At 36.1% G+C, this 72,089-nt stretch overlaps 5 protein-coding genes across 11 annotated transcripts; 2 read left to right on the forward strand and 3 right to left on the reverse strand.

Moving 5' to 3' along the window:
• Nucleotides 1-5,247: 5,247 nt before the first annotated feature.
• Nucleotides 5,248-31,766, reverse strand: LOC141847562 (uncharacterized; the record flags this gene model as incomplete). The annotated part of the gene is given in 9 exon segments (XM_074735619.1): nt 5,248-5,318; nt 5,411-5,516; nt 16,931-17,021; nt 18,558-18,595; nt 21,635-21,672; nt 25,913-26,059; nt 30,896-31,153; nt 31,258-31,358; nt 31,730-31,766. Coding segments are annotated over 9 exon segments (887 nt in total), but the record flags the coding sequence as incomplete, so codon positions are not given.
• An 812-nt stretch (nt 31,767-32,578) lies between these two features.
• Nucleotides 32,579-35,141, forward strand: LOC141847563 (uncharacterized). Its single transcript, XM_074735620.1, has 2 exons — nt 32,579-35,065; nt 35,118-35,141. The coding sequence occupies exons 1-2, from the start codon at nt 32,579-32,581 to the stop codon at nt 35,139-35,141; spliced, it is 2,511 nt and encodes an 836-aa protein (XP_074591721.1).
• A 478-nt stretch (nt 35,142-35,619) lies between these two features.
• Nucleotides 35,620-36,447, forward strand: LOC141847457 (ferredoxin-A-like). Its single transcript, XM_074735503.1, has 2 exons — nt 35,620-35,749; nt 35,811-36,447. The coding sequence occupies exons 1-2, from the start codon at nt 35,635-35,637 to the stop codon at nt 36,239-36,241; spliced, it is 546 nt and encodes a 181-aa protein (XP_074591604.1). The 5' UTR covers nt 35,620-35,634; the 3' UTR covers nt 36,242-36,447.
• Nucleotides 36,448-57,633: 21,186 nt separating this feature from the next.
• Nucleotides 57,634-60,897, reverse strand: LOC141847564 (uncharacterized). The gene is made up of 8 exons (XM_074735621.1): nt 60,604-60,897; nt 60,366-60,500; nt 59,622-59,817; nt 59,458-59,525; nt 59,316-59,396; nt 59,223-59,273; nt 59,015-59,161; nt 57,634-57,789 (listed from the first exon to the last, which is right to left on the reverse strand). Exons 1-8 carry the CDS (start codon nt 60,895-60,897, stop codon nt 57,634-57,636), a joined length of 1,128 nt encoding a protein of 375 aa, XP_074591722.1.
• Nucleotides 60,898-67,454: 6,557 nt separating this feature from the next.
• On the reverse strand, nt 67,455-69,631 carry LOC141847752 (uncharacterized). 7 transcript variants are annotated; one of them, XM_074735829.1, is made up of 8 exons: nt 69,454-69,625; nt 69,043-69,287; nt 68,572-68,679; nt 68,419-68,488; nt 68,234-68,341; nt 68,054-68,136; nt 67,889-67,946; nt 67,455-67,798 (listed from the first exon to the last, which is right to left on the reverse strand). In XM_074735829.1, exons 1-7 carry the CDS (start codon nt 69,496-69,498, stop codon nt 67,889-67,891), a joined length of 717 nt encoding a protein of 238 aa, XP_074591930.1. In that variant the 5' UTR covers nt 69,499-69,625; the 3' UTR covers nt 67,455-67,798. The 7 variants fall into 7 exon arrangements, with proteins under 7 accessions (XP_074591930.1, XP_074591931.1, XP_074591934.1 ...); XM_074735830.1 differs by having other exon boundaries at nt 68,050-68,136; nt 69,454-69,623; XM_074735833.1 differs by lacking the exon at nt 68,234-68,341 and having other exon boundaries at nt 69,454-69,631.
• Nucleotides 69,632-72,089: the final 2,458 nt, after the last annotated feature.

Consider the following 72,089-nt stretch of genomic DNA (forward strand, 5'->3'; position numbering starts at 1 on the left):
TCCTACAACCAACAACAAATGAATCTAGAACTCTAAATTTGGTTACAATTTGAGCTAGGGCGCCCTTAAGCTCATCTTATTTGAATCTGCTGTGGAGAGCTTGACCTCGGCTAATGGCGATCGTGGATCTGGATGAAGATGGAATTGGGATTGGAGCTGGCCGAAGCTTGATGTGGTGGTGGAGAATACAGATATATAGAAAAGGGAATCCTCTTAACCATAATTGCAATGAATTCCGATGGTGATGTCGGCCAAGGAAAATGAGTGTCGGTGGAAGAAGGTGGATTGATGATCACTGGAGCTTTAACAGAGGTGGCAATGAAGAAGGATGAAGCAAGAGAACCCCTGGACTTCGGTGGATGATGGAGGATGAGCTCCGATGGCCGACGATGGAGGAAGAAGAGAAGAAGAAGATGATGAAGAAACGTCAATCGAGATTGGGATGATGGAGGAGCCAAGAGGAAGGGAATCCCCTTTACCTCGTTAGAGTGGAGTGGAGATGATCGGAGGAAGGAAAATCGCTTGACCTCGTTATGACTTGTAGTGATGGATGACCGGCAGTGTGAAAAGGGAAAAGAAGAAGCTCTGTTCCATGCCTCTACCTTTGAATCATAATCCAAGGTAGCTGTAGCATTCTCATTAAAACTATATCTGATTGGACGATTAAGAACTCTCTAGATCTAATCCAATGGTGGGAATTGATCTAAATCCGATCCAAAGGCTCAGATCTAGATCAATGGTCATGATCTATCCTCTCTTGACTTGGATGGACTAGATCTTTGATGGATGGCTCAGATCTCGGATCTTAGATGAACATCCTAAATTGGTTCTAGATTGATTCTCTTCAATTAATCTCAGAATTGAGCCCAATTTGGATCAATCTAACTCAAATCCATAACCCCTTGATTGCCTACAAAGACCGTGCATTCAAATGATTAGTCATAATTCCACAATTAAAGGATAAATTACATTAAAGTCCAAAAATGAGTCCAACTCGTGAAACACGATATAAATGCGAATTTAGCACACAAGAACATCAAAACTCATGAATTTAGGAGCCTAAATATCATGACAAAATGATGATTATTATGGGGTCGGTTATATGGAATCTCCTGTGACATTGGCCTTTATCCGCTACTATATCTTCATCTATATTTAATTTTATCCTATTTTATCATTGCTAAATAAATCTTTATTGGTCTTCTTCTTCCTCGATTAATGTGTGTATTTGAATTGATCTTACATCACCTAACTGGGCATTTATTGATCACCAAAGTACTCATCTTAAACAGATCTCTTGAAGTTTTCCCTTAATAGGTACAATCCGATTTTTTTTCTGATATTTTCATTTTTTATCCTGTCCATCCTAGTACGCCCACATCCACCTTAATATCATCATCTCTACGACTCTCATCTTTTGCTCATATACTCGCTTCAGAGCTCAATATTCAACTTCATATAACATAGCAGGTCTAATTATTGTTTTATAAAAGGTAACTTACGATGACAAAGAACACCTAATGCTCTTCTCTATTTCAATCATTCTATTTGTATTCTATATAAAACATCTCTATCAACTTAATCATCCTTTTAAAATATGATCCTATATATTTAAAATTTTCAATTATAGGTAATTTGTTATCTCCCATCCTTATAATTGTCTCACTACTACTAAACTTAAATTTCATAAATTCTATCTTTACTCTGTATACAATCTTTAATTTCCAGTGCTTCCTACGAAGATTTAAGTTTAACATTTACTCCTTCACGTATCTTATCATCAAAACAATATCATCTACAAACAATATACACCATAGTAACGTGTCGTTGATGTGGGTAATGAGTTTATCCATGATTAGTACAAAAAGGTATGGACTTAGAGTTGATTCTTAGTATACACTTCGGTTAGTCTGTCTGGAATCTTCACTCGACATTATAGCCTCGCACATATCATTAATAGTTTCAATATACGCTATCTTAACACCTTTCTTTTCTAAAATTCTCCAAATAATTTTCCTTGGGACTCTATCATAAGCTTTTCAAGGTCAATGAATATCAATGTGTAAGTCCTATTTTTTTCTTGATATTTTTCAGACAGTTGTCTAAGAAAATGTATAGTTTCTATTATCGACCTTTTAAATATTAATCCAAATTGATTTTCAGTCACCTTAGTTTCCTTCCTTAATCTTTTTTTATTATTCTGTCCCAAATTTCATGATATGACTCTTTAGTTTAATGCTCCTATCATTCACATATATACAAGGGGACTAAAGTACTTACCCTCCACTAGTAAAATATTTTCTTCATTTTCAATATCAGGTTAAATAACTTCGGAAGTTATTAAATACCCTACTTTCCTAGGAACTTCTATACCTCTATTGAAATATCATCTGATCCAAGCTTTTTCATTTTGCATCCTATTTAACTCATGTTCTACTTCTAAAATCTCTGATAAAAATTTACATTTTTATACTCCTCTAACTTGTTTAAATTTCCTAAGCTAAATTAGTCACCTTAACCCTTATTAAAAATTTAATGAAAATATCTCTTTCATCCTTCTTTATTTTCTCATCCTTTAATAGTACCCTATAAATTTCATCTTTTAATGTATTTTATCTCATCTTCCTCTCTCACTTTAATTATTTTATAGATTATTTTCCGCTTCTTTTGCATCAAACTGTTAATACTAACATTTGAAAGCTTCATTTTTTACTTCACTAATTGCTTTCTTTGCCTCCTTTTTTTACTAATGTATACTTTTTAAAGTTTTCTTCATTCTTCCAATAACTCCCTCATTCCACCACTAAGATTTTTATTTGGTACATTACATTAATAGTTTCTTTTGTTATACTAATTACATTAATAATTTCTTTTGCTATAACTATTTTAAGAGTTATAATCCTATCTTTCTTCCTAACTACTCCTATTACTTCATCTTTTAATGAACTATCTATAACAATACCTACTTCATTTGTTGTTCTACTCTTTCATGTGCACCATAACTTAAAACTTGAATTCTTTTTCATCTTTGTCTTCTCTCCTTGTCTCTTCTAAATATAAAATATTAATTCTTCTCGTAACCATCGTAACTACTATCTCTATTGCTTTGCTCATCTTATGTTTCATGTTTCAAATCTAAACAATCAATATTTTTATGATATTTGTTCTTATCTAACATATAGTGTGAGAAATCTTACATATTTAACAGTACACTTAAATTCTCATGTAGATATAAGGGTCCTTGCGAAGACGTTACAGTCAAACCCTGCAATGCATTTTCCGGAGAATAATCTAGTATTAACACAATAGTGTGATGGATCCATATATAATATTTGCATATGTTTTAACATTGGTCAGCAACCTAATACAACTCTCCTCCTTTATCCGGGCTTAGGACTGACCATGATAGAGTTTAATCACCATGGACAGAGTTAGAAGATGATATACAATGATAAAACAAATTGGAACTTAGGAGAGTAGGAATGGTACCACTTCTGCAATTAATAGTAGCGAAAGAAGGAACACTTAACTGCGGCTCAAGATAACAATTTCTCTGTTGAGAGATTAACAAGACAATACATAAATATATTAGGCAAAAGAAAGTTTTAGGGACATAGATGGTTGCAAAATCATATTTTCCCACAATTGCAATCCATGGAACATTGTTCTTCCCTTTCAATTTCACCATGGTAATTGTAGTAAGGCCTAGAGCATGGATTAAAATCTCGAGCCGTATTGCGCGATACCGGCGAAACATTCCATTCCGCCAACAGACCAGCACGGCACAGGAGTTCCAGCTCGGCGACGCCACCAGAGGCATCGCGCGGGCCCAGCGGTGCCTCCGCACGCGGGCTGCACGCTCGCAGTCGCGATTTTTTTTTTAAACTTAGGGTTTAATTGATATTTTAATAATCAATTCCTAACTATAGTTCGAGATAATTTAAATAGACTTTATTAAAACCCATAAAATTATCTCATTATTTTTAAAAATATTTTATTTTTTATTTTTAAATATTTAGATTAAATTTTTTATTTTAATTAATCTATTTTATATTTTAAAAATACCGAAACTATATTAGTACGGTACGATACAATACCGAAACTGTATTATTCCGGTCCAGGACCAAAACCTCGATACGGCTTGATATTTTAAACATTGGCCTATAGAACCATTATTAGAAGGCAATTGTTAAATAGTAAATGAATTTGACATTTTGAATTGAGGGGAGCTCTAGAGAATTCACTAAGGCGAATTCACTTAGTAGAGTATGAAGAAGCGCTGCCCAAAAAAGGAACAGGATCTTAGAAACACTGAACAGTGGTCTCCAGATATGCTTCTGGCCGAAATTCACACTAGAGGAGAAAGTAAGGCGAATTTAGCACAATCTGATCTGAAATTAAATAGAAAACAGCAGGGGATTGATTCAAATCTGGCAGGATCATAGAACAACTAAAACTGCAGAATCAATGGAGAAACAGAGAGAATAATTGGAATTGCAATACCATCATAGAAGAATCAGCAGAAACTAAAGGACTAGAGAAGCAAACATATATAATCTTCCTGAACAGAGTGGCTGAAAACTGGAGACCAAGATAGGATTTGGAAATGAACAGCAGAATTCTGAGAAAACTGAGAAATCAAAGAGCACGAACAGTTCGTAGTATCAGTAGAGGAACAGATTTCTGAGAATGGCTGAAATATGAGAAGGAATTTATGGCAAAAATAAGAGAAATCTAAGAACATGTAAGTAGGTTGAGAAGAAAGGGGCAGCTGTTTTCCCTATTGCCACTCTGAAATAAGGTGATCAACACACTAGATGAACCCTTCATTGTAGCATCTGTCGCCATGGAGTTTTCTGCTTACTGATGAGGTCAGTATCTCCAGCATTTTCTGCTGCATGTTTGTCCAGTCATGTGAAGACAAGAGAGCAATCTCACCTGGAAGAAGATGCAGAAGAGATATCTACTAAATGATGAAGACGCTCACGGGAATAGAATTCACAAAAATATGAACCTTTTGGCTTTGATACCATGTAATCGAGGAGCGTTATTATCATTCGATATCCATGATATTCCCTTTTATCTGTGTTTATCAATATAACTTACATTCTAAACCTTGTATTATCTGGTATTCATAATTAGGTCCTTGGTAATATAAGAAACAGATAATATGAAGTGAAAGTAAAAAATTCAGCATGAGTTGTCTAGACAGAATAATATTACAAAACAGCAGGGAAAGTTTATTACCTTCCATATGGAAGGAAGTCCCCAAACGCGAAAACCAGACCGAAAACAATAACAGCTACTCCAACAGCAACCTATTAACAATTGAATCAAATAAGTTTTTTAAATAAATGAGTTACTGCACATGATATACAGATATATGAAACCGTTAACAATAAGAGTTTACCTTGGTACCAAATCCAATTGTATTCTCTTCCGATGCAACAGATCCATCATAGTCTATTGCCTGATAGATTTTGTCCTCCTCAGCTTTTTTCTGCTCCATTGCAGACCTAAAAATGTAGTTTAGAAAAACCATGTAAACACATATGAATGGAATTAATGCAAATCAAAGTTCAAAATTTTGTTCCAAGCCAGAGTTTCATTCTCCGGCACTTTACTGAAGAAGAGAAAACGTAGAGGATTCTGAGAGTAATCCTTAAAGGATAATAGGTCGTGGACTAGGAGTCTGGGGGCTGCCAAACTACATAAATTGTCTATCTCTGTGGTGTGGTATGTACTTGTGTTTTTATTTAATTTTCCTCTGTTAATCTATTTTGTGACCTTGTTAGGATAGCATCAAGAGAAGAAAAAAATTTATTTGCAAGCACCGTCGCTATTCAACCCTCCCCCTCTTGCACTCATCTCTCTATCATGACCACGCTCCAACAGTATTGACTACAGAAGCGTTGTCTTCCATGACAATAGAAAGAAAATGCAATAGAAAAGTACCCTTTTCTAATTTGGGTCCTTTTATAGCATCAGCAGAACCAAGTAAGCAATAGGTAGAACTCTCTTTGATAATCCAAATATAAGAGGCTTTGTCCAAAACATATTTGATAACTAGAACAATAAAGTCAAGTATTTCACAAGGGAAGATGTTGCACCCATTCTTGGAGCTCCATTCCTCAACTACAAGCTGACTTGACCGTCGGATGAGTCACACCGGCCAAGTCGGCATCCACTGACGTGCTTTGAATTGCAGGAGACTGAGGTTCGACTCGTCGGAGGACGGACATAGCTATGGACCCAAGGAGAGGAGGAGCCCGAGCATATAGAAGAGCACCATCAACACGCATTTCATGTGAGCATGGAAACCCCATAGACATCAAGCCTACAACATGCAATGTCTCCTCAACATATCCACAATGTAGATTCCACTATTGTTTCTTGGAATTCAATGTTAGAACATGGGTGATTGACGTAATGCATACCCCAACCGTTGTACTTGATGAGAATATCTTTGACAAAAGGAGTCATCCTATCGATATTTTTTCATTAACCTACCTATACATATAAAAGTATTCAAATAGCTTTCTCCTTATGTATTGGATCATGCCACGGATGGGTAATTCACATGCGGGCTTGAGGATTGCACTTATACACTCCAAACCATTAGTAGAGAGCATATGATACATGTGACAAGGAAAAAAGATATTAGCCCATTTTTCCTTTCTCCACTTTGCCAACTTATACATAGCTCTCCTGGTGGTACAACCTCATCTTCTCCATGCACTCATTATAAGTGAGTCCAATGCATGCACGTGCTATGGCACATTGAAACTTTGTCTCTCTATCTCTACTGTTTGATGCCAAGTTCTTAAACAGGTGTGAAAAACATAATCAATGGTATGATTTAGAAAATACATCTTTAACTACATGAATGACATGAAGGATGTCAGAATTTCAATCACTTATGATTGATATGGATCTATCCCTCATTATCTCATCACAAAGTTCTGTCAAGAACCATTCCCAAATAGGCTTGCTTTCAATTTCTGCAACTGCAAATACATAACTGAACTCTAAACCTAACCATGGCTATGTCAAAAGTTCCCTTTTCCTCCTTTTATTATGAGTTTACCATTTTTTACCAGTTTTCATATAGCATTGGTTTTTTAGTAAAGTGAACCAACTTTCAATCAGCTCCTCATTTATCCGATTAAACTAGTTAGTATGGATTGAGTTTGAACCAAGGTTTAAAATATCGAGCCATGCCGGAGTTTCGGTCCTGGACCAGAACGATACAGTTTCGGTACCGTATCGTACCGTGCCGGTATAGTTTCGATATTTTTAAAATATATAATATATTAACTAAAATAAAAAATTTAATCTAAATATTTAAAAATAAAAAATAAAATATTTTTAAAAAATAATAAATTAATTTTATGGATTTTATTAAAGTATATTTAAATTATCCCGAACTATAGCTAGGAGTTGATTATTAAACCATAATTAAATCCTAGTTAAAAAATAAAAAAAATCAAAATCGATCGATGGCGCTGCCCTCGCGCGGGCCGCAGGCGGAGGCGACTCCCGGCCCCGCGCGCCGCCTCCGACAACGTCGTCGGGCCCGGGTGTCACCTCCGGTGGCGTCACCGGGCCCCGACGGCACCTCCGGTGGCGTCCTGGGCCCCGACGGCACCTCCGAACGGCGCCTCCGGTGGGCGTCGCCTCCGGGTCTCGGCGACGGCGCCTCCGGTGGCGTCGTCGGGCCTCGACGGCGCCTCCGGTTTAGGCGACGCCTCTGGAGGCGTCGCCGCGCACGGGCGACGCCCAGAGGCGTCGCCGCGCACGGGCCGTCTGGTGCCGGTGCCGGTGCGGAGCCGGTGCCGATACCGCGGCGAAACGAAAAATTTCATCCGTATCGCACGATACGGCTCGGTATTTTAATCCTTGGTTTGAACACACTAATAAGCTATGTTACTTAGACTCGGTATAAGTACCTGATCTAAGTATAAAAAGTGTCAAGTATCCAACACGAGTATGGAGAGGATAGATAAAAGGACTACTATCGGAGCTAATAAGAGATCAAAAGTTAGAACTCAACAACATGGTCTATTTGATAACATAGCAAATTTATTGATGAAATACAAAGAACTTCATGTTAGTGCAATGGTGCTCTCAAGTGGTAAGCTTCAACCAGTAATATTTTGAATATTTATTAAAAGGGTTTAAATTAGGTTTATCTATTTTATGATGTGTGCATCAAATGTGCAGGCACTAGGAAAAGTGTACATGAAACTCGTAGAGTAAAGTGACTTGATGGAGTCAAGTTGTCTAGATGAATTACGCTCGATAGCTTAGAGATGATTTTGAAGGAAACATGGATTATGCTCAATTAGTCAAAGTGCTCTAATTGACCAGGTTCACTTCTGAGAATTTGAAGATTAGATAGATTGGGAACAATCTGCCTCAAATTTTAATGAGAGGGGTGGTGATCAAGATAACTCAGATTCTGAGGAAGGTATAGTTAAGAGGGCCAAAAACAATGGAAGCATATCCTGCTAATATAGCTATGAGCCTCACGTGCGATGTCAATTACCTTATCAGTCCTAAAATCCAAAATAAAAGTAAAAATGACATAAAAGGTGATAGAACAATTCAATGGGACAATAGGTTTAATGAACAAAAAGCAATATAAAAAACAAAATACAGATGCATCATAAGTGAAAAAAAAAAAGCATCTTCAAATGGCTTTAATTGATGAGTGACTAGCTAAATATTATAACATTGGTAAGGCCTATTGGCGGTGTGAGAGTAGAGAAAGAAAATATATCAGAGGCTCCTAAGTATAGGATGCAAAAGATGACTCAAAGGTAGGGCTTAGGCAAGCAACAAAGATACTGCTATTAGCCAATAAAGAGACTAGATAGAATGAAGCACTGACGACAACATAGAACCAAAGGAGCATTGAGTACCTCTCTATTGGAATAAAAACAATGGGTTAGACCGAGCTACATATGCAATGGGATATGGATGACTAGGAGTAAAGTAGTGAAGAGAGTAACATGTGTCCTTAATATACCCAAATTTCTCAAGCATCTAGAATTGTCTTGTCCACTAAATCGACCTCCTTGACTTTGTTATTGACCATCTCGAGAATCTAAGATTTTAAGAATGGAAACAACACACTAAATTAGGATGAAATTAGGTTGCTAGCCCAAGGAAAAAGTTGCTTGATTAGATCAAGAGATCGGTTGTAAGATAGGATTACTACTAGTAGATTGGGCATTGCTACCAATCTAGATTAGGCGTTGTTGCAAACCCAAAGAAATGTCGAAAAGTACCAAGGTGCATGGTTTAAAATCTCGAATCGTATCGACGTTTCAATTTCGGACAGGAATGATACAGTTTCGGTATTGTATTGTGTCGTACTAATATAATTTCGATATTCTTTAAATATATAATATATTGAAAAATTGAAAAAAAAAACTTAATTTAAATATTTAAAAATAAAATTTTATATATATATATATATATATATATATATAATTAATAGGATAATTTTATTAGGATTTAATTAAGTTTATTTAAATTATCTCAATATAGCTAGAAGTTTATTAAAATTATTAACTTAAGCTATTTAATTAAACTTAAGTTAAAAACCTTATCCCTCAGTGCCACCAGTGGTCCCAAGCCCACACAATGAGTTCAAACTCGTCACCGGACCAGCACAACAAGTCCTAATGCATCGTCGAGCCCGCACGATGTGCCAACACAACCAGCCCGGACGCGTCGCGACGCACCGTCACCAATGGTGTGCTTGCGTCGGTGTCAGTCCACAAGCAAAACGAGATGTTTCACCGATATCGAACAAAACGGCTCGAGATTTTAAAGAGTTTAAATTAAATAAATCTGTCGTTGTCGATCCCAAGCCAGGATGAAAAGGGGGAGGATTGCGCGTTAGGTTGTCAATCAGCATTGGCTTTCAAGCAAATGTTCAATGAATGGATCTATTAAATTATTGTGTTAATGCTAAGTTGTCCCCGAAAGAAACGCGTTGCAGGGCCTGAATGTAATTTCTCAAGAAGAACCGTTACATCTCTATGAAAACTTGGATGTGGTGTTAAATATGCAAGGGTTTGCATTGCAAAGTCTAATTATAACATATTGGCAAGGACCGTTACATCTCCATGAGAATTTGTGTAGTATTAAATACGTAAAAATTCTTAAGAACAAATATTATAAAAAAAACCAATGATTTAAGATTTGAAACATGAAACATACGAGCGCTCACTAGTAAAGCAATGGAAGTAGTAAATGCAATAATTAGAAGAATTAATATTTTCTGTATACAAGAGACAAAATGAATAGGAAAGAAGGCAGAGATGATAAAGAACTCGAGTTTTAAGCTATAATACACAGAAATAAGTAAAATAAGAAATGGAATAGGTATTATTGTGGATACTTCGTTAAGGATGAAGTCATAGGAGTAGTTTAAAAAAGAATAGGATTTAGCTCTCAAGATAATAGTGACAAAAGAAACTATTATAAGTAGGATTAGATATCGATTAGATAAAATATCAAATCTAATTTTGGGACGACCTAGATGAAGTATTATAAAATATTTCTCCAAACGAAATGATTTTAATAGATCTAAATGGACATGTCAGAGTGAAAAATGAGGAATATGATAAGGTGCATAGGGATTATGGGTTTGGAACAAGAAATGAACGAAAAACTATATTGGATTTTACGAAAACAAATAAACTTATACTAGCTAATACGTTTTTCAAGAAAAAGAGAATAACACTTAGCCATGTTCAAAAAGTGAGAATAATAAATCACAAATTGACTTTCTTGTAGTTAGGAAGACAAATAAAAAGATTTATAAAGGTTATAAGGTTATTTATGGAGAAAACTTAACTACCCAACATAGATTAGTAGTGTTGGATATGTCCTTCAAACATAATATCAATAGAAGAAAAATGTATACGACTCTTAGAATTAAATGATGGAAGTTAAAAGATAGGAAGCAAAACATATTTAAGAAGAGAACAAGAGTACAAGTATTAAGAAAAATACATAGCGACTCAAATACAATATGAGATAAGACGATATTAAAATTGAAAATAGTAACTAAGAGTAAACTCGATAAGTTAAAGGGGCATGCACCACCAAAAAAAATTTTGATAGTGACATGAGAAAGTATAAAAGAAAGTGAAGAAAAACAAAGAACCTAAGGTATTATACACTTGTAAGAATGAGAAAAATTTTAAAAAATTTACAGTAACCAAAAAAGATGTCAAGAAAATACTGAATAAAGCCAAGAATGAAACTTTTGAACATTTATATCGATAATTGAATCCAAAAGAAGGGAAAATAGATATTTATATAATAACTAAAACGAGAGAAAAAATTTTATCCAAATAAAATGCATTAATGATAAATACAATAAGGTATTAAGGAAATACAACAGCGATGGAAGAGATATTTTTATCAACATTTTAATGAAAGTTTAAATGATCAACTTAACTTAGGTATTTACGTAGGTCAAAGAGAATATAGAAATTTAAATTTTTATCGTAAAATTCAAACTTCAGCAGTAAAACAAGTTTTAAATATGATGCAAAATAAAAACGTAGTTGGACCAGATGATATTCTGATAGAGGTATAGAAGTATCTAGGGAAATAAGATATTGAATGACTTACAAAATTATTTAACCTGATATTGAAAATAAAAAAAATGTATAATCAATGAGAGTAAGTACTCTAGTTCTTTTATATAAGAACAAAGGAAACGTATAAAATTATACAAACTATTGGAGTATTAAACGAGTGATTCGTACTATGAAACTTTAAAAAAGAATAATTAAAAAAAAACTAAGGAAAGATATCACGGTGCAAAAATCAATTTATATTCATTTTTTGGAGGTCGACAACAGAAGTTATACATTTTCTCAGATAATTAATTGAAAAGTATTGGGAACAGAAGCAAAATTTACACATAATATTCGTTGAACTAGAAAACAATCGGTCGTATCATAAGTGTATCGTATCATCAAGTAATAAAAATATTATCCCCTGCGATTGTATTGTTAGTATCAAATTACTCGCGAAGCAGATTACTTAGAGGATCGAGAGTGATCGAGAGAAAATGATGAAAAAATTAATTTGGAAAGCAATTCTAGAATTTCGATTTCACTATGATGAATGTTGACGAATATAATTCTTTTTATTTTAACGTATGATTATGAAGGGATTCATCCAAACATAATCGGGTGTGTCTATAGAGTGAAAAAAAAGCATGAAAACGTCGATATATCTATCATAATCGCAACTCACAAAGTGGATTATGATAGACCCTTTAAGCTCTATGACAAATTGTGAAAGTCTCGAGAGAGTCACAACCATTTTCGTGGTAGCCATACTAGAGGTCGTTTTCAAGGGAACTCTTATCACTAGAGCTCCATGAACCTCTAGACGCTATCCTTACTCCGTGATAGAAACTCTCAAATCGGTTCTAGAGGTTGGAGATTACGATTTGCCGATAAGTACAACTCTTATTCTCTATTGATCTAATCGTATGTTTATATGCAATGATTATGGCTAGGGTTCACCCCTCGATTTATCCCGACGAGCATTCTAAGTCGAATCTAGCAATAACGATGGATGGAGAGAAAATAAAGTAGAACCAATTACAAATCATACATGCCATATATAAAATAAGGATCAATGCATTATTTTGTCTAATAACAGATCAAGTTACTCCCTAATTCTAGAATTAGGGAGATTACTCCATGGCGCTGGAGTTACAAGCTAAAAACATCGTTCTACACTTCTACAATACAAAATAGGAATTAAGTTTAGAAGGAACTCGATGATGTCTTCGGAAGAACTCCAATCTCTTCTCAGTGGCGAATCGATCTCCACTTCCTTACAAGACAATTCTCCCAATAAGGATTTTTGTCACAAATCCTCGTATTCTTCAATGTCCTTTTGCTAGAGCCCTTTGATTCCTTTTATAACTTTTAAGGGTGGCTTGGTTTCCAATCGAACCCATTTAATTAGGGAGAAAATGACCATGTGCACCACGATCGTGTTGGAGAACACGATCAGGCCGTGTGGCTCCCTAGACTACAACTCCTGAGGAAACATCATCTGGCACGGCCAACCCATGTTAAGCTCTAGATTCTCCGTTGTTGCTCCGATGTGTGCTTTGCCTCCAAGTATAGTACACTGTCGTGGCATGACCAATAGGTAGGCCATGTAAGCTAGTGGAATGAGACTCTCCGTCCTAAATGTGTCCAAAAGTCGAGATCTTCGTGCCCTGTGAATACAACAAGCAACATAAAGTGCAAATGCTAGAAGTTAATATAAATGTGCTCATGTAATGTAGGAAATATATGCAAAATAAGATAGAAAATATGAGTACGAATCTCGCATATCAAATTCCCTCAAATTTAAATCTTTGCTTCTTCTAAAGAAAAAACTTGCAGTAAAAACCATGTATGAATGATACATTATCATCCCTAGTAAATTCATCTAGTCCTATTAAGTAGTATCACTAATGAGTAAAGGCACATGAATAATTTCATTAAAGCCTAACTCTGGAATTTCTCTGTGTGCAGTGCAATGTAACTCGATTCTCAAGTATCAATTTTCAATCTAAGTTATTTCGTTATTCCATTATGGAGTTACCAATGTAAGAGGTATTACCTGCCATATGCAAGGATCACCCCCCAATAATACTTTGCATTGTTCACATAAGATCTCAAATGAGCACCCAATATCGAGATTAACGAATAAATAAATATTCATATGAATCACACTTACCTACATGAAACAGATTTTTTTTTATCTCCACTCAAGTGTTTTTTTATATGGAACACACTACAATGAAGAATAAGAATTAAGTTTAGAAGGAACTCGATGATGTCTTCAAAAGAACTCCAATCTCTCCTCGACGGCGAATCGATCTCCACTTCCTTGCAAGATGGCTCTCTCAATGAGGTTTTTGTTACAAACCCCTGTATTCTTCTATCTCCTTTAGTTGGTGCCCCTTTGTCCCTTTTATAGCTTTTGAGGGTGGCTTGGTCTCTAACCGAATCCGATTTATTAGGGAGAAAACGACCACACACGCCATGACCATGTTGGAGAACACGGCCTGGCCATGTGGCTCGCTAAATGGAACATTCGGATGGGGCAGCGTTCAGCACGATCGTGCCGGCTGGCAGGGCCAACCCGTGCTTGACTCTAGAAGGTTGGTTGTTGCTCTGATGTGTACTTTGCCTCCAAGTATGGTACACAGTCGTGGCGAGGCCCATGGGTAGGCAGTGTATGGGGATGAAATGAGGGCCTCCAAATGCATCCAAAAGTCGAAAACTTCATGTCATCTCAATACAACAAGCAAAAGAGCAATCTCCCGAATTAGAAATATAAAAATGAATGTAAATGTTAGAAGTTAATGCAAATATACTCATGTAATTTAGAAAATATGTACAAAATATGATAGAAAATATGAGAACGAATCACACACATCAAAAACGCTGGAAGTGAAAGGTTTTAAGCTTAGAAGAGTAAAGACAGAATATATGAAATTTAAGTTTAGCAATATTAGACGTAATGAGACAATTGTTAAGATAGAAAATGACGAGTTGTCTAGAACAGAAAGTTTTAAATATTTAGGATCATTTTTGCTAAAGGATTGAGAGATTGAGAAAGATATCTTACATAGAATACAAGTAGAATGGTTGAAATGGAGGAGAATGTCGGGTGTTTTATGTGATCGTAAAGTACCTCTAAAATTTAAAGGGAAGTTCTACAAAACAACGGTTAGACTTGCTATGTTATATGGAGCTGAATGTTAAACTATGACTCAAGCGCATGAACAGAAGATGAGAGTAACAGAGATAAGGATATTAAAGTGGATGTGCGGATATACGCAGATGAACAGGATAAGAAATGAGAATATTAGAGAGAAAGTTGAGATTGCACCTATTGAGAAAAAACTCCGAAAAACAATGTTAATATGGTACGGACATGTACTTAGACGACTAATAAATACTTCAATTAAGGGATATGAAACTATGATAAATATGCATATCAAACGAGAAAGAAAAAGATCAAAAAAGGTTTGGTTAGCAATAATAAAATAATATAAAATTTATTTAAATATAGATGATGATATAATAGAAAATAGAGCTCAATGACATAGAAGGATCTCATATAGCCGACCCCACCCAGTGGGATAAGACTTGGTGGTTGTTGTAAAGAGTTTAAATTAAATATAAATCTTGTATTAGAGAGTTTAAATTAAATATAAATCTTGAACCGCCCAAGACGATTACGGTTCACGGTTCGGAACCGCCGGTTCACGGTTCGGTTCACGGTTCGAGATTATTATATTAAAAAATTTTAAATTTAAATTTTAAATTTTAAATTTTAAAATTTAAAATTTATTAAAAAAAGTGCACTTCGGAGAATTTATCATCCCAGTCGACTGATTTAGTCAAACTAAGAGACTACTGAATTGCTGAAATCACACCTGATTTTTATCAGAATTCAAAATCCAGTCGACTGACTTTTCTCATCAGTCGACTGATTTTGCCCTTAGTCGACTGATGTGGTCGATCAGTCGACTGATTTTTGTGAGCCGCCGGTTCACATCACTTGAACCGGAACCGACCCGGTTTCCAGAAATATAACGGGCCATCTAATAAGGATAGATCAAATTAAGATAGAACAAATTCTCTATTTGTCCTCAACATGGAGACATTTTATTAGATAATAATTTATTTATTTGGTCAATAAATGAGCTTTGAATTTAATACTAATGGCATTGCTACTTGCACATTATCGTTTATAGCTATTCCATTCTAAGAAATAGTTATTTTGATTCTATTCCACTCTCTAAGGAATGCATATTCCTAGCGGGGTGAGGATAGAATGGACCAAAAGACAAACAAGTTCGACTAGCCAATAATTTGAAAGATTAAGTGACCGACCATATTGGATGAGCTAAGTGGGCTAAGCAGACCGAGTGGGTCAAGCGACTGTGTAGGTCAGGCAAGCCAAATAGACTCTACGTGCTAAATAGGCTAGGCAAACTTAGGAAAACAACAAATCAAGCAAGACGAGGACAAGCAAATACCAAATACACTAGACAAAGTCAAGTCATGTCACATGACAACCAAGATTTACCCTTCCAACATTAAGTTGGCACACACCTTGGCACATTTACTGTGTCACAGATACTACTATAGTGTCACGCATCCTATAATCGTTGTGATCGTATTGTGTGGATGCTAATGTTGTGTCATGTTGACACGGTTCAAGATAGAGAAATTTGTGAGATTTTGTTCCATGATCATCCAGTTATTGTTGTTGGTCATGGAAAGGAGAAGAAAAGGTGAAATCGAGGCTAGAAATTGGGATGCAAAGGAAGTAGGTGAGATCCGAGGAGGATTCATGTGAGGAAAATTCCTAATTTCAATAAGGGTGAGTGTTGGAGGGAAGCCAAGCCTCAACATTGCTAAGCGAGCATCTTCCTCGTGTTGAGGACAAACGTATCGAGGGTCACGTTCCTTTCTAGATTTATAGGAAAAGATATAATTATATAGATTGTAAAATATCTATTCTAATAAATTATAAAATTATATATAAACTATATTCTTTCTAGATTAATTATATCTTTATTACATTAAATTTATAATTAGATTAAATTTTGTACTGATTAATTTATGTAATAATAAATTTTAATTAAATTATGAATTAAATCATATTAACTTTGATTATAAATTATGCTTAAATCTGATTTAATTTGATCAAACCTTGGGACCAAGTGGGCCACACATCACGGGTGGGCCAACTTCACATTAGCATGGTAGATTATGTCAAGAATTCTCAATTTATATCTACAGAACTTCAATGTTAAAATTAAATAAAAAGCAAGTCTAAGTCACTATAACTGATTTTCTTTTACCTTCTCACTACCTCCACCTTCTCTAAAAATTGTTGATCAAAAGTAGCATTGTTCAAATTTCGACTACTTCCACTAGCTAATTGTGGTGCTTCTGAAAGTTAGAAATTCTTATAAGAATTACAAAGTAACCTTTGATAATAGCATAAACTCATATGAAAGAAGTCAAAATTTGAAATATTAGTGCATCTTTACCTCATAATGTACTTAAGCATCATCCTAAGTTCTTAATTTATCAAAAAGAGAAAACATAAGCAACCATCTTATGTCACAAGATAAATACATATTCTAAATAAATGAGTATTTTGCATTACATGATGCAAACAGAAATAAACAGGATATAAAAAGCATTGTTATGTCTATAGGCATATAGCTTTTATAAGAAAGGAAGTAAGCTAAAAAAGCTAAGATACTTGTATCGAGTTATTAGAAAAATAATGATAATGATAATAATAACCAAGAGCTCCAATAGATGTTAAATGAGAAAAAATATAATGAGATGCACATGTCCAAAAGTGACAAATAGATTTTATAGTTAGAAGACTTAGATCAATTAGAGCAGAATGTGCAAGGGGAATAGAGACCAGAGAAAACATTGATCAATGTCATAAAAAAATGAATTTTATTGATTTGAATACTAGTAGCGTAGCCTTGCGTAAAAGTTCAATGGAGTGATACAATTTATATAGCCAAGTACAAAATAGTTGGGACAAATCGAATTCCATATTTTTGGTATCTATATTCTATAATTTCTGTAAAATTGCAAAGTGCTTCAAGAAGTAGTGTCTTAGTTTGATTAGCCCTGTGAAGGGACTAACGCCAAAAACCAACCTCAATACTTGTGCTAGGCTGATTCTCCTAGCTGCAGCAAGTACAATCTAATATAGATTCAATGGGCAAGAATTTTACTGTAAGGATATCCAAATAAGCAGTTCATAGTGATCACCTCGTGTTGGAATATAGACCTAATAAATTTTCAGAAATATGTATTACATGACAGGATTTGACTATTTTACCAATATATCAAGATGTTTTCAGAATACAAAATGAAGGTTACTTGTGTGAAACTCAAGTCCTTTATTTGCTTAGTTATTCCATCCAGAATGATCTACATCTGCAATGGAAACAAATGTGCATACAGCCAATATTTGCATAATTCTCATAGAAGATATACCTGTACCAAACTATACATTAAGTTATCATGAACCTGATCTGAAAATCATCTCTAAGCTTCGGTTATTCAATATGTACATTCCTGAGTGAAAATGAAACAGCTCTTTTCTTTTCCTGCTTTTCAGTAACTAAAAAGCATGGAACAACTTAGCGTAAGATCTGGTTTGGCTTAAACTAAAATATATTTTTTGTATACAAACTATGGGTTTGTTGACAACATTTACAGATAAATTTAGTGTACTTTGTCTAAGATACAGCATACGACATAATACAGAGCTTTTGAGTAATTTTTTCCATCAATAGGATATAACTTGAAGATTGATAACTCTAAGGATTAATATATATGCCAATGATGTGGTTACAGCCAGAAGAACTAAATGTAATCTCACACTTACAGTAGCATAAACATCAAGAGCCTATGTAGAATCGAAAGGGTAACTGAAAATTTTTAACTTACGCTGATTTCTTGTGTTGGTCTCTTGAGACACAAAGTTTCTACACCAAAGAAGATTGTACCAAGATTTAAAACTTGATAAGAAAATAAAGAGCATATAGTAGGTTGGCAGAGTAAACTAATAGCACAAATGACTAATCACACTGAAAGAAAAAGAATTATCAAGCTCGAATAATTTATAAATGAAAAGGTAAAACATAATAAATTGTTTACATTATCAGGCACAATTGACACCACCTATTATACCTTGGTTCTTATCACCCGTTTCAAGCAGCAAATACCACTCCAAGCAAATGTCCAGACAAAGCCAGTCAAAACAAAACATGGTTACAGGTCAAGCTACAGCAGTTTATGTACTATCATGTGGAGCTGCTCTCTGCAGTGAACATCAAGGAAGGTCTACAATGGAGAACCATCCAACTTTATGAAGGATCATGGGAGTCTATTCCAAGTGCAATTTTAGGTGCACAATGTGAGCAAATAATGACCTAAAGTACATGATGTAACCTTAAATAGTCTGTGAAGACTATATGATGTAACCTTAAACAGTCTGTGAAGACTATAAATATTGCATGCGAACTCTAAAGATGTGTTTGAACTCCAGAGTTGTGGATACTCAAAAGAGTGAATTTGTTTTCAAGCATGTTTTCAAGGTCTAGGAATTAATGTTGTTATTTTTGCATGTCTCAAACTCTAGGGAATTTTGGTTTAATTTAAATGTCTTCTAGTTACGGAATACAATCTACTTTTCTAACAAATTACCTACCACTTCCAAGGCTTAAAATATCATGCTACGTTGGAGTTTCAGTATCTACCCAAAATGATAGTGTCAATACAGTATTGTGTCTTGCTGTTACATTTGATATTTATTTAATTGAATTAATAATAATTATATGATTAATTTTACTTAGTATGAATTATAATTTTTAGTTAATTAAATAAATTGTCATATATATTTGTTCTTTTGTTTGTTGATTAATTTAATCACCTAGTTTCACTGGTTTTCGAGTTAAAAATGCTTGCAACCAATTAAATTTTAATTTTTTAAGTTTAGTCATTAGTAAATTGCACACTTCTTTCATTTATAATAATTTACACTTACAATCTATTCGACTTTTGCAACTAGAACATTAGAATGAGCAACGAGAAAATGGACCTTCTCTCTAATCCTCTATATTCTGGGTATATTTTGCATTCAAATTCTGTGATACAGGAGTGAAAGTCTTTCATTGCTAATGATGTAATTTTGTTTGAAATAAACATATATTTTTACAGCTTCATATAATTGTGTTTGAAATTTGTTCATGAGCATTTTCTAATAAATTTGAGCATTAAAAATAACTTTGTTTCTTGTATTTTGTATGATAAAGCCTACATAAAATTCTTGAACACATGAAGTGAAATAATTCAAAATTATGTCGTTTGGTTTTAATTTGATTTTGTTTCTTTCACAAAACTATAATTATTAGAGTGAATGAAAAATAAAGAAATACATAAATTTCAAATTTTTTAATATAAAATATTATATTTTAGTCTTAATATGGATTTTAAATTTTGTAATTAAATTTATTTGTTTATAAGTATGATATTTCTAAAAACAATGAAAAATCTAAAAAATTTCAAATTTTGAGGGTTTTCGATAAAATTAAATTCAAATTTAAAAAAAATTATAACTTCAAATTCAAATTGAACTAGATAGAGTTTTTTAAAAATAAAATTAATTTGACCCGTCCAATGCACCTATTGTAATCACTATATATCTTCAATGATATTCCAAGAAATGAATCAAAAATAGTAAAAGAAAATTATTTTATTTAATTAAAGCATAATGTTATTTCTTGATGTCAAAACCAAGGCTGAGATAGACAAAGGAGGAGGAGAAGGTTGATATGATCTAATCGAATTTTAGTTTTTAATGTTATAAAAGTTAAAACACAAAAAAAATCAAGAATAATTAGATACCATTTTTTATCCTATTTAAATTTTTTGCACTTTAAATTATTTTTTAAAATTTTTTAAGTACTACTTAAGCTAAATTGAAACAATATTTTAAATTTTTAGGTTGAGCAGAAGTCACTTTAGGATTAGGTGAAGTTCGTCGAGTAGACATGATGATTAAAATCAAATGGATTCAAACAAGGCTCAATTTGAATTTATTTTGACTAATTTATAACTGAACCAAATTTATATATAATTCAACCGTATTTAATTGGGTCAATGATATTTTAAAATGTCAGAAATTATTGAATTCCTCTCCCTATCCCTCTCCCTGCTTCCTCTCGCCTAATTTCGCTCACCTATAGCCCGTCAATTGTCAAATGCTAGTCATCCTCTATCGCACATCTGTTGCCCATCCCTCTAGTACTCCTCTCCGACTTTCCTCACTTCTCTCCCTTGGTATCTCTCCCTCTCTATCTTCATCGTGCGCCGCAGTGCCGAAGTGGTCTTGCATGTCGATCAACCAATAGGGCAATAAATTTGGCCCATGCCAACTAGCACAGTTCAACATGTGGCCGATGAGACAAGAAAGGACAAGTGACCATCTCTAGTGAAATTTGTAGATTACAGTGCTTTATATAAGTATTTTTCTTAGGAAGTTCCCTCTATGATAAATTAACATTATTGTTATATTACATTTACACCCCTCAAGTCGGTATTTTTTTACCATATTTTATTTACAATTTAGTTCATAACATATAGGAAAATGACAGATTAACTAAATGGCCACATCCAAAGAAGAAAAGGATGAAATAAATGACACCATCTATATCACTGCAGAGAGTGAGAGTTTATGCAATAGTCCAAAACTATGGAGAGAATCCAGAAAGACTAAGATCTTTGACTGTATAGCAGTCACATCCTATTTGAGAAAATAAAACTATTCATTAATAACTGGAATTTTTCCAAGTACTTAAATTGGTCATTAGACTCAATATTAATATCCCATGAACTTTAAGGGTAACAAGGACAGACATGGTGTCAAATGATGGCATCATAAACATAACAGTAGATTAGATAATAAATTAAAAAGAAAGTGAATACTTTTACAGAAAAAACGCATAAATGAAAGTTATACACACCTTGCCTCAGATGTAGAATGATTGCTTTCCTTGGGATTCTTCACATGATTGTTCAATGCATAAAAGAAAACAGAAATGTAAATAGTTAGCTAATAAATTCAAATCTAACTTTTATACTATCATTTACTTGTAAGTACAAGGAAGACAAATCTTTATAACTTTAAAATTTGTCAAGTAGATTTGATTATGTTGCTCAGGCTTGAGCACAGAATCATGGAAGTGAAGTGTAGCTATCATACCATGATTAGGACTTATTCTTAGAGAAGCCAAGATACGAAGATAGCATGAAAGATACGAAGGGTATACTTAAATACAAACAAGAAAAAACATGCATTATGTAGATTTGTGTGGCAGATAAAGGATCGTTTTGTTGTGAAGAAAATTACACCGTGGTAACCAGACTATCCTTTTCTAACAATGTTCCCTTTGGATCATTCTGATAAGTACATGCTAAGTACAGTTTTGTTACTTTCTACTAGTTTCCTCTATCATGCACATCTTTTCAGAATTTAGTATAAGTTTTGTGGTTGTTGTGCCATGTCAGGATTTGCATGTTTAGAGAGGATAATTTGTCCCTTTATATGAACATGACCAAATTGCTACAATAAAATAGAAGGATTATTCAAAGAACTATTATGCTAAATCAAATCCAAAAAAAAAAGAATTTGATTAATATTGGGAACTTCTACTTGCCTTAGCCAAAACTTGTGCAAAATCAAAGTATACAGCAAAACAAAATAGAGAACAGAGAAGAAAACTAGGTAATAGCAGAAGGCAAGACAACACAAATGCAAAAGCACATGCATGGTTAGACACTTAAAGACAGCTTCATTCACAAGGGGAAGAACTATTTGAATATCACCAGTAAAAAATTATCACACATCTACTAGCTCACAAAAATTACATTCACAACTGCAGAACGAACTATTTGAATAGCACAGGCTAATAATTATCACCCAACTAGTAGTGATAACCAATATTTTGATGTGTTATTTTAGCTCTTATACTTGTCGTTTCTATCCTCTCGTATGCTTAAATCATTCATTATATCATATTTTACGAGTTTGGATTCATTTTGACCCTTGATGCAATTCTTTCTATTTTTATGATATTAATTCTCAAAATATGAACTTGGTTTTGTAGGGGATCAAGAGGAGCCATGGACTCGATTGACCAAACCAATTCTAGCCCAAGGAGTTCATCAAGAGAAGGCTCTGTTCAATCAGGAGTTTGGTTCAATTAAAGATAATTCACATTCAAATGAAGTTTGGGTTAAAGAGAGTTTGATTCATCCAATCCGATTTGGATCCAAAAGCTCAAGTCCATCTAAGAAGCCCAATTTTAGCCAAATCAACTCCAATGCAAATCCAAAGCCAATTCAAGTCGTATTGCTAACCCAATCCAATAAGAAAGCTATAGGAAACCCAAAAATAGAATTCACGGTCTCAATTCTTCTCCCGCGACGCTCCATCTTCACCGGCGACTTCTCTTCCACCACCGACACCATCCACCTCCGGCAAAGGCAAGGGGATTTCCTACCATCTCCGGTGACTTCTCCATCCCATGACACTTCATCTTCTTCCTCACACGCCTGATCCCGATCTCATCTCCCAACAACGGCACCACCTCTCTTCACCGACGCATCTCACTAGCGCCAACCTCCACCGCAATCCACCACTGGGTTTGGTAAAGGGGTTTCCCTTTCACCTCTGGCGATCTTCCATCTCCCATCCACTAAGATCTTCCTCCTCCACCACAAGTCAACGCCACCGAGGTCCCTTCCCCAACCCTATCTGCGATTCTTCTTCCACCGACGGTTTCATCTTCACTCCATCCCATCGAAGGTGAAGGGGATACCCTTCCTCCACCTTTCCTCATCCTTGCCCGATCCTCCCTTTTCCCTCTCCGATAAGCCATCCACATCTTCTTCCACGATCAAATCAGAGCTTATTCTATCAGAGTTTGGGGTTTCCCTTCGCCAGAAAGCAAGCTTCTCCGATCCAGACAACAACTCCACAGATCAACCATCAAGAGCTTCCAACAGTAGTGATGCCATCATCCGCAGCCCACATCAGATCCGAACAGCACCATTGAAGTTCTTCTTCTTCCATGTTTAATCTTCATGTTTTTGATGAATTGTAATCGATTTAACCCATGTTTTAGATTTGGTTCAGATTTGATATGCTTAGCTTGATGCATGTTGATTGATTGTAATTGATTTAAGTTCCATGTTTAGAATTCATACATTAGATTTGAATTGGATGGTGCATGCTACATGTTTGATGAAATTCCCCTTACATGTTTGTTACTTAGTTGATGTAATTCTAAGTGTTAATTTTCTTGCTTTATGTTTGAGTCATTCATTTGGATGCAATTTGGTTGAATTAGATTAGGTTTTGTTAAGTGCTTTAGGTTTCATTAGATGTTGTGTTTTCATTAATTCATTGCAATTGTAGCTTAGGTTAGATTAAAATGTCTTTCAATTGTTAGTTTTAGAATTAAATCAAAATCCAAACCCCATTTTTAAATAATTTGATCCTAAGTTTATCATCACTAGTTACATTCTTTGTGAAAGATGATCCGAATTACCCTACACTGCATTAGTGTAGTTAGGGGGTTCGATATTAATGTGAATTGAATGCAACCATAGTGCGACATACGAGTAGCGTATCAAGTAGCTCATATAAAGGTAAAGCCACACTTTAGATTGCAAATGTTGTACCTATTTTTCTATATACTTAAACAATCTTCTTTCTCTATGATCTTTTTGTGAGACTCCAAGAGGAGGTCCAAGCATTATTTATAAAACTATAATGGCCTTTCCCCATTTGTTTTAGCTATTTGGGCTGAAGTCGCCACTTGAGATAATACAGGATGATTCACTCAAGGCTCTTTAAATTGTATTAATAGATCTTTAGTCATTTATTGAAATGCAATAGCATAAGGGTAATATGCAACTGCAATTTGATTAAGAGCAGACAAGTTAAGTAGTGGTTGCATAGTAGTCCACTTTTCATACATTGAGCTGTAACTTTGATTAGGAGTTGGAATGTTATGTATAGCAGTGGTTGCATAGTAGTCCACTTTTAATACATTGAGCTAAAACAATCTTAGCTTCAATGGTAGTGGTCACTCTGTATAAGTTATTGAGACAGTAGACAATTGACCAAAATTATAGATTGAAATCTCGAACCGTATCGTACGATACCGGCAAAAAACTTCGTTTCGCCAACGGACCGACACCAACACAGCACCGGCACAGGGGTTCCGGTCAAGAGATGCCTCCGGAGGCGTTGTGTGGCCTCGGTAACTCCACCGGAGGCATCACCCGGGCCCGGTGACGCCACCAAAGGAGTCGCGCAAGCCCACGACGCCTCCACGAGCAGGCCACGCGCACTCCTGGTTGCGTGTGTGGCCAGTCACAGTTCCTTTTGTTTTTGTTTTATTTTTTTAACTTAGGTTTAATAAGATTTTAATAATCAATTCCTAGCTATAATTGAGGATAATTTAAATAGACTTTATTAAAATCCATAAAATTATCTCATTATTTTTTAAAAAAAATTATTTTTATTTTTAAATATTTAGATTAATTTTTTTTATTTTAGTTAATATATTTTATATTTTACAAATATCAAAATTATATTGGTACGGTACGATACGGTACTGAAACTGCATCATTCCGGTCCAGAACTGAAACCTCGGCACGGCTTGATATTTTAAATCTTGACCAAAATCTACGTTATTAAAGCAAACCTACAAACTGAAATAAGCAGATATGACTTGAACCAAACATGGATGAAAACCACATCTTAATTGTTTCACGATTGATTCAGTTCAGATACACCAAGCATATGGATGGATAATAGAAGATTGAGTGCACATTTTGAATCCCAGATTGCAGCCACATTTTGAATCAACAGTGTCTATGGTTGTTGAAGATGAATATATTGTAGAATTATATGTCAAAAATGCTACTTAAGAATGTCCTTGCACATATCAATTTACATAAATGTATATATTTAGTCAAGTGGAAAATGATCGAAGTCTGCAAGTATCAAGCACCTTTCAATGTACTTAGATCAAATGCTGGGACTTGATTCAAACCCAAGCTGTTGGGACCATGTGGTTGTTACTGTTGCATCACGACTTAATCAGCAAAGATTAGAGTAAGATAAAATTCACGAACATAAAAGTATACGTCTAATTAGTAACAGTAATAAACACAGAATGAAGTGAACTAAATAACTAATAGTTTTCTAGTTTAAGAAACATTTTTACCTTTTCTTTCTTTGTAACATACTGCCCAAAACCACGTTTTTTTGAAGCTAAACAGAGAACACTATGGCCCATAGAGGCTCCACGAGTGTGTTTGTACCAATCAGTTGTTCGAACAAGAAGACTGCATCTAGAACTTAGATCACAAACCTACAATTAAAAATTTCCAGACATAAAAGAATGAAAGAAAACAACTAAAACCCAATGAAAGTGGATGATTCAATGATCACTAGTGTACAGTTACATCAATTAAGTCACAGGTGAAAAACAATTCAGTTGATTATGTGATAGGATAAGAAAACAAAATGATTCATATTAATAATTAGAGCATTAGTTACATAGCATAGCGGATGAACAAGCCAAACAACCTCACAAGAGAGGAAAAGCCTCACATAGAAAAGATTCTTATTAATTGCAAGATGGTTATTATATTGACATGACACTACTTTTAAAAATTGAACGTTACAAAACATGAAAATAAATAAATCCAGAAACACAATAATCCAAATCAATTGTTTTCCCCAACTGAAGTAAATTGAGAAACAAAATAATCCAATTAATTGACTGTTGAATTAAAAAATAATATACCAAAATGAAAAATTACCAAAAGCACAAAACCAAAATTTGAAGCTCAAAATTTAAATCTTATTACTAATTTGCATCAAAACCATCAATGTTGGTCTCAAGACCAGAAGAAAAAAAATTGAGGGTTACGTTAGGAGGTCAACCAGTATCAAACACTTGCGAATATTCTATGAATAGATCCATTAAATTATTATGCTAATGCTAGGTTATTCTTTAGAAGGAACGTGTTACAAGGTCTGACTGCAACGTCTCGGCAAAGACCAATACATATCCATGAGAACTTAAGTGTAGTGTTAAATATGCAAGAGTTTAGGCATCATAAGTTGGATAAGAACAAACATCATAGGAATACTGATTGTCTTGCATTTGGAACATGAAACATAAAAATATTCACCCAGTAAAACAATGGAGATAGTAAATACGATGATTAAGAAAAGAATTAATATTTTATATTTACAAGAGAAAACATAGGTAAGAGAGAAGGCAAAGATAATAAATAACTCAAGTTTTAAATTATAGTATACAGGAATGAGTAAAACAAGAAATAAAGTAGATATTATTATAGATAGTTCATTGAAGGATGAAGAAGTAGTAGTTAGGAAGGAGATAGGATAATAACTCTCAAGATAGTGGTGGCAAAAGAAATTATTAATGTAATTCACATATATGAACCTCAAGTAGGATTAAATGAACACCAAATATAGATTTTGGGAAGACCTAAATGAGGTAATACACAAACTTCCGCCAAACTAGATGATTTTAATAGGAGATCTATATGGGCATATAGAAGTAAGAAATGAAGAATATGATAGGATGCATGAGATTATGATTTTGGAATAAGAAATGAAAAAAAATTCATATTATTATATTGAATTTTGCGATAGCATATGAACTTATAATAGCTGATACATTTTTCAATAAAAGAAAAAAATACTTGGTTACATTCAAAAGTGAGAATAATAAGTCGCACATTGACTTTCTTATAATTAGAAAGAATGATAGAAAGATTTATAAAAATTACAAATTCATACTGAAGAAAACTTAACTATCTAGCATAGGTTAGTAGTATTAGATATGCACCTTAAACATAATATCAATAAAAGAAAAGTATGCGCGACTCTTAGAATCAAGTGGTGGAAGTTAAAAGAAAGGAATTAAAGTATATTTAAAGAGAGTAAGAACATAAGTATTAGGATAAATACATAGCGACTCAAATATGACATGGGATAAGATGGCATTAAATTTGAAAATAATGGTCAATAGTGTACTCGATGTCAAAAGAATGTACACCACCAAATAAAGAATCTAGGTGGTGAAAAGAGAAATTACAAGAGAAAGTGAAAGAAAAACGAACCATCTAAATTACTATACACTTGTAACAACGAAGAAAATTTTTTTAAAATAATATGCAGTAACCAAGAAAGCTATAAGTGAAGTCAAAAATAAAATTTTCAAATACTTATATCAACAACTGGATTCAAAAGGAGAAAGGAATATCTATAAAATAGTTAAAGCATGAGAGAGAAAGATAAGAAATTTAACCCAAATAAGATACAATAGGGTGTCAATAATGAGAAAATAAAAGAGCAATGAAAGACTTTTTAATGAAGGTTTAGATAACCAAGTTAACTTAGATAATTTAAGTAGGTTAAAGGAGTAATTTAAATTTTTAATGTAGAATTCAAACTTCAGAAGTAGAACAAGTTTTAAATGGGATGCAAAATAAAAAAAGTGGTTAGATCATGATATTCTGATATAGGTATGGAAATGCCTAGAAAAGCAAGATATTGAATAGCTTACAAAATTATTCAATCTGATATTGAAAACAAAAAAATATCTCCTCAGTGGAAGGAAAGTACTATAGTCCTCCTGTATAAAACAAAGAAGAGATACAAAATTTTGCTAATTATAGGAGCATTAAGCTAATGAGTCATACCATGAAACTTTAGAACCAAATGATAGAAAAAAGACTAAAGAAGAAGACCACAGTGAAGGAGAATTAATTTGGATCGTATTTAGAAGGTCGATAATAGAAATTATACATCTTCTCAAATAACTAATTGAAAAGTATCAAAAAAAAAGCAAGACTTATACATTATATTCGTCGACCTAGAAAAAGTTTATGATAGAGTCCTGAGGAAAATTATATAGAGAATTCTAGGAAAAAAGGTATTAGTGTAGCGTTTACTACAATAATTAAGGATATATACGAGAATTTAATAACAAGAGTAAAGACTCGGATTAAACCGAAATATTTTTTATAAAGATAGTGTTACATTAAGGATTAACTCTAAGTCTCTATCATTTTACACTAATCATAGATGAACTCACTTAACACATCCAAGACATGTGACCATGGTACATGTTGTTTGTAGATGATATTATTTTGATAAATGAGACACATAAAAGAGTGAATGCTAAGCTCAAATCTTAGTGAGAAACACTATAAGTGAAAGTTTTTAGGTTTAATAGAGTAAAGATAAAATATATAGAATTTAAGTTTAGCGATATTAGACATAATAAAATAATTGTTAAGATAGGAGATGACGAGTTACCTTTAATTGACAACTTTAAGAATATAGGATCGTGTTTACAAAAGGATAGAGGGGTTAAGAAAGATATCTTAAATAAAATAAGGATGGTTAAAATGAAAGAGAAATGATTATAAAGAGCTCTAAATCTTAAAGAAAGTACTACAAAACAGCAGTTAAACCTGCTATATTATATGAAGCAGAATATTGGATTATAACTCGAGTACACAAGTAGAAGATGAGTCATAAAGATGAGGATATTAAGGTAGATGTACAGACATACGATAGACAAGATACGAAATGAGAATATTAGAAACAAAATCGAGATTGCACCTATTGAGGGAAAATTCCAAGAGACACGTTTAAAATGGTACGAACATATACTTGACGACTAATAAATATTTCAGTTAGGCAATGTGAAACTACAATAAATACACACATTAAATGAGGAAGAAGAAAACTAAAGAAGACTTGGTTAGCAATGATAAATCAAGATAAAATTTATTTAAATATAAATGATGATATAGTAGGGGATAGAGCTCAATGGCATATAAGGATTCATATAGCCGACCCCACATAGTGGGATAAGGCTTAGTTGTTATTGTTATATTACTAATTTGCATCATAATTTGAAATTCAAAATTTATGCTAATTTCTAGTTTGTATCATTCTCCTTAACTGATGGAAAAACTATAATTTTGGAAAGTTGTTAGCATCTTTTCTTGAGTCATTGTTTCAAGCATAGGGAATAATTTTGTCAACAATTCTACCCAATAAAAGATTTCTTTATTATGTTTCTCCTATGGTTGCCCCTTCCACTAAGAAATTCATCCGCCTTATTCTTATGAGTTTTCATTTTAGGCTCATCCTTTTTAGTTACTGCTTTCCATAAACTAGAAAGCACTTTAGCTTATTAGCTTATTGTGCTACGAAAATATCCACGTCTTTATAGCAATCGTGGAGCTTCTATGTTCATTGTTGCACCCAAAGATGAACAAACTCATAGCAAATCCAGGCTCTGACATTCTCTACCTCACAATGACTTAAATGCAAAGGGACTGGCTTATGCATTACAGACAGGCTTCACAAGATATCCACCAAATCCAATTCAGAGTGTAGAGATAGACCCCTTTTGTTGCATGTTGTGGTAATAGTTGTTGGGTTCATGATAAATATGATTGAAAAGATGGAAAACTGAAATAAAAAATATTGTAAAATAATGTTAAAATTTGAATTGAGAAAGCATATATAGTAACCATATGCAAAAATCATTGAACACTATAATAATGATCATCCAATGTCTTTTCCATGACAAGTGGTGAAGATTCCATGGTTTGATGCAATTTGCATGATAGCATGACTCTGAATTACAAGTCACTATGTGTACATATCTAGCCAAGGGAATTGGCATGGTAAGATACTTGTCCTGAACCCAGAAAGTGTAACATTAACCAAAAGTCCTGGATAATTCAAAGAAAAATGACAGCATAAACTCTTCAAAGAGGACCACTAGTATTTTGGATGTTGGTGCTATGATGGCATTAGCAACACACAGAATATCAAATATATCAATCATTAAGTTAGACCTAGAGGAACTTACGCATCATGATCTGATATCTAATAAGTAACAATACAATTGTTAACGCAAATCTCTCATCACTCAAATTATTCTCTAAGGAAACAACAAAACTTCGAGAAACTGACATTGTTACCACATGAAAGATACGCCCATAGCCAGTGGGAAACATCACAGCTTAATCTACAACTCATGGAGTAATCCGAACCGAAAGCCAAATCCAAAAGAACAATAGACTGGAGAAGTTTTCTTTACTACATAAAAAATTGCATCACAAAAAGAAGGAATGCCTACCAAGCCACTGGGTAAAAAGAAGTAGATATCAACAACATACGACTGGAAATATGGGCATTGGAGGGCAGTGGAGGCTGCTGATGCAGCGGATGCATTAGAGGAGGAATGGAGGTGGAAGGAACTAGAGCACCGTCGACGGTGAAGGGAGGAGGTAGAAGCGTGCGGCGCAAGGGTTCGAGTAGCGAGGTGGGCGGCGAAAGGAGTAGGCGGATGATCCGGATGGAATGACGTGGGCAAACACGTAGGATAAAGGGGTCCCTCAGAGGACACGTGGTAAGGACGTGGCGTCCAATAAGAAGAACCCGATCCCCCCAAGAGGAGAAGAGGGCGGGTTAAACTCGGGTCCTAGGCAGAGGAGTCACCTCCCCAGTATCGCGGCCGAGAAATCCTGCTAACTGCCCCAACCTGCTCGCATGAGCCCAACTAGCCTCGAGGTGCACCCACCTAGCCTCGAGGTCGGCACCTACCTCAGTGCCTCATATGAGCCCCCACAGCTGGGGTTAACGTCCTACTCTACGAACCGACCTCATTGTCAGGTCACAATTTTGGCTCACTACGATCCTCGAGCCCAGGCCCTTTACAACGATCGGCAGACTACCCCATCAAAAGATCAATACATAACCTAAGTCCGTAACCGAGCTCGGCGCACCTAGCTGAACTCCTCATAGCTTGGTCGCATAATCCGACCTCGCTATCGGATCATATATCCCATCTATCATCACCCTTCAAGCTCAACAACACATAAACACCCGGGCCTACCTGCCAGCCAGGAAGAAGGACCACTATACCCGTCAAAGTCCCTCAGACCTCAAGGCTCTAAGCCGATCTCATGACCTTCGCCGGTCATGCCGACATCATAAGCCGACCTCATGACCAGATCGTCGCATCAGATGCCGATCTCATGACTTGGTTGCCGCATCATAAGCCGACCTCATGACCAGATCGTTGCATCGCAAGCCGACCTCATGAGCTTGGTCGTCGCATCGTATGCCGACCTTATAACCTGGTTGCAGCATCTTATGCCTACCTCGAAGAAAGGACTCCATATGGATCTCCCCGTCACGAAGCACATAAAGAGATCGGAATGGGACCAGCCCATCTCATCTACACGGTTGAGAATACTTTGCATCAGCGCATCTCAACCATACATATCGGTCACTCTCGACGCGGAGATGATACTAACGGATCGATGTCATGACTTCTTCACAAAACTTATCCAAAGGAGGCGACTTGACACCAAATCTCACTACTTGGTCCAGTACAATCACAACCCTTCAAACGAGATAAGATACACAGAGGAGCCGTTTGATCTGCAGAATCTGTCACGCACCAGATCCTGAGATTCCGCCATCTCCTCCAATCACAGACAGCCGGATCCGAAGGTATCGCTCCCCCTCGCCCTATATAAACCTCTCAGGTATGACATTCCGCCCATCTTGAATCCTCCGGGGATACACTTGCATTTTCTCTCGGTCTGACTTGAGCGTCGGAGTGGCCACGCCGGGATCCCCCGGCGCCCAGCTAATCCGTGCGTTCAGTGCCCCCCCTTTTCAGGTCCTTTCTCCTCCGCTGTGGAAACATCGGGTGACGCGGCCTCCCCCCTGTCCGGTGATTCAGCTGTCGTCGGCAAGGAGCCGGAACATTTTGGCGCCGTCTGTGGGAAAACTGAGCTGAAACGGTACGATGGTGAACACCCGACGCACCGCGAGCACCCGTGATCCCGTGGAGGAAAGGAATCCCGAGGGAGTGGTGACAATGACAAAGGACCAGTTTGATCAGGTCGTACAACAAGCGATCGACGCCGCCCTCCGCAGTGCAACGATGCAACCTCCGTCGGCACCGGTAGGTATGGCCGCACCGGGAAGACGGAGACCTTCACCTATTGGGGAAGAATCGGCACCAGAAAGATCTACTAATAGAAACCCGTTACCTGAGGCGGAAGACTCAAGTGAATCCCATGCGGGTGAGGATACTCGCAAAAGGAAGGCCCCGGTAAACCGGGCAGCCGACCCTCCCAATATCCCATTCGCACGGGTCATCCTCGATCAGGAAGTGCCTCGACACTTCCGACCTCCCCAAGTCGGGGAATATGACGGATCCACCGACCCGGAGGATCATCTCAATCGATTCGAGAATGCCTGCTTACTGCACCAATATGCGGATGGCATTAAGTGCAGATTGTTTCTCAACACCCTCTCGGGATTAGCTCAACGCTGGTTCAATAAGCTAGCGGGATCCAGTATAAAGTCTTTTCAAGACTTCAGAGAAGTCTTCTTGCACCAGTTTGCTAGCAGTCGGAAGCATCAGAAGACCTCCTTACACCTCTTCACCATGAAGCAAAAACCCAAAGAAACTCTACGCGCGTACCTCCACCGCTTCAATCAAGAGGCATGTGAAGTACCATCCACCCCGTCGGATGTTTTGACAAGTGCGTTTACCCAAGGGTTACTGGAAGGGGATTTCTTTCGATCCCTTGTGAAGAAACCACCGGCAAGCTATCAAAAACTGTCGGAGAGGGCAACCAAATATATACAATTAGAGGAAACTCAACTGGCTCGCCGAGGCAGCCATCCCACGGCTCCTCCGGTAGAAAGAAGAGCAGCACCTCCTCCACCAGCAAGAGAAGTGCCGACCCGACCTCTACAGAACCCCCCAGCACACCGGAATGAGCGGGTCGTACAGGCAATAGGTAATCTACCCCAATTGCCTGAACCAGGGGTGGCAGGTCAGCCAGGACAGCCTGCGCGATATTGTGCCTATCACCGATCTACCGGGCACACCACCAATGAATGTCGGCATCTGACAGATGAGATCAATCGGATCATCCGAGAAAGGCAGAGGCAAGGCGGGAGACGCCTAATGCGAGAAGATCAGAGGCGCCAGGGCGGCCCCAGACGACCCAACCCCCAACAGGGCGGAGGTCGTCAACATCCCCCTGGAGAAGAGAGAGTACCAGCGCCCGAAAACAACCAGGGGGAACCCCGACCTGGACAAGAACCTCCTCAGGAAATTCATCCCGATCCCCAGGAGGATCGAAACAATCTCGCCCACCGGGGTGAGATAAGTATGATCGCTGGTGGGGCTACGGATGGAGATTCCAACAGAGCCCGGAAAGCTCATGGTCGACGCTTGGAAACCTATAGTGTCAACACTGGACGAAGAGCCGACCTGGGCCCCAACATTTCTTTCGGGCCCCAAGACCTAGAAGGGGTAGACACCCCTCATGATGACGCCCTGGTCATCCGGGCCACGATCGCCAACTACGATGTGGCTCGGGTTTTTGTGGACACGGGCAGCTCGGTCAATGTCTTGTATAAAGAGGCCTTCGACCGCATGCAACTTGACGAAGGAGACTTGCAGCCCCTGGCCACGTCACTCTTCGGATTTTCCGGACATGAGGTCCAACCCTTGGGACAGATCCGTTTGCCACTTTCCTTGGGAAAAGAACCTCTGCGGAGGACCCGAGCTACTCTCTTTACGGTAGTAGAAGCTCCTTCGGCATACAACGTGATCCTGGGAAGACCCGCACTGAGCTCTTTCGGGGCAGTCGTGTCCACCTATCACCAGAAACTGAAGTTTCCGGTACACAATCAGGTCGGGTCTGTTGGGGGTGATCAAAACATAGCCCGGAAGTGCTACATAGACATGGTACAGACCGACTTAAGGGCAGTAAGAAGGAGATTAGGCACGGAGGTGAATTCAGTACAGGAAGCTTCTTTACCACGGCCAAAGCCAGAAAAGGTACCAGCACGAATAGTACCAGGGAAACCCGACCAAATTACATACATAGCTGCCGACCTGCCAGTAGAAATACAGGGACCACTGCTCACTTGTCTGACAGCTAACCGGGACATCTTCGCCTGGTCACCCCTGGAAGTCACCGGAGTAGCCCCTACAATAATGGAGCATAGGCTCAATGTGACCTCGGAAGCTCGGCCAGTTCGGCAAAAAAGGAGGCATTTCTCGGCTGACCAAGACAGGGTCATCCGGGAAGAAACGGACAAATTACTGAAAGCAGGGCAAATCCGGGAAATACAGTTCCCGACCTGGCTGGCTAACGTAGTGTTGGTACCAAAACCGGGAGGAAAATGGAGAGTCTGTATCGACTTCCGAGATCTCAACAAAGCTTGTCCAAAAGACTGTTATCCCCTCCCAAGGATAGATCAACTGGTAGATTCTACCTCGGGATATAACTACATTTTCTCGATTTATCTTCTTACAGATAATCATGGGATCGATCGTGTGAGATCATTGGAGTGACAGATTCTACCTTTACTGAAGAAGAAGAATTGAATGAATTAGTTACGTTATCAATTGAGAAAGAAATTATCAAACAACTTAATTAATATTTTTAACTTAAAATTGTAAAACGAGTTATTTTTAATCATTATTTTGGACATATTTATTTTATTATTTCATGATAATAGAAATATTTTGACTGTTATGTATTATTTAATTATTTATATTATCTTTAATATATTAATTTAATTTAAAAATTATTATAAAATTAAAAGAATATAAATACATATTATGATTTAGATTTTTTTTCAAGTTAGCCATATAGTATATATATCGGAATCCGTCCTGCTCCCAACTAATTAAGCCTACTCGAGGGAAATAAAACCCTCGTACAAGATAATTTATCCAGCATATTCAGGTTGACGAATGGAAGTGATCCACGTGGCAAGGTGAGCGTTCGCATAACGGTTTGTGACGATAGAAGAACGCAAGGCCTCAAAATGACAACACGAGATAAGATAAGCCATCAATCATATCCATCCACAGAACTCACTGCGCGCGTCAAGATAAGGCCACTCCGCCGCAGTCTTATCTCCGCCGTCTTCTTCGATCCTCGTACGTAGCTTTTGCAAACTCCACGCTCCTCTTTTCTCATCTTTAATTTCTCGATCGCCAGATATGGCCGCCGCCACCCTCTCGAGCGCTGCTGCCTCCCTTGGCTTCTCTCGGCGGGGCTTCGCCGGCGCGAAAGTGTCGACCAGCTCGCGCCCTCTGTTCGGAGTGGAGTTGGGGCGGGGGCGGGTGTGCGCCATGGCTACGTACAACGTGAAGCTGGTGACGCCGGAAGGTGAGCAGACCTTCACATGCCCCGACGACGTTTACATCCTGGACCAGGCGGAGGAGATAGGAATCGATCTGCCGTACTCGTGTCGGGCGGGTTCTTGCTCCTCCTGCGCCGGAAAAGTGGTGAAAGGAGGGGTGGATCAGTCGGACGGCAGTTTCCTGGATGACGACCAGATGGAAGCGGGCTACGTGCTCACCTGCGTAGCCTTTCCTACTAGTGACGTCGTCATCGAGACGCACAAGGAGGAGGAGATCACTAGCTAATTAATTTAATTAATAATTAGACTAAGTACGCGCGCATGCATGGGAATTAAGATTAATTATAAATATTATTATGCATTGCAAGTTATAATTAATTAGTTTCTGCCCATTAATTAGTTTCTCCTGATTGTCGTCGTTGCGACAGTGCACGTGTCGTCGTAATAATATTGTTCTTCACGAGAATACATATCTGCTGTTTTAGTTCGCAATTCGTGGGTTTCTTCACGAGAATACACTCCTGATTGTTTCTCTGAGATCGACATTGATTTCGAGGGGTTTTTCACCTTTGTTAAAAAAAATCATTAGTTTAGGCGATTTATCAAAAGGCAGGTAGGTTTTGAAAATTTATAAATAACGTATCATTCTCAACTTTGAGAATGATCAAAAAGGATATTATTTTGTGATGAATTTTCCGTTTTACCTTTCTCGTCAATATTAATTTTTCATACGTCGATTTTTAATGCATTTGAGCTACATTGTCAGATAATCTCCCATCGAGATTAGTTTTTCATGATTTGATTTTTAATGCATCCGAGTCATATTGTTAGAAAATCTAATTCGAATGTAAATTCTGTGGTTTGGATGGAGGTGACTTCATTATGTCTCTCACCTTCTCTCTCTGTTGTGTGACATTGAGCTCCGTGCTTACCATATCTCTTCCTACTATTATAAACGCAACATTATCATGAACGTGTTGTTTGGTGAAGCATTGAACAGGCGACGTCAAAGGACAACAATGTTGAAAAACATCAAGTTGAAGGAAAAATTTGAAGCAATACTGAATATTATAGAAGCAGATATATAAAAATATACGTATAATATTTGCTACTGTTTATAAAATTAATCTGTAATGTATAAAAATATAATATACACAAATGATGGTTATATTGTCCATCGTTGTGTGAGGAAGATTTATGGAACAACACCAGCAATATGATGTCCTCTATTATTTATTTTGGGCTCTCAGGAGGTGCTCTACTATTATGCTAACTTTAAGATAAAACATGATCCTGGTCTCCAGAAGACCAGGCTCATACTAGGTGTTGGGTTTTTATATACACATTTTAAAATTTGTATTTCATTAAACAAGCAGAAAAAAGAGTAATAATCTATATTATTACTATTTACGCATAAAATTCACACGATGATATTCACACATGCAAACATAATTATAGAAATAAATGATATACATAAAATATACATGTTGGATAACACAAAGTAAAAAATAACATTAACTAACAACCTTGAGAAAGGTTACCTCTACTCGTATCCACGTTGAGACGACTTCACTAAATTACTTTCGTGTCTACATTTTGATACTAGTCGAAAGAAGAAAATGAACTATCCGAGAGAGAGCCTATAGTCTGATTCAGTATTCAGCGGCTCAAACAAACCTGACGATATGAATCGAATTGAACGGAGGTGATCACACCACTGTTCGACGGTCGGACGGTTCGCTATCAATAAGGGATAACGAACTTAATGGCGTGAGAGTTCCGACAATAAAAATTGTCCGTCGAAACAATGGCTAAAGAGGGAGGAAGATGGATACCTCGCGGTAGAGAAACAACTGTTGCTTCTCCTCTTGCTCCTTGCCTCCACCCTCGGATTTTACTCCTTTGGCTCAGTGGATAGTTGGCTTAGAGAGGTAGCTGATCGGTGGTGGGAAGCTTGGCCGGAGGAGAGCTAGGAGAATTCACCTTTGGGCGGCGACAACTCCACCAAGGGAGGTGGGTGGCGGTTAGGGCTTGGGGTTGTGGTCAGTGGCTAGAAGAGGAGAGGAGGAAGAAAGAAAACCCTAAACCTACCACTTAGGGTTTCTAAGCCATTAGAAAAACTCTTCCATATAGATATATTTATAGATCTCTAATGGATTTGGTTTGCAGAACCAAAAACTTATATCCGTTAACCCAAAGTCCAAACTGATAGCCTTAAGTTTGATTCAAGATCAAACCGTGTTGGTTCAAAATCAAACTACCTTTTAATTAAAATTAAACCAATTTAATTTACAATTAAACCAATTTAATTTATAATTAAACCAATAACTTTCATCGTGTTCATTTTTATCATAGTTAGTAGTACCGAAAATATAGATAGTAAAATACAAATACGAAAGGATACCAAGGTTTACTTGGTTCACAACCCCAGGATTCTTAATCCAAGGCTTATGTATGAGAAACGCCCGTCCACTAACATATCTCCTTTTAACTTTTCCAAAGGTGGAGAATCCTTTTACAGTTTACAAGCACAAAGAATATAAATTAAAGTACAGATTATGAAGTAAATACAAACAAACTCGACAATCAGTTTGGAAACCCCTGAATGTCTCACACTTCTTCTGGCGCTTTCCAGGTTGTAAAGTTTTGAACGTAGCTTTGAGCATAAAAATGAGAAGTAGTAGCAGTAGAATTATTGTTATGGACAGCTAGCTACTTAGGGTTTCTTTTATAGGGCTTTTTCAATCTACCAATAAGGCTTATCGGTATACTGATCTAGGATAAAATTTGATCCAAAAGATCGAGTTCATCATGATCTACAATCTCGTTTTATCAAGTTTATCGGTCTACCGATCCATATAATCAATCTACCGAACCAGGTGGCATGTCATCGATCCGAGTCCGAACCCAAACTCGGTAAACCGACCTCAATTAGTCTATCGATCCTTAAGATTGGTCTACCAATCTTGCTTGGATCTAATTTGACCTGAGTTAAGTCTGATTCACTCTGAACTTGATTTGGCTACGTCTAATTTGTGTTTGTCTTGCTTTCAGCTCTAGGTTTTGTAAGATATGAATATAAATACAAATAAGCAACCTAACCTAATCATGAATGTACACCTAACATACTAGGACTATCTAATCCTTATGTTGTAGGTCTGACCTACTAGGCTTACCTCTTGCTTAGAGTTCTTTCGAGACTTTCACCACCTAAGGTTCACTTCCCTAAGATCACAAAATATAACCCTACAAGTCTACCTGACCTACTAGATTTGTCTCACCACGTAAGGTCACCTCCTTAGAATTTTCTTTACCAAGTATCTAGTCACCTTGACTCACTTAGACTTGACCTTGCCAGATATTCGATCATCCTTGACCTGCCTGAACTTTTTCTGCCTAACCTTCAGTTAGGACTTTCGCTTGCTTAATCTCTAGTTAGGGCTTTTCCCTTATTAATCATTCGGTCAACCTTTGACTTGACTAGACTTCTCTTTGCTAGTCATCATTCGGTTAACCTTGACCTGATTAGACTTGGTTCACTTTCAAATATTAGGTTCTGTTTAGATTAACCTTTGGTCAAACTTGATCAGACAAAGGTGTATTATCAAACATTGAAACCCTAGAGGTTGATTGCACTAATAGTTTGTCCGCATACGAAAGTGTATGTCATAACCATGAGTTAATTTTACCAATGATGATATCTAATAGTGTGTTGTAATTTGAAATCCTGAGTTTCACTGATGTTAATGGGATATCCAAATATCGACTAACAAGGTGTCTATTTGAAAGCTTGAGAGTTGCACCAGAGCATCCCTGACTCAGTACTCATCTACTCTAGCTAGGTATATGTTGGATTTTAATTGATTTGCATGTAGGTTTGTCATATCGCCAAACTGTTCCAAAATATTCACTATGATGCTCATAGATGATGTATTCCCTCTGGCAAACAAAAGTATGTGATTAGCATATGTTAAATGGGTGATCTACAACACAACACATTTTGGGTGATAGTGAAAGGTTGAATCTAATGTGGCTTGATAGAGGAGACACGAGAATATCTCTAAGCTCGAGCCAAATAAGTAGGGTGATAGTGGATCACCATGCCTCAAGCCATGAACCCCCCTGAAAATGCCCATAGTCCTCCATTGATAGCCACTAAAAAGATCGTGGTAGTGGCGCACTCCATGATCCATGTAATAAACTGTCGTGGGAATCTAAAGCCTTGCAACACATCCTACAAGAAGCTCTAGCTAACTGAGTCAAAGACTTTCTAAAGGTTAGCTTTCAAGATGCACCTAGGGGAGACCCTCTTTCTTGTGTACTTTCTCAATAATTCTTGTGTAAATGAATGTTATCTACTATAGAGTGTCCGCTGATAAAAGTTGTTTGTGCTGGATGAAGTATTCTGCCCCACTGCTTCTGTCATTCTTCTAGCAATTATCTTGATATAAATTATACACTTAACAAACTTATTGAAAAATTATAGTCTAACTAGTTTAGGATGTGACAAGGTAGCTTTAGTCAATCCTCTTGGCTGAGTAAATCAATCAGGATACTCCTTACCTAACTCGGACACACTTAGACTAAGTCTCCCTAACATACTATCATCTTACCGTGTCTTGATACTATATGGTCAAGTATCAAACAACCTTATTCCTATCTAACCGTTCCAAGTTAAGCAGGAATAAATAACTAGCATGTATGACATGATATTTATAAATAAAAATAATTAATTAAATATATGCATAAGCATGATAAATATGCATGTGTCAAACAAGTCAAATAATTATCAATTGATTTCTAATAATATATCAAATCTTGATTTAATATATTTCTTGTGGACACCCGAATGTGTTAACCTATTTTGACACATTTTAATTTTTATTAATTTTATTATTTCATTGAGTAAATTTTTATTAATTAGTTTCATAATTATAAGATACTTTATGATAATTAATTTTAAATTTTAATTTCATATTTTTTAAGTTTAGATTTGACTTATTAAAGTTTATAGATTTATTTTCTTGAATTTTGATATTCAATTTTAAATTATTTAGATTTAATTTTAAAATTTTAAGATTAGTATTATTTCATAATTAAAAGGTACTTTATTATAATTAATTTTATAAATTTGATGATTTAAATTAAGATATTTAACATTTAAATTTGAATTAGTATTTTTAAGATTGAAAATTTATTATATTAATTTTTAAGATTTAATTTCAAATTTTTGATATTTGAATTATTAAATTTAGATTTTTTTTTAAGATTTGAAATTTTATTTTCTAAATTTTTAATATTTAAGTTCAAATTTTTATGACTTGAATTATTAAGATTGAATTTACCTTACTATGAATTGAGTTTGTATATTTAGGATTAGATTTTATCTTATTAAGAATTGAGTTTATTTTATCATTTGAATTAATCAAATTAGTTTTAAGATTATTGATTATTAAATTCTATATTATTTAAATTAATTAGATTTGAATTATTAGATTTATCTTAATAATCATTTTTATTATTAATTAAATTAATTTTATCTTATTTGTTTGGTTGAATTATTAATTAATTTTAAATTAATTAAGTTGGAATTATTCAAATTAACATGATCAAAATTATTAATTTTATTATCAGATTTATTAAATTGGAATTAGTAATAAGATTTGAATTAGTTAAGTTTCAATTATTTAAATTAGTCAAAATTAAAATTTTAAATTAGTATTTTTATTAATTTAATTTACTTTTAAATTATTTAAATTAATATAATTTAAAATTTTAAATTAGTATCTTTATTAATTGAATTTAATTTTAAATTATCTAAATTATCAAGATTTGAATTTTTTAAATTAATATTTTTGGTAATTAAATTTAATCATAAATTATCATAATTTAAAGTTTTCAATGTCATATTTTTATTAATCAAATTTAATTTAGAATTATCTAAATTATCATGATTTTAAAATTTCAAATTAGTATTTTTATTAATTAAATTTATTTTTAAATTATTTAAATTATTATGGAAGTAATCTAATTTATTGCAAGAAGAAACTAATTTATCATGCAAAATATTAAGGACATTTTCATAATTAACTGCATTAACCTTTTTCGTAATCTCTAATTCTGAAGACTCTTTTTCTCTGGGCATTGATTCTTGTAATGTCTGAATCTCTGATAATTGAAGTATAGGATGTGCTCTTTGTTTTTCTGGGCTCCTAGCATCGATTCCTTCTTTGCCGTTGGTTGTGTCATTCGAATCTTACGAGTATGACACTTATTTTTGTAGTGTCTACTTTCGCTACACTTGAAACATATAATGAAATAAAATTTAAATTCATACCTTCTCCCCCTTAATCCTTGACCTCTTGCTCCCTTGGCGATTAGTGCTATCGAGAGCCAGCTGGTTCTAATACTAATTATAGGACCGATGGGGATCGATAGAAGTGATAAATATCGACCGTTCATATTTTGTTGCTTTTCGTCATTCTTGTTCTTTCTATAAAAGTTAGTCACGGCAGAATACAAAATAATAACTTAAATAAAATATAACAGATATATGAGATTTTTTACTTGGTTCACAAACCCCAAGATTGCTAGTCTAAGACATATGTGCGAGAGGCACCCATCCACTAATTTTATCTCATTTTCGAAACATTTTCAGATGCGAACAAAACCACTTTACAATTTAAGTAGAATCAAAAGATAATGAAATAACATGCATGTACTTAAATAAATACAAATAAATTTGCTGAGCTGATCTGGAAGTCTTGAGCACAAGACACCCTTTCTGGAGATTCCCTAGTCATAGAACTTCGCAGTGTGTTTTCTTTAAGCACAGAGTATGAGAGTAGTAGAGAATTGATTATTTGGACGTCATGCTCAATGTTTCTTTTATAGGCATTTTTCGGTCTATAGATAAGCTCTATTGGTCTACCAATCCTGGATAAAACTTGATCAAAAGATTGAGCTTTTTGTGATTTGGACCGAGCCTCATGATCTCATATTTATCAAGTTTATCGATCTACTAATCTAGGTGTCACATCATCGATCCAGATCTGAACCCAAACCTAGTGAATCGAACCTGATCGGTCTATCAATCCTTGGGATCAGTTTACCAAACCAGCTTGGATTCGATTAGACCTGAGTCAAGTCCAATTCATCTGGCTATGTCTGGTTTGTGTTTGCTTGCCTCCTTAGTCTTTTTTCTAGCTTTAGGTTCTTTTAAGACACGCATACAAATATAAACATGCAACCTATCCTAATCTTGTAAATCTACCTGATCTGCTAGGCTTACCCCTCTTACTTAGAGTTCACTCCTCCAAGACTTTACCACCTAATGGTCACTCTCTTAGGATCAAGACGCATTCCTATAAGTCTACCTGACCTTCTAGGCTTCATGCTTGTAGTTCCTCCAAGATTTCTTACAATCTAGGATTCACTCCCTTAGGATTTCCCTTTGCTAAGTATCTGGTTACTCTTGACCTGCTTGGACTTGCTAGTCACTTGATAGACTTCTCACCTTTGCCAGACATCCTAGATCATCTTAACCTACCTAGACTTTCTATTGCCTAACCTCTACTTAGAACTTTCCTTGCCTAACATCCAACTAGGACTTTCCCTTATTAGTCATCTGATCAATTTTTAACCTTACTAAACTTAGCTCACTTCCAAATATCAAGTCCTATTTGGATCAACCGTTAGTCAAATTTGACAAGACAAAGGTGTATTGTTAAACATCAAAACCTTGGAGGCTGATTGCACCAACATAGAGATGTGGAAAAGGACCGAGAGGTGAACCTAATTCTCCAACCTATAAAGCCAAGACATGAGGGTTTTCATGAAAGTAGTTCAAAATCTCTCAAGGATACCATTGGCTATCTCGATTCAACGTCACGAAGTAAGGGATAGCATCTAGAGGACCATGTGGCATTGTGATAGGAGCCTCCCTGAGAAAGCAATTGCTTTAGTAAGGTTACCCCAAAAGTAGCCGCCGCATTTGGGTAGATACTCCGGTATTATCCAAAAGGAAGTATTGGGAGCTCGGGATAAATCACCTTCATGCATATTAAACATAGAGGTAAAAGAGTGAATTACATTTAGGGTGCCAACGATCATCGTGACAAATCAAAGTCCTAGAATTGCACTCTAAAACTAGTTTTCCCCACAAACTCTTCTTTTCTTTCTTAATTCATTTCTTTCACACATAATTCTCTCGATTTTAACTGATATAGTTAACATGCTTCGTATTCCAACTAGTACTTGATTTAACAATCCCAATTGATGATATTTTTATTACTTGACGACAATCCTACACTTGCAGTCACACATATCATATTTTTGATGTCATTGTCAGGGCAGATCGATATTAGTTTAATTGTGATTTGATTAATCCAGATCTTTTTCTCTTTTTGTAATATTTTTCTTTTTCTTCTTTATGTCCTTTTCTCTTCTACTGCTCTTTCAACATTTCCTTTTTCAGATGATTAGGTTTTCTTTTATGCGACGGTCTGATAAATTAGGATCACTTTCTCTAGAAGATTTTCAAATTGAAAGGACTTTCCATAAACAAAGGAACTTACAAAAGTAACTAGAGGCAGAGCAAGAACAAGCATCATCCATCATGACCGATGACGAGAACAAGCCATTGAAGGACTACACCACCCCTAGTGTAAGAGGATTAAGATCTAGCATCACAAGACCTCCATTCGATGCCAACAACTTTGAGTTGAAGCCCACGTTGCTTCATATGATAACAGCAATTTGGAGGTGCACCTACGGATGACCCTAATCTACACATAGAGGTATTTTTGGAAATTTATGAAACTGTAAAATACAATGGTGCCTTTGCAGATGCTATTAGGTTGTGCCTATTCCATTTCTCTTTTAGGGATAAAGCAAGAGCATAGTTACATTCACTCTCACGGAGAGCATCATGACATGGGAGCAATTTGAACAACATTTCCTTAACAATTTTTTCCCTCCAAGTAAGACATCACATCTATGACATCTCATAATGAGCTTCACGCAAAAGGATGGAGAATCTTTATTTGAGGTGTGGGACCGAATCAAAGGACTCTTGCAACAATGCCAGCACCATGGTCCCGAGAAGTGGTTGATTATCCACACATTCTACAACGGAATCAACGTAACTATGCAATAAAGGTCTTCTTAGCCTCTGCGGTAGGTGGAGCACTAATGAATAAGAGATTGTAGAGAGAGTGGCGCTAAATCACCACTAATGGGTAAATGAAAGAGGTAATCCTATGATGACTACAGGTAAGTATGACGTAAACACCCTTGACCTAATTTCAGCAAAGATGGATGCGCTCACCAAGAAGTTTGATTCTTTGAATGTTAATGTGGTGAATGTAACTAACATTTCCTATGAAATTTATGGTGTAACAAGGCATGTGGCCACTAATTGTCAAATTGGAATTACTCCCTCACAAGGAGTCTAAGTCGAGCAAGTAGATGTCATCAATACCTTCAACCAGAGATAGAACAACCCCTATTCTAACATGTACAATCCTGGTTGGAGGAATCATTAAAACTTCTTCTCCAGGAACAACTAAGATCAAGTAGGTCAAAACAACTACGGGCAGTCATCAGGATTTTAATAAATGCCACAAAAGTCTAAACTGGAGAGTTTGATTGAGGGCTCCATTGCAATGCAAACTCAACAAACTGAGGAGTTTAGGCAACAACACTTGGCTACGAAAGAGGTCATCAAGCAACTAATGGGTAAGGTTGATAATCTTGCTAATCACACTAAAATACTTGAAATTCAAATTGCACAGATTGCTAGTTCATCATCAAGAGCTCTAGGTAGATTTTTGAGGCAACCCGAGACGAACCCTAGCGAATATTACAATTCTATCGCCTTGAGAAGCAATAGAGCTTTGTCGGAGCCTCAAGCACACAAAGAGGATGTAGACGGTACACTAAATGTTAAGGATGGATCAACTTAGATTTCACATGATGAAGAGAACATCACTAAAGAATTGAAGGAGAAGAATGATGATCCTAGCTCTAAGACTCCGTTGAGGACGTATACACCTTTGGTACCGTTTCCTCAGAGATTGGGCAAGGGAAAGTTGGATGAATGATTTGGGAAATTTTTGATGATGCTTAAGACACTTTGTGTGAACCTACCCCTAATTGATGCTTTGCAACAAATGCCATGGAAAGTTCATGAAGGACATTCTTTCATATAGACGAAAGGTTGAGGACTTCGAGATGATTGCCTTGCCAGAGGAATGTAGTGCATTGATTCAGAACAAACTACCTTTGAAGCTCAAGCATTCAGGGAGCTTTTAGATCCCATGCATGATTGATAATACCAATATAAGTAAGGCTTTCTGTGACATTGATGTAAGTGTAAGCCTTATGCCTTTTTCAATTTGTAAGAAATTAGGGTTAGCAGATTTAAAGTTGATGATCATGACCTTATAGCTCGCCGACCACCTTTTTAGATATCCATTGGGTATTCTAGAGGATTTTCCAATAAAAATAGAAAATTTCATAGCTCCTATTGATTTTGTTGTATTAGATATGGATGAAGACCCTAAGATCCCTATCATTTTAGGGAGGCCTTTCTTAGCTACCACTGAGGATGTAATCGATGTGAAAAATCATAAACTCTCCTTGGTGGTGAACAAAGATAAGACTGAGTTTAATCTATTTAAGGCCACTAACATTTAACATGCTGAGTGCATTTGTTACAGGGTGGATAGCTTGCTAAAGAAAAAGAAAGGAGCACCTCACAAACAACCCTTGGATGAACCATCAAAACCAAGTGATCGTGAAGGAGCCGAAGGAAGGAGTTGGAAAATACATTATTTTGGCATGAGCAAGGATGAAACTTGAGCTTCCTAATGGAGTTGCCCACGGAGGGGGTACACACACCCCTCAAGTCAAAAGCTCGAGGTTAAAACTGCTAGGGGTGAAGCTAATGACCTAAAACAAGTGCTTCTTGAGAGACAATCCATGTTTTTTTTCATTTTTTGTTTGATCTTGGCTAGGGTTTGAAGGGACAACTTGGTCTTGGTTAGCTTAACATTTTTTACTAAAGAATTTATTGAAATAAGTAAAGAAAATTAATACCGAAATAATAGAGAGAGCATAGGATTATTACCAAGGCATTTTTTATGCTTCGGAGATTTTAGATGGCTTCAAAAACTTGGATTAGGCATTGGAAACAATAGAAGAGAAAGCTTTTTCATGATGATGAAGCCTTCCCTCAGCACCATGTTTATAATGTGGGATCGGACGACTAGTTAGGTGATCGGTCGATTGATCCCTTTAATGCCTTATTCGACCGTTCATCTTTATCTATTTTCGAGGTCGATCGATCAATTGATTAGGGTCTATCGGTTGATTGAGAGATGATGTGTCCAATCACATGTCATGTTTAGGGTTTCGAGAAGGATCAGTCGATCGAGTGGGGACTATCGGTCGATTGAGAGTCGTGTAGTCAGAGTCAAGGGTTGACTTTTCAATTACGAGGCTAATCGGTCAAACTTTGATTGTGTACGATTAGGGTTTGATCGATCGACCGATACATTTATTCGATAGACCAGACATAACTTTTTTTGAAAATATAAAATTTCTAACATATTATTTCAAAATAATAATGCAACTAAAAATTGTTCTTAAACAAAAACACCTAACTCTTTTTACTTGACACAAATGATATTGATTGATTAACAAATCTTAGTTTAGTTAGCCACTAGAGTGGTTAATTTGTGTTTATACCCCTTTTTTTGTTCATATTGATGCACTGACCTACATTAGGAACTTGGGGTTGACCCTAATCATCTCACGACCATCTATGTGTAGGATCGGTGGGCGCGCTAGAAGGGGGATGAATAGCGCTCGTCGTTCTTTCTTTCTATCAAATATACTTATAGCGGAATTAGTAAAACAAGCATAGGGATACGTGGATTTACTTAGTTCTTAAACCTCCAAGGTTAGTACGTTCAAGGCTTATGCATAGGAAGGCACCCGTCCACTAATGGTCTCCTTTCTAGACCTTTGTCCAGAGGTAAAGAAACTCGTCTTACAGTCTAATAATAGAAATATGAAATACAAGAATGTAAGACTTAAATAAAAATAAGAACAACACCTGTTGGGTCGATTTGGAAGTCCTGAGCACAACACACTCCTCCTAGAACTTCCTTGGTCGCACGAGCCTGGCTCCGTTCGCATTCAGCATCACCACAAGATGATGAATGAGGAGTAGAGAGATATCCCTTGTGGTGCACATTGAGGCCCTTATATAGACTCTTCCGGGCGCCTAGATTCTTATCCGGACGCCTAGATCCCATTCGATTTCTTCGGTCTTTATCAAGGATGATTCTTCTTGATTCGAGCGCCTTCCAAGGGCGCTTGGACCATCCGGGTGCTTGGAGTAACATTCAAGCGCCCGACTTCAATCAACTCAGGTTTGACCTGAGTTGACCCCGGACTTGGTTCGGACTGCTTCTATTTGCTCCTCTTATGCTTCCTCCATTTTGCTTCCAGCTCTTGGTCCCTATAAGATCAACATACAAACAAACAAGCAATCTAAGCCTACCTGTAATCTGTTTGACCTACTAGGCTTATCTAAGCCTTACCTTGTAGGTCTAACCTACTGACTTACCTGTGCCTAACTTTCAATTAGGACTAGTCACTTCCATAGGTAGACTTCTCACCTACCAAATATCCTATTTGGACTTTCCTTTGCCTAATCTCTAGTTAGGACTAGTCACTTCCATAGGTAGACTTCTCCTTGCCAAACATCTGGTCACTCTTGACCTGCTTGGACTTTCCCTTGCGCAACCTCCAGTCAGGACTTCCTTGCCCAGCTTCACTCACTAGGACTTCCTGCCCAGCCTCCAACTAGGTCTTCCTTACCTAGCCTCAACTAGGACTTTCCCTATCTAGCCTCAACTAGGACTTTCTTTGCCTAGCCTCAACTAGGACTTCTCTTGCCTAATCTAACCGACTAGGACTTCTTGCTAGTCTTCTGGTCAATCTTGATCTGACTAGACTTCACTCACATCCAAACATTAGATCATGTTTAGATCAACCTTTAGTCAAACAGACCAGACCTAGGTGTATTGTCAAACATCAAAATTCTGGGGATAGACTAGTACTTCTTGCACCAACAATCTTTTCCTTTTTGATGTTTGCTAATTTCTTAAGTTTAAAATCAGGTTAGGGTTCAAGGAGAAATCTAGATTTTTAACTTCTTCTCCCCCTTTTCATACATCAAAAACTCGTTAAATTGCACTAATAATCATGGTATGTCCTATAGTCACAACTTAGTCTTGACAGTTCTTGAAAGACCATAGTAGATTTCAAAAATAATTTTATAAAAGGATTTTTTAAAAGAGTTCTCAAAATAAGTTTTAAAATTATATTTTGAAAGAATTTTACAAAAACTTTCAATAGAGTTTTTCAAAAATATTTTCAAAAATAGTTTTGAAAGTGTTGTAAAGTAGATGAATTTTTAAAAACTATTTATTATTCTGTTAAATCAGAATCTTCTCCTTAACCTGATATGTCCTTAGGGCTCTTTGTTAACCACAAAGCAACCTCCCTATGTGTCTGAGGGTTTGACTCAAATTAAAAGAATAATTCTAAAATAATTTTAAAATAGTTTAAAAATATTTTTTAAATATTTATAAAAAATAATTTTTAAAATAGTTTTGCTCAATTGATTTGAACCTCCCCCTCAATTTGACACTTCCTTAGGGCTCCTTGTTACCCACAAGGCAAACTCCCTATGTGTCTAAGAGGTTAATCCAAGTCACCAGAACAAATAACTTATGATTTTTAAAAATAATTTTTTAGAATATAAATTTTAATTGAACTTACAAGTTGGACTTCCCTATATTCCTAACACTTTTTTAAGGCTCCTTGTTGACCACAAGGTAATCTTTCTATGTGTCTCAGGGGTTGTTCCAAGTCAAAAGACCAAATTTAAAAAATATTTTGTAAAACATGAGTTTTTAAAAGAGATATTTTCAAAAAGTTAGAAATTTTTTTGAAAGGTTTTTTTTAAGATCTTTCAAGAAGTACCTCCCCCTCAACTAGACACTCTCTTAGGACATCCTTGTTAATCTTAAGGATTTTCTACCTATGTGTCTTAGGGTTCTAGACTTAGTGTTGACCTAAAAGTTCTGTGTCTAAGTGTTGGTCAACTAATTTTTAAAGATATATATGTTTGAAAACTATAATATAAGTACACACAGCAAGCATAAATCTTAATAATTATCAAATTTTCAAAAATAGTTTAAAGAAAATAGTTTTAATAGTTTTTGAAAATATTTTTCAAAATTTTATGATTTAATAGTCCTTAACATCTCACCCATTCTAAGTGCCTCAGTACATGTTATACAATAGTTGCCTCATGGGTTTCATGAGATATTTTGTCAATTTTATCTTTGTTAATTAAGTTGAGTTCTAATGAGTGTTTGACCTTGTGTGTTATATTTGGTTTAACTATTAGTTGGTTAAGTCCACATTTCAAAAATCGACTTTTAGGTTGTGGCAAGACAGGGGCCTTGTTAGTTATCGAAACAATAACCACTTCCTTAAATAAAGTCTTTTTAAGAAATTATAACCTTAATCAACTTCTTAGAAAATCCTAGTCTAACTAGTCTAGGATGTGGCAAGGTAACTTCAGTTAGATCGACTTAGCTAAATAGATCAAGCAAGGTACTCTTTATCCCACTTGACTACCTAGACTAAGCTTCCCTGATGTACTATCATCTCACCCCCACCTGGTATTAGCTATGTTGGGCAAGTGTCAACCAATTATTTGTCTTTAACTAACCATTCTAACTTAAGCACATATTAAACATGATGACATGACATTTGTGTGCATAAAAATAAGCATATGTATGTATATGACAAGTATGCATGATTCAATCAAGCCATAATTTTTAATTTTTAAATTTTTAATAATATATCAAATTCTCAATTTGATATATTTTGTGTGGACCCGTTTCATAATTATAAGAATGTGTCAACCTATTAAGTTGTGAATTTTATTTTTGTATTTTTATTTTTAATTTATTTTTAAATTATAAGTTTGTTTTTGAATTATTAGTTTAGTTATGTTCCATAATTATGTAGAACTTGATGATAATTTAAATTTAAGTTTTTAAGATTTAAATTTGACTTGTTAAAATTTATATAATTATTTTTTAAAATTTTGGGATTTAATTTCAAAATTTTTAAATTTAATTTTAAAATTTTAGAATTATTCATTATTTCATAATTAAAGGGTACATAGTTAATTTTATTATTTAATTTTAGATTTTTAGTATTTAAATTTAAATTAGTATTTTTAAACTTTAAAAATTTATTGTAAAATTTTTTAATATTTAATTTTAAATTTCTTGTAATTAAATTATTAATTTTAATATTTTTCTTGATGTGTTTTAAAATTTTCTCATTATTAGAATTATCTTGATTATTTAATTTTAAGTTATTTATTAAAATTGAATTATTCAATTTATCTTGATAATTATAAATTTTATCTTATTTAGTTGAATTATTATTAATTTTTAAATTTATTAAATTAATTAAATTTAAAATATCTAATTAATCATTATCTTGATTAAATAAGTTAAAGAATTGGTCTAATTTTTTTATTTATTAAAATTATATATTGATTAATTAAATTTTTAAGAATTAATTAAATTATTAATGTTAGTTAAATTATTTAAATTAATTAAATTTAAATTTTTCAAATTAGATAATTTTGAATTGGTTGAGTTTTCATTATTGATAAAATCTAAGTTTGAATTTTTTAAATTATTTAATTCATTTTTATTTAATATAATTTCAGATTTATTTAACTTTTTTAAATTTATTAATTTTAAATTTTCTACATTTTTTAAATTATTTAAATTGATCAACTTATTTAAATTATTCAAATTAGATAATTATAAATTTTCTCAGTTGTTTGAATTATTTAAATTAAATAAAAATTTTAAATTAATTAAATTTGAATTTTCTATGATTGAAATGATTAATTTATTTAAAGTTAAAATTTTCAAACTAGTCAAATTAATATTTTTTAATTATATTTTTTGAATTATCTAAATTTTTTAAAAAATAATTCTACCATGTGAAATCCTAGAGGTATTTTTGTAATTAAATGTACTTATTGGAATCACATCCCCTAATTTTGATTTCTTCTCTGTCGTCTTCCTCTTTAGGCATTGATTTTTATAGTGTTCGCGTTTTTGGTAATTTAAGCACGTAATGTGCTCTTTGGATCGTCGGGCTCCTAGCATCGATTGCTCCTTTGCCGTTGGTGGTGTCTTTAAGTCTTACAAGTAAGCCATTAATTTTTGTAGTGCACTCTCTCCCTGCACTTAAAATAGATTATATAAAATTTAGAACGAATATTAAAAATTTTACCTTTCTCCCCCTCCATCTTTGCTTTTGTGATCCTGTGGCGATTAGTCCAATCAAGAGCAGGTCTGCTCTGATACCAATTGTAGGACTGCTGGGAGCGCTAGAGGGGGATGAATAGTGCTCATCATTCATTCTTTCTATCAAATACACTTGCAGCGGAGTTAGTAAAATAAGCACAGAGACACATGGATTAACTTGGTTCCTAATCCCTTTACTTGCCTATGTACGAGAAGGTGCTTATCCACTAATGATCTCCTTTTTGGACCTTTATCCGGAGGTGGAGAAACTTGTCTTACAGTCCAATAATAGAAATATGAAATACAAGAATGTAAGACTTAAATAAAATTAAGAACAACACCCGTTGGGCTGATCTGGAAGTCCTAAGCATAGTGCACTCCTCTTGGAATTTCCTCGGTCTCATGAGCCTGGCTCCGTTGGCGTTCAGCAGCATTGCAGGAGAAGAATGAGGAGTAGAGAGATATCCCTTGTGGTGCACATTAAGACCCTTATATAGACTATTTCGGGTGCCTGGATTCTTATTTGGGCTCCTGGATCCGATCCGATCTCTTCGATCTTTATCAGGGCTGATTCTTCTTGATCCGGGTGCCTGGACCATCCAGGGGCTCCTAGACCGTCCGAGCACCTGGAGTAACATCCAGGCGCTCGGATCTAATCAACTCAGATTTGACTTGAGTTGACTCCAAACTTAGTTCGACTACTTTTATTTGCTCCTCTTATGCTTCCTCTATCTTACTTCCAGCTCCTTATCCTTGTAAGATCAGCATACAAACAAACAAGCAACCTAAGCCTACCTGTAATATGTCTGACCTACTAGGCTTACCTAAACCTTACCCTGTAGGTCTAATCTACTTCTTACTCGTGCCTAACTTTCAGTTAGAACTAGTCACTTCTATAAGTAGACTTCCCACCTGCCAAACATCCTATTTAGACTTTCGCTTGCCTAATTTTCAGTTAGGATTAGTCACTTCCATAGGTAGACTTCTTACTTGTTAAACATCCAGTCACCCTTGATCTGCTTGGACTTTCTCTTGTCCTAACTTTCAGTCAAGACTTCCTTGCCTAACTTCACTCACTAGGACTTCCTATCCAGCCTCTATCTAGGTCTTCCTTGCCTAGCCTCAACTAGGACTCTCCATGCCTATCCTCAACTAGGACTTCCTCTGCCTATCCTCAACTAGAACTTCTCTTGCCCGATCTAATCGACTAGGACTTCTTGCTAGTTTTCTGGTTAACCTTGACCTGACTAGACTTCACTCACATCCAAATATTAGGTTATGTTTGGATCAACCCTTGGTCAAACAAACCAGACCTAGGTGTATTGTCAAACATCGAAACTCTAGGGATAGACTAGTGCTCCTTGCACCAACACTATGTGGCTCAATACACAAATATTTAGTCTTAGGTGTTTGTGAGATGCAAAGGCTACCTAGATCTATGAGTTCATGGTATAACCTAGGCTAGTTCTAGAAAAATTAAAATAGATAAGTAAAGTATTAACATAAATATATTCTACTAATCTAATAATTTCCTAATTCCTTTAAGTTTAAGCTGAGTAGACATATAAAATGAGTTAATAATTTATTAATTTTATTTAACATTTCACTTATTCTAGATGATCAAGGAAGGTAATGTTATGAATTGAGTAAGATGATTTTTCAATTTTATTTATTTATTTGATGCTTTGGGAAGAGAGTTTGATCTTGGGTTAGATTCAAGTTTAACTTTGGGTAAGATAAGTAAACATCTATAAAATTGGCTTCCAATTTGTGGCAAGGCTCAGGGGCCTACTTTAGAGCGACTACATTCCAAGACAAATCTAATTAGAGAAATTATATACTTTAATCAACTTAATATTACACCTTGGTCTAACTAGTTTAGAATTAGTTGAGTTAGCTTTAGCCAATTCCACTTGACTAAGTGCACCAGGTAGGATACACCTTATCTAACCTAGACAAGCACTTTCATTAAGTTTTACTAACGTACTATCAACTTACCCAGTCCTGATACTATATTGTCAAGGGAAACCTATCTTTTTTTCTATCTATCCATTCTAAGCATAAAGTAAATATGGCATTTGTAGGTATATAAATAAACAAGCAAGTCAAACAATAAAAGAAAAACAAAATCTTTCTCCCCCTTAAATTAGTGATACAAGTTTATTTTTTCCTCCCTTGGATCACAGCTTTGATAGTGTTTATTTACATAGTAAACTTGGTTTTTGAAAATCTAAAATTGATTAGGTCTTATTTTTTTGATTAAACATGCTTTTGGGACCCATGCTTGGACTAGTTTTCTAACATGTTGATTAACTAAGGACATGTATGATCTATTTGTAGTCTTGGCTTTGAATTCAAGTCCGGATTAGTTGTGCATGGTTCGTTAAGTCCCAAGTATCCTAACTAAATACTAGGAACCTATGGTGAACCTTTTCAATGTGCCCTTGAATCCCTCCACTTGACCTTTCAAGAGAGAATTCTCTTCCTCAAGTTTTTCAACTTAAGTTGAGTTTCTTTCTTGAACTTGGTTAGTCAAGGGACTCGAGTTGGTTTCTTCCTTAAGGTCTTTGACCTTTGATATACAAAAACCGCAAATGCATGACTATCATCAAATAATAAAACCATCGATCTCACATGGACTATAAAATCGAGTACTAGTCAGAATCGCAAACTAGATTATCTAGACAATCAAAAATCGTAAGAGTTGGGAAAGAAAGGAAACTAATCGAGAGAACACAAGGAGTCTTAGAAGAAAATCAATTTTAGGAAACGACTCCAGGATTTTAGTTTTGTCACAATGTAGGTGGTCTATCCCGAGATACCGATATATGTTAGTGTTGGAAGCACTATGCGATCGAACATAAGTTTTGATATTGGCAAAGTGTCAAAGTTAAGGTTACTTGTGATTTAACATGTTTATCAAGTTTGCAAGAAGTCCTAGTTGAGGCTAGGAAAGGAAGTCCTGGTCGGGGGGACTAAGCAAGGAAGTTCTGATCGGTGGGACTAGGCAAGGAAGTCCTAGTTGGAGGGAATAGACTTGATAGATCGAGGGCATCGGGTAGAAAGCTCTAGGGGTCAAGGATACTAGATGGAAGTCTAGACGGAGTTGAGGACTAGATATCTGACGGAAGTCCTGAGGGTCAAGATCAGCTAAGCAAAAGTCCAAATAAGTCGGGTGGACTAAACGTTAACATCAGATAAACTCTCCCGAACGATAGATGTCGGTCCAACTTGAGGTTTCACAAGAGATCAAAAATTGAGACTAGATAGCTAGAAAGCTGTTGATCATACCTATTATCTATAGTGCTTGTGCTAACTTTGTGATGTAGGAACTCAAAACGAAAGCTAGTCAGAATCAGTGATTCTGGGCGCCCAGATGGAGCTTCGGGCGCCCAGAATGGTCCCGGTGCTTGGATATGCTCTAGATGCCTGAAAAGATAATTTCCAACGAGCAGGCTGAGTTGGCATGCGTGAAGCAGTTGGTGTACGTTAGCTTCTAGGCGCTCGAAAGTTATTCAGGCATCCGAGAAGGGATAAAGTTCAACGTGGATAAAACTTCGATTAAATGTTGCCACATCGGTATTCTAGGCACCCAAAAGGGATCCAGATGTTTGGAGGTGGATAACTCACCGAAAATGCAGATCGGATTGGCCTCGTTGGAGGAGTCTAAAATTGGATCCAGGTGCCTAGATTACCTTAATTGGCGACGAAAAATTTCATCGCAGATTTGCATCGAACATCATTTTCCATCGCAAATCTACTACAAAAATCGATTTTCGTTATAGATTTGCGTATGAGTACATTTTGCAACGAAGTATATTTTTGTCATAAAATTACAATGAATTTGGAATATTAATTTGTCATAAAATTTATGATGAATCTATTTTATTTCGTCGCAGAATTTGATAACGATCTATTACTTACGAAAAATTTATCCTTGCAAAATTCATCATAAAAAAATTTTATGATAAATTATTTTTTAAACTATTAAAGTCTTATTTTTTTTTCAATATACTAGTATTTTACCTCTGTTAAGAATTTGATCTCCTTAATCTATCCTTAATCTATTGAAACTTACCATCTGATGAATATCGGTTGGCTCTGGGCTTCCGTTGGATCAGTAGTGGTCCCTACATTTGACTGCGAGAGAATTAGACAATATTATGCAAGATGAAATGGTAAAAACTCAAACGTGATGGGCAATTGCGACCATTAATAGCGGTGGGGTCCGCCGATTAAGGGTGAGATTCCATACAGGCCGCAATCTTTTATTTCTATTTTATTATTTCATTTGCATTTAGTGTTTCATTCCCGAGCATTCAGCATCGTTTGTTTACGGCGTTGCTTATTAATTACTGAAGTAATTGTCTTTCAATGCTTCTTAATTGTTGCCAGAACAAAAAGTATATTTTCTTTTTTTTTCTTTAAAACAAAAAGTATTTTTTTCTAGTACCAACAACCTCTGTTTAGGTCTGGCATTATACCTTCCCGCTGCATTTAAATACCACGTTACATATGACTCGGTTCATCACAGTCCGTATCGTGCAGGACAAACAATAAGTTTACCCAATGAACATAATAATGGATTTTAAATTTTATGTGTGCAAAAAAAAAAATCTCGAAAATTACGTAATTTTATAGCCAATCATTAAATTGTACAATTATATCTCTATAAAACTTTTTAGGTTCATCAATTTTAGAAACTGATGAATGAACAAATTTAATTGCATTATTAATCAATACAATAATTTGCAAATTGTTCTAAGTCCATTTTATATACAAAAGTTTAAGATATGATAAATATAACAAATGTGAAAAAAATTATAATAGCATTAAACTACTATCGAATCATTGTTTCATTATTAAATGATCAAATTTTTTTTCATGTATTCCAAAAAAAGAACAATATGATAAAATGGATTAAAATAACATGACTGATATTGAAAAATTCAAAGCCTCTAAAGCTAGTTAATCATTTTTGGATAAATTAATTACCAATTATCATTATATATATATCACAATACTCTAAACAAAATTAATTAAATTTTTTATATCTTATTAAATATTTTATTGCATGGAAATACATTATATTCCTAGATATTTTTCTAAGTTGAGTACCACCAAGATGTATCGCAAACCTAGAATGGTGTGCCTCCTACAATAATTCCTCCTTCACTGGATGCGACTCTGAAACATACAGTCATCCTCGAAATCGAAGTATCATATCTGTGTCATGAGAAAATTCTGACTACTGTCCGGAATCTACCTTGTTGTAGATGAACTGGATGTGCTGGTCGCTAGCCTGTGTTGACTTAATCTTCTCCACTAAAGCTGACTGAGAAACCATCGAAACCAAAACACCCTGCTGAGTCCGACTATGCTCCACCAGTCCCAACTCGGAAAACTACCATACAAGATCAGTAATGATCACCCATTGACTAGCCAAAATCCCACAAGACTTCTGGCTAAGCGCATCTGCGACCACATTAGCTTTCCCTGGGTGATAGCTAATGGTACAATCATAATACTTCAGATACTCCATCTAGCATCTCTGTCTGAGATTCAGTTTCTTCTGCGTGAACAAATACTTCAAACTCTTATGATCCGTGAAGATATCGAAAGTGACTCTGTAGAGATAATGTCGCCAAATCTTCAGAGGGAAGATAATAGCGGCAAACTCTAAATCATGAACAGGGTAGTTCTTCTTATGATCCTTCAGCTGACAAGAAGTGTAGGCAACCCCCCGATCACGCTGCATCAATACTGCACCCAATCCTTGGAATGAGGCATCGGTATATAATATGAATCTCGTCATCACCAGAAGGAATCATCAAAATCAAGGCATCCACTAATCGCTGCTTTAGCTCCTGGAAGCTAGTCTCACAAGCCTCTGACCAAACAAATTTCGCCCCCTTCTTGGTCAGACGAGTCAACGGTGTAGCGATATAAGAGAAATCCTTCACAAATCTACTATAATAACTAGCTAAACCTAGAAAACTACGGACCTCCTGAACTGTCTTCGACTGCTCTCAACTAGTAATAGCCTCTATCTTCTGAGGATCAATAGAAATACCTCTGACTCGAAACAACGTGTCTAAGAAATCCCACAGATGATAACCAAAAAGCACAGTTGCTGAATTTAGCATACAGCTGCTCTCGACGTAATGTCTTCAATACAATGTGGAGATGCTACTCATGTTCTGCCTCCGATTGAGAATATATCAAAATATCATCGATAAAGACAATCATGAATCAGTCCAGATACTCCAAGAAAATATGGTTCATCAGATCCATAAATATAGCCGGAGCACTGGTGAGATCGAACGACATCACCAAAAACTTATAGTGTCCATATCGAGTGCGAAAAGCTATCTTCTGCACATCTCATCTCGTACTCTAAGCTGATGATAACCAGATCGTAGATCAATATTAGAGTACACACAGGAGCCCTTCAGCTGATCGAACAAATCATCTATACGTGACAACGGGTATTTGTTCATGACCATTACCGCATTTCGCTGGCGATAATCGATGCATAGTCTCATAGATCTATCCTTCTTTCTGATAAATAGGACTGAGGCTCCCCATAGTGAAACACTAGGATGAATGAAACCCTGGTCTAATAACACCTGTAGCTGGATCTTCAGTTCCTCTAACTCCTTTGGAGTCATCCGATATGGAGCCTTAGACACTGGTGCAGTGCCTGGAATTACTTCAATCGTGAATTGGACCTGCCTTTGAGGTGGCAAGCCAGGAAGCTCATCCTGAAAAACATCCTGATAGTCGCGGACGATACGAACATCAGAAGGATAAGAAATCTTGACTTCCTCTGCTTACTTCAGAAATAGTAAATACCCACGGCACCCACCGTCTAACATCCTCTGATACCTTATATAGCAGAAATAATGGGTACAACATCATTCCGAGTACCAACGAATTCCCAAGCGGGTTGATCCGGAGGTCGAAAGGTAACCACTCTAGCTCGGCAGTCCACGGTAGCATGATAGGTGGCTAACCAATCCATACCCAGAATAATGTCGAACTCCATCAAATTCAGCACCTAAAAGTCCACCGTAAGGGTATGACCGTTGAAATCCAACGGACATCTCTTAATCTCCTGATTTGTAGTCAGCACTTCACCTGAAGGTAAAGATACTACTAGACTACAAGATCTAATCATAGGAATTCACCCAATTTTCCTCAAAAATAATCTAGACATGAATGAATGTAAACTACCCGTATCTATCAAGGTATCAGCAAATATAGCATAAACTGAAACCATACCCCGAATGACCGATCCATCGGCCCGCTGTGCCTCCTCTCGTGTGATAGCATAGACACGACCAACCTCCGCGCTAGACGGTTGTGTAACTGGCTGAGAGATAGAAGGCCTCCACTCTGGCTGGAACTGACTCTGGGGTGCAGATATCGTCTATTGAACATAATGAGGAGGTACACTATAAGAAGTCGGTGCTACTGGTGGCTGCTGCTGCACCAGAACGCCGCATAACAGATCTCTGGTTGAGAAGCTGTTGGAAACACTATATAATCCTTCCCCTGTATCTGATACATCTGTCCTGAAGATGGTAGAGATCTCTACTGCTGAGGTGATCTATATCTCACTGGTACCCTCTGCTGCCGCGGCAGTGTGGATCGTCCAGAAATGGAAGTACCCATGAACTCCAACTGAGCTCTCCGAGTGCAGTCACTACTCTCTATCATATGACTAGGTTGTTTAGAATAATAGCAAATAGCCTGATCGGATAGACAATCTGTAACCTAGTGACCACCAGATCCACAACGATAACACTTCTTCTCTATACTCTCCTTCCGCTAAAACCCACTCGAAGATCCCGCAGGTCGTTTACCTTTCTGTCATCTGGAGAAATCCCGTGTACCAGATCCCTGAGCTGGCCTCTTCTGACTAGAAATCTGTAAACTCGGGTTCTTTGACTTTTCTGCGTCTCTCTCATGAGTTACCTGCTGCTGCGTTGTCTCAATGAGCAACGCCCGATCCAGTGCCTCTCTGTATGTGCTGACTGGACAACTAGACATCTTCAGTCGAATATATGCAGTCAGTCCCTGAGTGATGGAACATCCGATCATTGTCTTGAGCTACCAAATGTGGGCAGAACTCAGCAAGTTTAGAAAACTCTGTGTTATAGTCTGTAACTGAGCGATCACCCTACTTAAGGCTCAAAAACTCCTGACGCCATGCCTGACAGAATGCCACTGAAAAATAATGCTTCTCGAAAGCCTTTCTGAAGGATAACCAAGACAAGTCTCGCTCTCCGAGTACAGTCCTCTGAGTCTTCCACCACGTGACAGCCTGATCACGAAGGTGGTACATTGCTAACTCAACCTTCTCTGCCTCAGTGCAAGAGATATACGCAAATGTATCAGTTAAGTTCTCCAACCATAAACGAGCGAGCCATGGGTCAGATCCCCTATGGAATAGAGTCAATTGGTCCTTGACAGACTTTGCTAGTGATGGTATTCGGCTCTTATCCATAGTCTTGCTAGCTGTAGTCGGTACCGAATCAGTAAATGATATGTCTTGACTATCCATAACATGCTCAAAAACCTCCGGTTCTACTGGCACAATGGATCGTCTCAGTGGTCGACCTCGTCCTCGGTTTACCAGGGCCATAATACCACCTGGTATATATATAACTCCTATAAATTTCTAGAAATAGTAATAAATGTACTAAAAATTTTACTTACAACTGCTTGGAGAATTCATGTCGCTGTCTGTTCATCTCAAAACTTGGATCGAGTAATCAAAATTTGATAAACCCGATACGACGATAAATTTGAAAGAAACTAAACCTAAACCCTAACACCTAATGCTTATTCTAATATGCTCTGATATCAAACAATTGGTATCAGATAAACCCTATAAATGCAACGACAAATCCAACGATAACTCCAACAAAAACTGACAATGGACTTCATAGCCTAAGCTCTGATACTAGTAAATTGTTACGTCCCGGGAGACGACTGTCAGAAAAATTTCGACAGCATCTCCTTTGTAACAATGATATTTTCTTGAATACTTATGTACAAAAGGCCTACACAACCGCAATCCATACATCACATATGCATAATAAATAAGGATAAGTCTCACACGACCACAACTATTAAACTAATATATGCAACCAAAATAGAGCGTATAAATGACAAGTCCACACAAGACTGCAAGAGTTTCGTAGCAAAACATAACGAAACACAAATCCACACAAGCACGAACACAAGTTCAAAATCTAGGCACTTTCCAAACTCCATAAGTCCACACATACAGTCTATATACCAACTACAATAAAATCCATACGGATAAAACCACTAGTTCTCTGCTGTGAGATGGAATCAGCCTGGCAGAACTCCAAGCTCCAAGTCCAATCCTATCTGTTACCTGGGGAGAAAATAATGCAACCCAGGGTCTGGGTAGTGAGTATCAGATACTCAGTGAAATACAGGATAGAAGTGCATAACAGGATATATCAACAAGAATAATAAAAGATATACAATCTCTACAAGTGATATATATGGAAAGATCAATACTGTATAACAGATATAAGAATCATGCAAAATCAAGCAATGTATGTCATGTCATACAATGCAATAGTCATATATCAACCAAGTGCAATAGTTACACACAAATATGCTGTAAATAACAATGCAATAAAATATAATAGCAAATGTATGCAAATATGCAACACACATCACATGTAACATGCATGGTCATTGTCTACACTCGTCATCCCCAGTTACTCACCTAGTGTAGTGAACTGAGGCACCAAACATAACATACTACATAGGCTCCAACAACTAACCACTAATAATCAAGTGGAAAGTCGGCAGTGTATCTCAGGAGGGCGCTATCTAGCCAGTCCTGGTCGCATCCAACATAGCGCAACAAATGCTCTCACCCTTGTGCCACCATAACATGGTATCAGGTGAGTGCCAACAACAACAACAATAACAACAACTAACAGCTGTCAACAACACCTACTATTTGCATGTAGATGTTATAATGATCAACTCAACATACAATAGCTACAACTACTCAGCATAATCAACATAAGACAGGATAAATCCTCATACATCAGTAATAGAGACTGTACTATCAATGGATAGATCAATCAAAGGTCAACTGGTATATATCAAGCAACGAGTAACAAGGTATCAACTAGGTAGCTAGCACAAGTAGCAGAAGTATCAACAGGATAGATAAACAATATATAATAGGTCATGCACTAAAAATAAAACCTGTGGTGACCAAGTATAGGGTACCTACCTGATCTAACGAATATCAATAACAGAACCTCAAATATATGCTCCGAGTATAATAGGACCAATCAAATCAAGGTCCTGAAATCAAACAATAATACAATACTTACTACAATGATACTATATCAAATTTACAATAATTAAATTCTATAATTTAATCCAACTAATCTCTTTATCGAATTTCATCCTATATTAGTTGATAAATCCAATTAAGCCTAATTGTTAATGATCAAACTAGATCTTGACCATTAATTTCTAACCTAATCCTATCAATTTCCCAACAACACAACACCTTCCAACAGATCATACACAAACCCGATATCAATTCCAACAATCACAACAATCCAACAGCAACTTATAATCCCAATAGAGCATTAACCACTTACTAGGAAGCTTACCTCAACAGATACAACATAAAACTCAATCACCATTCCTTTTCTTCCTCAACCGGATCCAATTAAATCGGGTCCATCAACTCCAATAAACTCATCAACTCGAGAACTTCAAGTCAATAGCATCTAAACCTAATCACACTGATCATTAACACTCAATGAAACTTATTCATAGCGATCCAACAAAACCACGAACAAAAATCAGCCACAACCCGATTATACAGTAACTGAGATTCAAACACTAATCGGCAACAGATCAAAAACTAAACCAAATTAGATTCAAGATCTTACCTCTAATCTGTGCCCTAGATTACCCTCCGGTTCCACTCCTTTCTTCTTCTTCCCTCGCGGCCGAAACCCAACGAAGGCTCCTGATTCAAGATCCAAGCTTTGAAATCCGAGAAAACCATAGATCTAAGCTCAAGAAACCTAGAATAGAGAAATCTCAATTTAACTTTCCGGATTTCTTCACTGGCCGATCGCTTCTTCCTCCTTTTCGCACCGCTTGAACCACCGCATCTTGCATGATTCCAACCTCTTCCAGTGAGAACCCAATCCCCGGTAGATCAAGCTTCTGGTTGCCGGCGTTCCATCTCCCCTTCGGCACCGACGTTGGAGAATTGCGACCATGCATGCGTCGGAGATGAAGGAACAGAGATGCGCGATAATGGGAAGCAGGGTAACGATTGGGAATGAGCAGTGTCCGGGTCTTTAAGGCTTCCTTAACAGGTTGTGTTTTAACCCGGATCCAATAAGCCATTACCGAATAACCCTTTAACCCTTCCAATAACCTAATCCATTATCAATTGAATTGGGTTTTAATTAAACCTAATTGGCTTTAGGGTTAATTTAATTAACCTCCTAGATAGCTTTCCTAATCCTCCTTTAAACTCCAATAATTAGGATTTATTTATTTGCAAATAACCCCCTACAATTTCTGATATTTTACAGTGGCTACTACTCAAAGGCTTAAAGTCCTTGATTACTTTCGTTGGACAATTCACTAAATCACTCTTTCTTACAATGAGAAGAATCTCACCTTTACAATAAGATAGAAATGGTAACAGGTTTACTTCTCCTATGAATTAAGTACAAGAATTGACTGTGTGAAACTGCTAAAGTAACATATTCTATTTTTTATTGAAGTATCAGATTCCGTCCATCCTATATTGTGATCCAACCAACCTGCCTTGCGGGATGAATTCGAATAGTATGTACAGAAGGCGTGACACACACTGTCCTTTTTTTTTAATATATAATTCTTGCGGGACACAACTCTAGACTGTTCAGAGCTCAGTTGCTAGATCTAAGCTAGAGAGCCCGGCCCTATTGGGTGTGGCCAACCAACCTATGGCACCGCTTGATTTACAAGAAATATCTCCAACTTAACTTCTCTTTAATAATCAAAGTGATATGCACATGGGCTTTGTATTCCCATATCTCCTAGTTAGCGTGATCATCCCTCTACTGCCAAAATACATGTGTCCGACTCGCAATTCATTGGAATTAAAATTCATCTGTTCGACAATTACTGCGACCCTTTATTTCTTCTTTATTATGCTTTAGTAAAACTTGATTGAGCAATTTAATTTGGCTTTGAAAATGGACACCTAAAATAAATGCGAGATCCCTCTGGATCTGTGAACCAAAAGAAGGTTGAGCTGATTAATTTTCAGATTTTTTATAATAAATATAAATTTGAATGAACACCTGTTCTCAAATATGGTTTGATTTTGCAGCTACGTTGTCGTATTAATGGCGCAGCACAGGCGCGTAATAAGTAGAATCGGAGATACGAAACACGTGGAATAGTGAGGACGACAGTTAATGCAGAGCCATAAAACAAAAAGCACATCGGAAAAATTTATGGACCTACTCAAATAATAACAAGAGCAATTGCGCTAGGAAACAACATATTTTTGCCCTCTTCCGTATATTTTGCTTTCCGGTGGCAAAGGGGGTTAAAGCGTATTTAATCTCACTAACTCTGTACTCAGGACACCACCCCTGTTGGTCTTGTTCGGACTTGTTATATATATATATATATATATATATATATATATATATGTATATCTTGTACATTCATCATCCGTAAACAACTAATATTATTTTTATTTTTTAATCTAAATTTTAAATTTTAAATTTTAAATCTTAAACGGATGGTTTGAATAGATGTGCAAGATATATATATATAATAATTTAAATAGATTTAGTTAAAATTTTATCATTCTATTTTAAGATCTGATCTAGACGGATCAACTCGCCTAGCTCCACGACCTACACGGGTCAGCCTATGGTGGATTTGGATTGGTCCGCCAATAGAGAAAAAAAATAATTTTCTTTCAAAATTTAAAACTAAAGTGGAAAACTCAATGAGTTTATAGGCTTGGATTGGTCATCAAATTGAGAAAAAAATATTTTAAAATTTAAAATTAAAGTGGAAAATTCAATGGACTTGTTAGCTTGACTTTCTTATTCTACAATCCAAATTTAAAATTTTAAATATTTATTATTATTTTTAATTTTTAGTGGGCTCATAGGATAACCCGTCTAATCCGCAATCCATCTTAGGTTGAATTAGGTTAAGGATTTTTCAACCTGCCAAAATGATGAACTAGCCTGCTTCGTCCCGTCATATGATGAGTTTTTGATGGATCAGCATGCTCTGTCATGGGTTAATCCATTTAACAACACTATTCTCAATATAATTCTATAGCTTATACTTATTATATTAAGCCTATGAGTAGAAGGTAGAGATAAGTCAATTCCCTTGGTCCCTCGACTAAATTACTTGAATCAACTTTGTTAGGATCCGAGTTCATTGTTGAATTCTTGCCTTGATCTTGTCGGTGATCCACTGCCTTTAGACAATCCTTCGAACCTATACATATTTATGGTATTTGAATTATTTCCTAAGTAGTCAACCCTACTTCTTGATCGTTCAAGTCCAACCTCCGAATACTCCTAGATCATCAGTGTCTTCCCTGAGGTACTAAATGGGGCCAGCTTCCCCAAGCATTAGTTAGAATCAGCATCACCAAGGACGAAGTGTAAGACACGAGAAATTTTTATTATTATTATTTTAGTAATTTATTATTTTATTAGTGGATCAGTGTTGAACTAAATTGAACTAATTTGGTTTGATTTAGGATGGAAGAAAGTTTTGGCAAAAAGGAATAGATCGAAAATTTCATCTTAGGAAGACAAACCAAACAAAACTGGTTTGAATCAAATCGAAGGTCATTTGGTGAGTAAACCGAGTGAACCAAGACTTGAACTTGTTTGCTATAGTAATCAGTTCAACCGTTACAATAAATCCTAGGTTTTTAAACTGGTTTAGCCCAGTAACTTGATTTTATAAGGTTACTGTGCACTCCTCAAAATATCACGACTCACTCCTGCTCGCCCCCTCGTCCGCGCGACCACGCCATCGCACGACCGCGCCCGCGCCCGGTCCGTCGCCGCCCGAGTCTGCCGACAGAAACCTCGGGAAAACACCCTTAAAAAGGGTCGTGCGAGGAGGGGAACTGGGCAGCTCTTTTCCTCTCCTGTCCGTCTCGCCGTCGCCACCCTCCCGGAAGCAGAGCAACAGCCGCGCAACACCGCCGACCACCACTGCGCTCCCCTCTACCCGGCGTCATCGCTGACGCGAGAAGACCAGAGCCCAGCCGCCGCGACCCCCGTCGGACGCCCGACTCTGTCCCGAACCAGCACCGCCGTGGTTCCCTCCTCTGCCCTACCGCCGCCTTCAGCCGTCGTCTGTCTCCCTTTGCCGCCGTATTTTTTTTCCTCTGCTCGACGCCACCGCTGCCGTCGTACCCTGTTGCCCATGCCACCGACTCCATCACCACCGGCTGCCACCGAGGATCTACCCGCCAACAGAGATTACGGTACCTGTAAAGGATTTATTGGTTGGTTAATTAGATTAAAGTTTAGTTAGATAATTAAGTTAATTGAATTAGACATATATTGATTAAAGCATGTTAACTAACAGGTCTAATCCACTACTAGAAAAATGTTAATAGACAACGCGGAAAACGCGTTGTCTTTGTGGGTTAAAAAGCGTTGTAAGAGGCCCTGTTGTAAAAGGGGTCCCTCAACGACAACGCTTTTTAAGCGTTGTCTTTGTTAACATCGACAACACCTTCGCAACGCAGAAAAAGCGTTGTAAATATTACAACGTTTTTTGCGACGCTTTAAAAACGTTGTTTTTAATAGGTATGACAACACATTTTGCAACGGTTAAAAAGCGTTGTAATTTTGTTACAAATTGCTTGGGTTTTGCAACGTTTTTAAAAGCGTTGTCTTTTGATTTTTTTAGCAGTAAATAAGAAATAATATATTTTGTAAATACAAAACCATTGGCTACAAAATTTACTAAATCACATACAAAACATACAACTTATATTTACACAAAAATCATTCTTACAGCAGGTTCATAACACAAATTCATAACATACAGCAGGTCGATAACATACAACTTATACAAGTTCATAACACAAATTCAAGTTACAACTTCCAACATAGAAGCTCCATAATTAACAGCAGCAGGTCCATAACAAAGGTTTCAACGCAACAGAATATCCTCCAACAGCAGCAGAAATAGAACAGGTGCATCACAACATTAGCAGCACCAAGTAACAGCAAGTGCATCACCAAGTATGGGCACAACATTAGCATCACCAAGTAACAGCAGCAGAAATAGAACAGGTCCATCTGCCAAATACCAGCCTGCCAAAAGATAATACTAATTTATCCAAAATATGGGCACAACAGCAGCAGATTTATACACAATGAACTATGGAGATCAGCATTCCATACCTACTCATAAACAGCAGCAGCAGAATTAATCACAAACAGCAGAATTATACACAATGAACTATGGAGATCAGCATTCCATACACAACAACAGCAGCAGAATTAATCACAAACAAATATATTTATTACAAATAAATGGAATTATGGAGATCAGCATTCCATACCTACTCATAAATATGATCTTGTATACAGTCTGCCACCTCGGAACGCACCTCATCAATTTCTGCCCGAGTGTACTCAGCTGCCTTAAACTATGAACACACATATAGATTAAGTTAATTGGAAAAACAATCAACACTGACTTTGCAAAATGATAAATGGTTTATTTGAAGTGATTTGAACAAGTACTATTGATCGTAGTCCATCTCTTTCAATAGTTTCAATTTCTGCAATAATCTGTCTCATAAATCTCATCACATAATAACCACATTGTTTCCCATCTGGTTGTCGAGGAGCCTGTGGTAATTGGACTCCACTATCAGTTAAAAGACAAATACACACATCAAGACCATATCAAACATAATTACACATACCTGTAGTATTTCCCACACTGGTTTTTTCCGACCTTTCCTTCCCTTGTTTGAATTAAACAATCTCAAGGCCCTACATACGTTAATAAAATATGATATATTAGTGTTTTAACATGTGAATGAAATGCCCAATCAAATTACCCAGTTTGGCCTCACATTTCCACAATATATTTCCAATCTTCATAGCGCATTCGATGACTTAGAGAATCCAGCACATAAACAATCTCCGTGTAGGGTTCAATGACAGTGAGAATCCAATGACAACTGCACATAAACAAATAATTAGCTCATCAATTAAATAAGTTATCAACAGGGAGAAATTGCAAGTGATGTATTATTTACAACTGACCCGACATTACATGGGACCAAAACTAGTTGATCTACTGATGCAGAACTCAACCTATCTGCTAACACAGTAGCCCTTTGGTTTAACTGTTCAAGTTTTCCCTTTTTGTCACGTGTAGGTGTCATTATATATGGGATGGTGTGTGGATTCACGAATCTGAATTTTCCTTTGATGGTATCTGTCATCATGTTTTTATAAAGATGCCTACCATGACAAATATAATACAATTAACATCGATCACCATACATATTCTAAGAAGTTGCTGATATAAAATCACTTACCATATGTAGGCAACTACACAATTGGCTGAAAGTTCCTCTAACTGATACATGGGAACAATGTCCTCAAGGTGCAAAATAAGTTCATAATCATCATCAAACACATCATGTTCTAAAACTACTAATATAAATTTGTCGTCCTGTAAGGCACGCATACTATAACAATACAACATACGTAATGATCTAGGGACACTTGCTGACAAAGTCAGTTTCCTTTTTTGTTGGTGGCCAATCTTCCTTCGAGGCTTCTAATAATTGAAGATGTTAACAAGTTAGATAGGTTGAATAATAAAATATGTTTGATACATTCAAATATGGCCTATAAGATCACACATACCTCATCTTTCATCACTATCAAGTCTTGTGGCCAAGCCACATGTGTTCCTATAGCATCACCAATTACTTCACATTCACCTGGAATTTTAAATGGCAATGGTGCTGATTTGTCCACTGCTTCATCAATTGCTACTCCCATGCAATTCTTTGGTAAAGGAGCGCCATGAAGCAAGGTATCAGGACCATTGACACAAATAATTGTACCATATGCAACGATATCTTTGCTACAGTCCAATTTCAAAGCAACTGGTTTTCCCTAAAATACAAGCAAACGAGAAGACAACACTCAGCCAATAGCAAAAGGGGGAAAGCGGAACCTGAACGGCGGCGCTTCCGTAGTCCGGCGGCGGTTGGTAAGGAGAGAGACTTCGAGTTCGAAGGCCGGCGCCGTAATCTGATGAAGATGGAGACCTCTCGGATCTCACCGATTCCATGGAACTCCTCGCCGCGCAGACGGAATGGGCAGGAGAGGGAAATGAGAGGAGGAGGGAAGGAGATGCGAAGCAGAGGGAAAAAAAGGGTTTTGAGTGGACGATGCGGTGAGTGAGGGTTTCTCGTCTCTTTCTCGTGATGGGTGTGGATCTATTTAGCAGATCCAACTTATCGATCTCGACTTTACGGATCGAATTGAAGGCTATCGGATCTCCATCCGAATTAATAACCAGATCCATCAAGAAAATGAGGATAAATATCCGTAGCTTCAAATTTATTTATTTACTTTTTCAACCTTTTAAATTTGTTTATTAAAAACTTTATCAGTTCGAGTTGAATTCAAACTTTTTATCGAGTTATATAAACTCTTTTTAGCTTGTCTCCTTTTCGATGTTTAAAAAAGTAACGAAAGATTAGTTGATAGAATCATTTTTCAATAATTGGAAGATTTGTTTTTTTTTCTTCCTCTTATTTTTTTATTATTAATTTAGAGTTTTTTTCTTTAAAAGTGAGAATAAATGCTTAATAAATGAAACAAAATTTATGCAAAAAAGGGGGAAAAGTTAAATATTGAAGAACTAATTCAAAGACAAATTAAAAATATCAATAAGTACTTATTTCAAATAAAATACTTGGATATAAACCCTCTAACCCCTCAACGACAACGGTCAACGACAATACTTTTTAAAAGCGTTGTCTTTGGCAAAAAAAACCCGCTAAAAGACAACGTTTTCGACAACGGTTTTTTAAAAGTGTTGTGGTTGACCCAAAATCAACACTAATAGACAACGCTTTCTGAACAAACGTTGTCTTTTGATTTTCAAAGACAACGATTTTGACTAAAAACGTTGTAAATTGAAAAACCACAACGCTTTTGCTAAAAACCGTTGTCTTTGGGGCGTTGTCTATTAACACATTTTTGCCTAGTAGTGCTTGCGATGATCATAGTTGATCCGGTTTAGGCTAACTTGGATTAATTGAAATTTAATCGAGTTAGATTAACCTTAGAATCGACTAGACTTTTCTTTGATGGAAAATTTATAAAATATTATATTTAGAGGATTCCTTATTTTGCAAGACCTTAACTTGTTAATCCGGTTGTATCTGAGGGTTCTTAGTACGACGATTCATCAATCAGGCGGGTACCTTGTATTTGATCAATATAGGTCTATTTTCTCGTGCATGTCTTGTTGTTTACTTATCGACGATACTCGTATGATACACTGCTCGATACATGTCTTATGACCTCCGATTGATCTATTAACCGGGATATTATTGACCTATGTTGACAACTGTCTAATTCAAGTGGGTACTCCTGTGCTTGGTCAACACAGGCCTTCTTTTCGTAATTATCCTATTGTTACCTTCTTTACATGCAGTGATTGATTCATGATTGACACTTACCGTTGACCTTGACATAATCTATTTATCTTTAATACAGTCTCCTTAATTATTGATTATCTATATTGATTTATCATAATTGATGTTGCACATACCTGGATGTTGTGGTAGTTATTTGTTGAACTATGTATCGTAGCATGTTGTTGTTGTTAACTCTCACTGCACAGGTTGAGTGAGAGTTTGTTGTTGTTGTTAACTCTCACTGCACAGGTTAAGTGAGAGCATTATAGCACTGCACAGGTTGGGTGAGAGCATTATATATTATCTTGTACATTCATCATCCGTAAACATTAAGATTATTTTTATTTTGAATTTTTATTTTTTTAATCTAAATATTAAATTTTAAATCTTAAACGGATGGTTCGAATAGATGTGCAGGATATATATATAATAATTTAAATAAATTTCGCTAAAATTTTATCAATCTATTTTGAGATAGATCTAGATGGGTCAACTCGCCTAGCTCCATGACCTACACAAGTCAGCCTATGGTGGATTTGGATTGGTCCACCTGTAGAGAAAAAAATAATTTTCTTTCAAAATTTAAAACTAAAGTGAAAAACTTAATGAGTTTATAGGCTTGGGTTGGCTGCCAAGTTGAGAGAAAATTTCTTTTAAAATTTAAAATTAAAGTGAAAAATTCAATGGACTTATTAGCTTGACTCTCTTACTCTACAATCCAAATTTAAATTTTTAAATTTTTTATATATTTATTATTATTTTTAATTTTTAGTAGGCTCATAAGATGGCCTGTCTAATCTGCAATCCATTTTAGGTTGGATTAGGTTAAAAAAATTTTAACTTGCCAAAATGATGAACTAGCCTGCTTCGTCTCGCCATATGATGAGTTTTTGATGGATCAGCCTGCTCTGCCATGGGTT

This window comes from Curcuma longa, chromosome 16, assembly GCF_044706935.1.
Source record: "Curcuma longa cultivar G26 ecotype Majalengka, Jawa Barat chromosome 16, ITB_CL_G26_1.1, whole genome shotgun sequence".
Classification (NCBI taxonomy): Eukaryota; Viridiplantae; Streptophyta; class Magnoliopsida; order Zingiberales; family Zingiberaceae; genus Curcuma; species Curcuma longa.

Bases quoted from the DNA above. Each gene is read 5' to 3' on its own strand.
- LOC141847457 (XM_074735503.1), top strand. From the start codon at position 35,635: ATGACAACACGAGATAAGATAAGCCATCAATCATATCCATCCACAGAA. The intron at 35,750-35,810 runs GTACGTAGCTTT...CTCGATCGCCAG, and splicing joins CGCCGTCTTCTTCGATCCTC to ATATGGCCGCCGCCACCCTC.
- LOC141847752 (XM_074735829.1), bottom strand. From the start codon at position 69,498: ATGAAGCAGTGGACAAATCAGCACCATTGCCATTTAAAATTCCAG. The intron at 68,680-69,042 runs GTAAGTGATTTT...GTTTATGTGCAG, and splicing joins TGTGTAGTTGCCTACATATG to TTGTCATTGGATTCTCACTG. The intron at 68,489-68,571 runs GTGAGGCCAAAC...TAACGTATGTAG, and splicing joins TGGAAATATATTGTGGAAAT to GGCCTTGAGATTGTTTAATT.
- LOC141847564 (XM_074735621.1), bottom strand. From the start codon at position 60,897: ATGGATAAGAGCCGAATACCATCACTAGCAAAGTCTGTCAAGGACCAA. The intron at 59,526-59,621 runs GTAGTTTACATT...CTTTACCTTCAG, and splicing joins TGATACCTTGATAGATACGG to GTGAAGTGCTGACTACAAAT. The intron at 59,274-59,315 runs GTACTCGGAATG...CTGCTATATAAG, and splicing joins ACCCGCTTGGGAATTCGTTG to GTATCAGAGGATGTTAGACG.
- LOC141847563 (XM_074735620.1), top strand. From the start codon at position 32,579: ATGGTGAACACCCGACGCACCGCGAGCACCCGTGATCCCGTGGAGGAA. The intron at 35,066-35,117 runs GTAGATTCTACC...ATCTTCTTACAG, and splicing joins TCCCAAGGATAGATCAACTG to ATAATCATGGGATCGATCGT.